The 72089-nt window shown below is 44.3% G+C and overlaps 4 long non-coding RNA genes across 5 annotated transcripts in view; 2 read left to right on the forward strand and 2 right to left on the reverse strand.

Annotated features, from left to right (window-relative positions):
* Window positions 1–1348: 1348 nt before the first annotated feature.
* Window positions 1349–7310, reverse strand: LOC311517532. The gene is made up of 5 exons (XR_014710730.1): window positions 7162–7310; window positions 4986–5073; window positions 3617–3740; window positions 1884–1932; window positions 1349–1563 (listed from the first exon to the last, which is right to left on the reverse strand). It is a non-coding gene; the product is annotated as an uncharacterized lncRNA (long non-coding RNA).
* An 8630-nt stretch (window positions 7311–15940) lies between these two features.
* On the reverse strand, window positions 15941–21650 carry LOC311518759. Its single transcript, XR_014711106.1, has 4 exons — window positions 21540–21650; window positions 18625–18712; window positions 17143–17266; window positions 15941–16163 (listed from the first exon to the last, which is right to left on the reverse strand). It is a non-coding gene; the product is annotated as an uncharacterized lncRNA (long non-coding RNA).
* A 31279-nt stretch (window positions 21651–52929) lies between these two features.
* On the forward strand, window positions 52930–57525 carry LOC311517362. The gene is made up of 4 exons (XR_014710677.1): window positions 52930–53037; window positions 54795–54882; window positions 56216–56339; window positions 57304–57525. It is a non-coding gene; the product is annotated as an uncharacterized lncRNA (long non-coding RNA).
* Window positions 57526–65318: 7793 nt separating this feature from the next.
* The window catches only part of LOC311518965, a 7131-nt gene continuing 360 nt past the window's right edge, over window positions 65319–72089 (forward strand). The window contains exons 1-3 of one of the 2 annotated variants that reach the window (XR_014711160.1): window positions 65319–65407; window positions 67764–67901; window positions 69292–69418. This is a non-coding gene — a long non-coding RNA (uncharacterized lncRNA). The remainder of the gene's footprint in view (window positions 65408–67763; window positions 67902–69291; window positions 69419–72089) is intronic. The other variant, XR_014711161.1, reaches the window with a different exon arrangement.

Here is a 72089-nt window from a genome sequence, read left to right on the forward strand (position 1 = left end):
GGCTAGATTTGTAAAGGGCCAAAGGAGAATCTGGGCCCTTTGTGTCTCTGGGCTGCAGCTCTTCCAGTGTCAAATAGGCTTAATAATACTTTATCTATCTCGTCTATTTTGCTTGTAAGCCGTTGGGAGCAGAGACTATCTTTTCCTAGGTACAAGTACAGTGCCCAGCACAATGGGGCTCTGATCCAGGTTGAGGCCTCTAAGCACGAGGACACCAATAATAGTTGAAAATAAAGTGTGAGCAAAAAGTAATCAGTGCTGCATAACAATCAGTCATTGACCGCATCCACCTGCATCATGGCAAACCCTTAGGACAGGCCCACAGAACAAGGTCACACAAGAAAACTCATCAGATAATGTACCCACTGCGTTTGGCACAGGATCGAATTCATGGATGTTGCTTCAAAGCCCTCAAGCCAGCATGAGACACCCAACATGTAACCTACTCAATTCCATCAGTTCCACTTGACATGCCCACAGCCTCAAAGCCCCCTCCAGAGTCTTCCCTGCATGGACAAACCCTCACCCCCACCTCCCCAGCTACCAACTTCTGCCTGCACCCTAAGAACAGCCTCAACCACCCCCAGGTGCCCAAACCATTTTAACCCCACCCCCACTCCTCCTAATGCCAAGTGTCCCTAAAGCTACGTCTACACTGGAGGTAAAGCTGTAATTTCAGCTAGCCGCTAGAAGGAGGCATAGAGGGTTTCAGACAAGATCATAAGTGGGCTGCTAGCCTGTTCCGTCACTTGCACTGCCATGGCTACACTTCTATTTTTGGTGCCCGAGCTCCCTCACAGCTTGTGCAGGTATGTCTCCCTGAGCTGGAAATGCCCCCTCCACCTACAGTGTAGACACACCCTTTGAGGATGTGAAAGCTGATAAACTCTGTACAGCTGGGAAAGGGAGAGGTCATGGACTCATAATCCATCATCTATCTACACTTCTAAAGCTTGGCCTGATTTCCTCTGTTCTCCTGCTTGTGGACAATGAGGTTTCAGAGCAAAGGGAAGGTCTTGGTACAATGGAGCACCAGGCGTGGGTTACCCACACATCGTACAGTCAAGATGGGACTGAACTCAGTTCCTGTGATACCAGAAACAGATAGTACTTGCAGCAACCTCAAGAAATAAAAATCTACCCATAAGAGCACATTGAAATCTACCGAGATATGTGAATCCTGGTTTATAAATACCCTTGAGTGCTATTAACATACGATTGGGGATTTTTAGGATATTTTATTTTATGTTTAATTTTAGAAAGATAAATAAGATTGCTTTCTAAAGGACAAGAATGATAGAAACAGCCCCCTTGCCTCCCACCAACACACACACGCACTTCAACATGATGCTTTCACATCAGCTTGCTTTTATTAAAAGGGGAGTAACAAATCTTATATGGGTGCTAAAAGAGCTCCCTTCTAAATTCCTCCAGCTCACAAGGTTCTTTAAAGCCCAAATGAACAGCAGCACTTCAGGATTGCAGTAGGATCTGATTATTTTAGAAGCAAGCGGCTGTCTCCCAGATCCCTGAGATTCTGCTTACACAATTTCAGAAAATCTCCTGTACAAAGAAAAGAGAATCAGATTTTTTGATGTTTTCCTACAGAACAAGGACAATATGATGTTTCATTTTGAATCAAATGGCATGGGAGTAATTACCCTTTCACTGAATGGTGAATGAAGAGGTTCTGGGTTAACCCAAGCACAGGGAATCCATTGTCCCGACTGCAACACTCTGTTACAGCAGTGGTTCTCAATCAGGGGGTCAGGGCCCCCTAGGGGGCCACAAGCAGGTCTCAGGGGGGTCCACCAAAATAAACAGGGCTTCAGCCCCAAGTGGCAGACCCGGGGAAGGAATGTCACCTCCACTCCCTGACTCACCTTAGAGGGCCATCAAGCCTGTGGGTTATCACCAGCAAGAAATTTCCCACTGCGTCAGTAAAACAAAAAAAAAATCAGTTTTTCATTTTTGTACCTATATTATCCTTTTATTTTTTATATTTATATTATATACTGTATGTGTGTGTGTTTAACTGTATAACGATCAGTTTAAGGCAGCTTTTAATCTACTAAAGATGCAGAAAAACAGTTGTGGCACAGGTGGGTGGTGGAGATTTTATAGCCTGTTAAGGGGTTGGGAGGGGGAGCATCACAAAAATCCGTGAAAACCCTGTGTTACAGAGTTTCTAAGTGGATAGTATCCAATATGTATCCAAATGGGAGAACTAGCTGCCTATACAGAGCACACTATGGAAAAGCACAATTAACACCCTTGTAAACAGCTGTTCTGTCAAACACACCTTGTCTACAGCTGAAGCTAAAATGAGACATACTTACACAGGTGATAGAAAATGAACTGAAAAAAATGCAGAAAATTCCAATTCCACCTGAAGTCTGACTCTGTTCTGGTGGCAGCTTGATGCTAGCAGCTGTGCCGGGTGAGATCATGGATCTCTGGGACTGCTCAGTGAATTGGCCAAGAAATCAGCACTGCAGTTGGTAGCATGGCCACTCCAGCCTAGTCCCTGGCTCCCACTCTGCAGGCCCAAGGAGCTGCCAGCATCACATCTCTTGCCCTCTGTAGCGGGGTGGTTACCCGCTCCTGCCCTGTTGGGCTTAAAAGCCAGCCCTGGGAGAGACCCAGGGCTGAGGGCAAGAAAAGCTAGGTGGATTGGGGAAATGGCCGCAGCTGGGCCTATAAAGGGGTTGCTAGGCTGAAGCTTAGCCAGAGTCTCTCTCTGCATTCAGAGAGGGAAGGGCCTGGCTGTAGGGACCTGAGGGAGTACCGAGAGTGGAGCAGGGCTGAGGGGGAAAGGCCAGGGGAGCTCTGGCCTGGAAACCCCCAGGCTGCGAAGCCTAGATTAAGGCCTGTTAGGTACTGGAGTTTCAAGGGGGCAGCCCACAGGTAGACAGAGGCAGCAGGTCCAAACCCCCTCGCCTGTGATGAGTGGCTGATACACTGCAGTCTGCCCCGGGGAGCGGGGCTAAGCAATGACTGGCAACAGCCAAGACTGAGGTGAGGGGGGGTAGTGGGTGGGGGTTCCCTGGGGAGGGGAGACCCTCAGGAATTGGTGGGGTTTACTGCCCGGGGGCAGCACCCCAGAGGGAGGAGCCACCGGGTCCTGGGAGGGACTGGGGCTAGCGGTAAGGCAGATCACCAGACAGCAGAGGGTGCTCCAGAGGCTGATGAGCTAATTCCCAAGGACAACCAGCAGGAGGCGCCGCCAGGTGAGTACGGCTCTATTACACCCTCAATCTCGTATTTTAGTAGGCTGGAAAGACTCTCACTCTCCCAGTTGTTTCTCTATGACCTGTTCCTGCTGCAGCATACAGTCAGCAACAAACAGAACAGGTATAGGATGGGCCGCAGATCTGCAAGGTGGCTGAATTAACTTTACGGAAGAACCTTCATGCTTAAAACATTCACATTCATTTGGAACAATGTTAACATTCTTGTCACCAAGATTTTTATAATTACCTCCCCTGGTTTGCAAAAGGGGGAAAATAAAGGGCTAAAAGCTGAGCTGCTTTAAGGACAGGAGGATTCATCAGCTCCTAAATGAAAAGAGAGTACTGAACACTGCAGGGTCTCCCTTATGGAACACGGAGCTTACCTTCGACAGCAATGGCCAAAAACGCATTTGCCAAGGTATCTAGTATAGTACGGACATTTCCAAAAGTGACATTGACCCCCACGGTTTCTACATGCATGGTGGGTCAGCAGACCATGGGAGAAACCTGACAAAGAAAAAGCCTTAATCATCATTCTGTAATGCAGGGTAAATTACAGTTATGATTCCAAGATGACAGGCATTTCTCATTCACTGAGACCTGACCAAGTCTGCCCAATTATCTTCCCGTTCAAAAGTTTATCATGGCTTCAGTACAATTTCAGTGGTTGTACTTCTACTCCTGTTCAATGGCAGCATCTAAGAAAAGAATGGGGTGATTTAATTAAACATTGGCATTGACTTTCCAGCTGCAGATTTTAGAACCACAGCTCTCAGCATGGACATCCTTCATTGCCCAATGCCCTTAAGGGATGAAAAGCAAGGGGCTGCCTGCATTGCTTACTTCCCTTTGAGGCTGATGTATGGTTTTGATTCCGTCAGGCTCTGACAATGATGTGCCAGGCAGTATCATCAATGCAGTTTGGCTAAGTAGGGTTGAACTGTCTCAGTGCTGGGTTGGATGACTACAAAGATTTGAAAGAGATTGACCTGAGAGAGTCCCTTCCAGGTTTGAATGCTTGCCTGTCTCTGAGATTCTGCTCAGAATTTCTTCACAAGGCACACTCAGGAATTGTTCTTTCATGACCGATCGCCAGTGTTCGGTTATACCTGATTGACGTGCTATTTTGAGAAGGCAGCCCAAATGTGCACAGCCAAATCTTTTAGAATATTTAGTTTAGAACATTTGTTGTGTTTTCACAAAACTATCTACAGCCAACGGATAGAAACTGAACTCCTACATGATGCATTGTCATGTCTGCAAACACTGTCCCATCCACTGAGATGAACAGCTGCCATTTTGGAGATCTGGGTTCTGTGTCCAGCAGCATAACCTCTGAGTAGGACATGAGACCTGATTTCATAAGAAGTCAGGGGGTGAAAAGCATAGAATTATTAAGTCAGCAGCAGAAGTTATATCTCCTGGTTCCTAGCTCTGTGCATCTTCTCCCAAACCCAAAGAGATATTGAAAGGAGTTGTCCAGACTTCATTCATCAGTATCCCATCCAGATTCTGTGATTGCCCATTGTAAGAAGAGTACATGCTGTGCAGATAGAATGGGGGTCTCAGGCAGCAAGCCTCAGCAAAATCTGAGGAAAACACTGAGGGGACATGGATTTTTTTTTCTAACTGGTCATAATTCAGTCAGATCTGAATTGTTTTTCTTGCTGGCAGGTGCAAGTGCACCTAAGAAAAGGTAAGAAATTATTTTCTACTCAAAAGTATAATTGCTTGTTTTCTTTCACATCTTACCTGGGGCATCCATGAGCACCAAGAAGACAATAGCAGAGAGCAGGTAAAGGAACTTCATGGCTGAAGGTCGGCTGGGAACTGAGCGTCACTGGAGAGGAGAGACACCAAGATAGAGAGAAGACACTGGGGAATGTGACCTGCTGAGCTGTACAAATATTACTTTAATCAAAATAATATTTTAATGTGTGTTCTGATCATCCACACAGTACCACAGATGTCCTAGGAGGATTTCAGATAAATACAATTCTATGAAGCAAGATATATTTTAAAAATAGAAGTTCTGTAAATAATTTTAATTCAACAATTACTTACATTGCATTTCTCATTGAAATCGCTTTTTCCTTAGCCAAAGTACAGAGTGCAGAATTATTGCACATTTAAGTGCTTTATTGCCCAAAATAGAATTGAAAACAATTAAGAAATTACAGAGAGCAAAATAAAGGTGGTTGGATGCTCATGTTTATGAAATTTCTAAAAATTATTTCATCATGTGATGTTACAATTAACCAAAAAAAAAATCACATCAGTTCATTTCAGGTGTTATCTCAATCTTATTACTGAGGAAAACCTTATCCTAGTTCTTTACTACACTGGGGAGGTGACTTTGCTACCAACATTGAAGTAGGAATGTTTAAATGCAGATTCTTATTCATTTTAGATCAGTCTGTTCAACAATGGAATCATGGGAGTACCTGTGCCATTGCAACCAGAGAACTCCAAGGTTAGAATGAGAAAATCAGACAGATTATTTAAGCACTAAGACTGACAATTCAAGTAGGTCTCACACATTAAGCCCTAGGCATATAATGCACATAATGGTTTAAATCAGCTACCTTCAACTTGACTCAAAGTTGGTCCAGATGCTCCTCCTTCATGATGGGGAAAGGCAGGCGGGCAAATTTCAGTGGGTGGCATTGTGACACTGTATAATTACTGAATTCCTAGAAGGCTCAACACTATACCCTGGAAAGCGTGACATGCCCCTCCCCCAGTCGGAGACCCTCTCATTTTGCAACGATTCCAATTTCTCTGGAATTTTACCAGTAACCTTCGGTCTTAGGCCACTTTTACCAAACATTCAAAGCTGACTAAATATTCAAATAGTGGAAACAAGGTTTCCCTTACCAGCCAATTCAAAGCTTCTTCCTCTTTCTTTCAAAGTGCAGAGTGGAGAATTATTGCACATTTACATACTTTATATGCTTTAACACAGCACTTAAAAGCAATAAGAAATTATAGAAAGAAGAAGAAAGGTGGTTAGATGATCATCTTTATGCTATTTTCCAGTCCTCACAGAGATGGTGGAGGGAACCGGCCCCACCCCTCACGATCTGTAACTGCGCTTACAGAGCCCAGGGCTGACAGTGCTTGGAAGCACTGAAGCAGCACAAAAGAGATTTCTGTCTCATGTGGATACAGCCCCTCTTCCTGCATCTCTCCTTCTTTCCTTCCCCTTTTCAGTCCTCCACCCTCCTGTCAGCCTCCCTTCATTCCCTGCCCTCCTGCCCTGCTCTCTTTTGCTGAACTCCTCTTCTATCTCCACTGTTCTTTCTCTCCCTCAGCCCTTCTCCTTTCAGTCTTCACCTTAACCTTCTTATCTGTTTGTTTCTTGCTTGTTATCTCTCTCTCTCCCTCCCCCCACCTTTTCTCTTCTCCGCTACCTTCTCCATCATCCCCCTCCACTCCCTTGCTCTTTGTCCTTGTCCTTAACTCCAGAAATATTCCCAAATTGTAGATCCCAGAGGCTTAAGGTTAGTTCATCAATGGGTGATTAACTAACACAGGGCTAACACAGGGCTGCAGGGAGGACACGCTCTGAATTTGGATAACTAGTATTTCCCAATAAAAGGAACTTGGATAACTGGAATTATTCTGGAGATGGTTTTAACTCAGGTAGCTTTTAAATAACCAACTTTTCATTCTGAGTAAACATAACGTGTAGCTTTTTACTTCTCCATTCAAAGTGGTATGAAGGCATGTTCTCAAGCTCAGCCTCTCAGGACACTAAGTGGTTTCTCGAAATACCTAAAAAGTTCTCTTAGGTAGTTCACTTACTCAAGGGGTTATGACAAATGTGTTCGTCTTCTCTCTCTGGATCTCACAGCCATCTTCTTAGCCAGGACTTTAAAGGAAGAATTAAAAGGATGATTATGAGAGAAGTTACTATAATACTTACCAGACAGGGAGTGCTCTCAGTGGCCAGGTGATGACTGTCCTGCTCGCTGTCTCTCTCGTCCAGATATTTCAGCTTCAGGGAGTGACACTTTGACCAAACCAGCCGGTTTTATACAGTAACTGAAGGCTTGTTTTCTTCTTGGCAAAGCTGCTGTCAGCCAATCAGAAAATGACCCCTGCTTCTGCGGAGGATTTGAACTGTCCAGCCACAATTTGGACGTTGGAATTCTTGCAACTCTGTGGAAAATTCCATGGTCTTTGTGCAAAACATCTTGTGCCATCCCGGATTGTGTAAGATACGTTCGGCCACTGTGGTTAGTGCAAAATGTCTTGGGACATATAACGAACTCCTGCTGGTTTAGCTCTGATCAGCAACTTACTTCTGCAGGCCACTTCCCAGGGGCCTGCCTGCAGTGTGGTGCTTGGCCAACTTGACATGATTTCATGTCAAACCCTCAGTCTCAACAATAATAGTCAAAATGGTAAAAAGTACAGACACAAATTGTGCCTACTGGTGCTAAGCACCTCGCAGGGTTGGTCTCATTCACATGAATCAGGTAGGGGAGAAGAAGACGTGATTGGGCTTCACGCTCTGCCTTGGAAAATGTAAGAAAAATTGAAAAGCTTCTTTGACTGATATCAAAAGTACAGGGCTGCTTGCACCTCTGTGCTCTCACTGGTCTCTGAATGTCCCCCTTAGGCATGAGGCACTGGGCACTGTCCTGTCCTAGAATGGAATTACACAAGTCTCCCACTCTCAGCATATGTCTACCCTGCAATCGGATGTCTGATTCCAGCACACGTACACACACCTGAAATAGCTTTGGTCTAGCTACCTGAGGTACCAATAGCAGCGATGCCACAGAAGCTGAAGCTCGCAACTCAAATATGTATCCAGGGCCCTGGATAGACTTCTGCAGCCCATGCTGCTGTCCAAGCTGCCATGGCTTCACTGCTATTGTTATAGTTTATCCAGCTAGCTAGATAAAGCTAGCTTGGGTACATCTAAATGGGCTGCAGTCACACCTCGGACTGTCGTGCAGACCTACCCTGTGACCAGGGTTTACATACAACACCCCGTCTACACCAACCACTTATTACCATACAGGTCTGGCTCACTAGTGCCACTTGCCTTTGGGAGCTTGTGACAAAAGCTATATACTGGCAAACAAACTTCTGAGGACAAGTGGATTTATTTAACAAGTGTAAGAAAGAATTAATGTAATGTTAGATCGGCTTCTCTCCTGAGTGCCTTGTTCAGGTTTGTAATATGTCTTTGGAAGGGGTTTGGAGCAGGGGTGACCTGTCCATCTAATTCCTCAGTCATTACACCCTACTGCAGTTGTCTAGTCGGTGGAGGGAGGCAGCAGTTACCTCTTTCTCCACAGAGACAGAATGGAGACACTGGATGCTTCCATGCCAAGTGGGGAAACAAGAAAGAGGCACATCAGCCTGACTGGCCAGCTCAGTCCTCTTCTTTCCACACAGGTGCTGGTTTCCCTCCAGCTGCTGACTGGAACTCAAGCATCTGCCTTTAATTGCAACCTGGCTGTAGCACTGATGAACACACCTGGGCTTGGGAGGAGCTGGAAACTGTGGGTGTAGCAATTTGGGATAGACAAACAGCTCCAGATAAATAACAATCAACCTCTGCACAAACAATAAGAAACACCTCCTCTTCACCTTTCTCTGCCAACAAACCTCATCTTGGCCTCCTTTGAGAACCGACTGGATGGTGGAGTGAACCTTTACTGAAGTTTGAGGAAGATTCACCTGCCCTTGTAATGCTCTCATCCCTTGTTGATATTTAATCCAGGTTACTGCCAGTTAATTGGAAAGGAGAAAATTACATTGAGCCTGTGCCCCATTTTGCCACTTTATAAGGCATCCGTGAACCTGAAGGACTTTCTTTTTGAAAGTGTTTTTTTTTTCTCCTTATGATCTAACTTAGACATATCAGGAAAGTCAAGTCTGGTCTTCACTCTTTTGCTGGAGGTCTCTTTGGGGAGCACAGAGAAATGTCTGTCAGGTCCCTCTGCCCCGCAATGAAAGGGTCAATTTGTGGCATCTTCAACCACAATTTTCTCCTAACTACTTAAAAACCATTAGAAGGAAATAGTTGTTAACAACAACAACAATACACACACAGTTTTAATCCCTTCCTTGGTACTTGTGCTGTCCTAACCTTACCAGTTTTCTTCTTTGTGCATGAGTCTATCTATCTGGTCCCACAGCATACACCTGGCCATTTACCTAAAGATATCAGAGAGGCTAGATGCCCAGTAGAGCATATCACAACAGAAAGTATTTGGAAGAAAGTGAAGCCATTGATTGGAATGAGCTCTCTCCTATCCTGTATAGATGAACTGTAGGAACAGACCTCCTGAGCAGACCTTCTTTGCATGGACGCACCTGATTTGCCGCAGTGATACATTTTGGCTGGTTTTGATTAAAATTCACTTACACTTAGATGCAGGGGTCATGAAATCACAGTGGTCTCTTCTGCCCTGAGAATCTATCAATCTGTGAAATGTTGTTCTTTTTATTGTTACTGAAGGGCAGGAGAATTGGATTCAATATGCCCTAATGGAGGGGTCACCAAAAGTGTGAACTCACTCCCTGTGTGGGGCAGTGAGCCAACTCCAACTGAAGAATAAAATTAGGGGGAGAAATGTTTATGTTTGGTGAGGAGTCTGTCTAAGGGTTTTAGAGGCTATTTGACCTTTCTCTTCCAGTGTTTAAAGAAGGAGCCAACTACACTCAATTACAAGCCTTTGTCACTTATTACTAACCAGGAGCAGTGAAAATGTTGATAAAGGCATCTAGGGTCTTTTGCTATTGTACAGTATTAGGCTGTCTCCTGAATTCTATTGAATATGGAAGATGCTTTCTAGCAGATGTTGGCTGTTCTAGGTAAGCTCAGCGTTCCACAAGGGAGACGCAGCCACATGAAGAGAAATATTTGCTCCTCTCCTTCTTACATCTTAGTCTGTTGTTTAATGCTCTTGGGGGCTCAGCACACATGCCCCAGCCCAGGAACAGGCAGGAAAAGAAGCTTTTAGCTATTTCTGTGTATCTCAGATCTTGGGGTCCCTGGGGGCTGCAGTAGCCCCAGCATGTATGAGAACCTCCCAAGTGGCTGCTCTTCCTTAACAGCAGCTTTGCCGTTGCTGTCTGTGGTAGGCCTGGGCCAGCTGACTCAAGCTTAGGTTGAGGGACTGTTTAATTGCAGTGTAGATGTTCAGGGTTTTCTGGAGCCCAGGCTCTAGGTCCCTTCAAGGTGGGAAGGTCCTACAGCTCCGGCTGCAGCTCAACCCCGGAAGTCTACACCACAATTAAACAGCACCTTACCCTGACCACCAGGAGCCCAAGTCTGTTGACCACAGGCCAACAACTGGTGTCTAATTGCAGTGTAGACATACCTTAGATGTAACAGCCCACAGTGACACCGTTTACCTCAAAGTAGCACCCTGGAGCCCCCATATTCATCACTGTCTTATAATTATGATATTTATTGTGCAAACTGTACCTCGTGAGGTATCACTTTAAAAGCCTTGATCTGCTGAATGCTAATATCCTTTTGGATTGTATGTATTATCATTGTTTGTGAATTTATGAAGTATTGTTATATGTGTCACTGAAATACATTAAGAGGTTGGGAATGCCCACAACCAACCTTTCAATTACAACAAAAGTAGCCATCATCAGTCAGATGAGCATTAATGGCTCATCAACACCCAATCCACTATCCCAGAGTCTTCTTGGGGAAGGCATGTACGCCATGGGGGTGGACTAACCCTGTCACTGGGAGGATCTTTCTAGCCTCTGGAAGAAAGTAAAAAAGAGGGAAAGTGACATCATCACTTGGGTTCTCTCCCCCCACCCCCATCTTAACACCTGGCAGAACATCTGAAAGACAAAGACTTTGAACTGGGGAAGTTGGTCCCAGGCTGGAAGTTGGTCCAGCCTGTGTATTGAGGACCTGTGCTTGCTTGTATCTTTTGTTAGGGTGAAACACTGCTTGGTTCAAATCCAGCTTAGTCTGTTTAAGTTAGGGTTTAGACTGGAAATTTATTTTTGTTCTTAGGTAACCAGCTTTGATCTCTGTGCCTGTTACTTATAATCACTTTACAATCTATCTTTTGTAGTTAGTAAATCTGTGTTATATTTCACTTAAAACAGTGTGTTTTGGTTGAAGTGCTTGGGAAATCTCAGCTCAGATTACAAAGGTTGGTATGTGTCTTCTCCACTGAGGGAGTGACAAACTATTTCATTAATTTGCACTGCCCAGGGCTGGATCTGGGTGGAACCGGCTAGAGCCTCTCTATTGGTAGTTCATGAGTAGCTGGGAGACCATTTATGTAACTCATTTGGGTGTCTCCCTGCCTGTGGATGGCTAAGAACATAACATAAGAACATAAGAACGGCCATACTGGGTCAGACCAAAGGTCCATCCAGCCTAGTATCCTGTCTTCTGACAGTGGCTAATGCCAGGTGCCCCAGAGGGAATGAACAGAACAGGTAATCATCAAGTGATCCATCCCCTGTCACTCATTCCCAGCTTCTGGCAAACAGAGGTTATGGACACCATTCCTGCCCATCCTGGCTAATAGCCATTGATGGATCTAGCCTCCATGAATTTATCTAGTTCTTTTTGGACTGTTTTGGTTTTGGCTTTCACAACATCCTCTGGCAAGGAGTTCCACAGGTTGAGTGTGCGTCGTGTGAAGAAATACTTCCTTTTAGTTTTTTTAAACCTGCTGCCTATTCATTTCATTTGGTGACCCCCTAATTCTTGTGTTATAAGAAGTAGTAAACAACACTTCCTTATCTCCTTTCTCTATACCAGTCATGATTTTATGGCTGTGGATGTGCAGTGCCTGTCATAGGCTTGGAGCTTGATATCAGCATTCTAGTGTGACAGCCAGCCCAGAGGGTGCATTTGGAAGACTCAGTGGTCCCACAGCCCAGGTTGCACCCCAGAGACCCCATCACAGTGGGTACATCTACCTGAGCTGGAAATGACACTTCAACCTCCCATGTAGACACACGCTTAGAAGATGGGACAGCTGAAAAGCTCTGTGCAGCTGATGAAGGGAGAGGACTCATAATCCATGATCTATCTACATTTCTAAAGTCTATAACTGGCACACCTGGCTCTCATCTACTAGATGACACAGACAACAGAAAGATGCTCCTACTAATTGAGCATCACCCTTAAAGTAGGAACCACATCCCAGTTTAGGGTTTTCACCATTTGAACTTGTATATGGCCGTGAGGTTAAGGGGCCATTACAGCTGGTGAAGCAGCAATGGGAGGGATTTACACCTTCTCCAGGAACTAACATTCTGGACTTTGTAACCAACCTACAAAACACCCTCCAAACCTCTTTAGCCCTTGCTAAAGAAAACTTACAGGATGCTCAAAAATAGCAAAAAGCCTGGTATGATAAACATGCCAGAGAGCATTCCTTCAAAGTAGGGGACCAGGTCATGGTCTTAAAGGCGCTCCAGGCCCATAAAATGGAAGCATCTTGGGAAGGGCCATTCACGGTCCAAAAGCGCCTGGGAGCTGTTAATTATCTCATAGCATTCCCCACCTCCAACTGAAAGCCTACCATATTAATTCTCTAAAGCCCTTTTATTCCAGAGAATTAAAGGTTTGTCAGTTTACAGCCCAGGGAGGAGACGACGCTGAGTGACCTGAAGGTGTTTACTACGAAGGGAAATGTGCTGGTGGTGTGGAAGAGGTGAACCTCTCCATGACCCTTGAGCATATGCAGCGATAGCAGATCAAGGAGCTGTGCACTAGCTATGCGCCGACGTTCTCAGCCACCCCAGGACTGACTGAACGGGCATACCACTCCATTGACACAGGTAATGCTCGCCCAATTAAAGTCCAACCTTACCGGGTGTCTCCTCAAGCTAAAACTGCTATAGAACGGGAGATCCAGGATATGTTACAGATGGGTGTAATCTGCCCCTCTGGAAATGCATGGGCATCTCCAGTGGTTCTAGTTCCCAAACCAGATGGGGAGATACGTTTTTGCGTGGACTACCGTAAGCTAAATGCTGTAACTCGCCCAGACAACTATCCAATGCCACGCACAGATGAACTATTAGAGAAACTGGGATGGGCTCAGTTCATCTCTACCTTGGACTTAACCAAGGGGTACTGGCAGGTACCGCTAGATGAATCCGCCAAGGAAAGGTCAGCCTTCACCACACGTCGGGCTATATGAATTGAATGTACCCCCTTTCAGGCTGCGAAATGCACCCGCCATCTTCCAAAGACGTGTAGTTGGTCTCCTAGTGGGATTAGGAGAATATGCAGTCACCTACCTTGACGATATGGCCATATTTTTGGATTCCTGGGCAGAGCACCTGGATCATCTACAAAAAGTCTTTGAGCGCATAAGGGAGGCAGGACTAACTGTTAAGGCTAAGAAGTGTCAAATAGGCCTAAACAGAGTGACTTACCTTGGACACCAGGTGGGTCAAGGAACTATCAACCCCCTACAGGCCAAAGTGGATGCTATCCAAAAGTGGCCTGTCCCAAAGTCAAAGAAACAGGTTCAATCCTTCTTAGGCTTGGCCGGTTATTACAGACGATTTGTACCGCAATACAGCCAAATCGCCGCCTCACTGACAGACCTAACCAAAAAGAAACAGCCAAATGCCGTTCAGTGGACCGAAGAGTGTCAGAAGGCCTTTAACCAGCTTAAAGTGACACTCATGTCTGACCCTGTACTAAGGGCCCCAGACTTTGACAAACCGTTCCTAGTAACCACAGATGCATCCGAGCGTAGTGTGGGAGCAGTTTTAATGCAGAAAGGACCAGATCAAGAATTCCCAGCAAAAAACTGTCTGAGAGGGAAAGCAATTGGTCAGTCAGTGAAAAAGAATGTTACACCATTGTCTACGCTCTGGAAAAGCTACGCCCATATGTTTGGGGACGGCGTTTCAACCTGCAAACCGACCATGCTGCACTACAGTGGCTTCACACTATCAAAGAAAATAACAAAAAACTTCTTCGGTGGAGTTTAGCTCTCCAAGATTTTGATTTCGACATCCAACACATCTCAGGAGCTACTAACAAAGTGGCTGATGCACTTTCCCATGAAAGTTTCCCAGAATCAACTGGTTAAAATCGTCCTTGAGATGTGGAAAATATTGTTAGTCTTTATGTACTTGGTAGTATATTTAGAGGTGCATGTGTCTTATTAACTCTGTTTTTTTTTTTAAGCTCCAGGAACAAATCCCAGCCAGCGTTTCACCCTAGCTGAGATTTGGGGGGCGTGTCATAAATATAAAGAGAAGGGTAACCCCCTTTAAAATCCCTCCTGGCCAAAGGAAAAATTGTCTCACCTGTAAAGGGTTAAGAAGCTAAAGGTAACCTCGCTGGCACCTGACCAAAATGACCAATGAGGAGACAAGATACTTTCAAAAGCTGGGAGGAGGGAGAAAAACAAAGGGTCTGTGTCTGTCTGGGTGATGCTTTTGCCAGGGACAGAACAGGAATGGAGTCTTAGAACTTAGTAACTAATCTAGCTAGAGATGCGTTAGATTATGATTTCTTTAAATGGCTGAGAAAATAGCTGTGCTGAATAGAATGAATATTCCTGTCTGTGTGTCTTTTTTGTAACTTAAGGTTTTGCCTAGAGGGATTCTCTATGTTTTGAATCTAATTACCCTGTAAGGTATTTACCATCCTAATTTTACAGAGCTGATTCTTTTTTACTTCTATTAAGTCTTCTTGTAAGGAAACTGAATGCTTTTTCATTGTTCTAAGATCCAAGGGTTTGGGTCTGTGGTCACCTATGCAAATTGGTGAGGATTTTTACCAAACCTTCCCCAGGAAGTGGGGTGCAAGTGTTGGGAGGATTTTGGGGGGAAAGACGTTTCCAAACTATGTTTTCTCAGGAACCCAGATAAAGTTTGGTGGTGGCAGTGGAAGTCCAGGGGCAAAGGGTAAAATAGTTTGTACCTTGGGGAAGTTTTAACCTAAGCTGGTAAAAGTAAGCTTAGGAGGTTTTCATGCAGGTCCCCATATCTGTACCCTAGAGTTCAGAGTGGGGAAGGAACCTTGACAAAAGGATTAAAAATAACCGGCCTGAAATGTTGGATGCATGGTCCAATGGATGAGGTTAATTTCAGGGAACCTTTGGGATGGGATCAGTTATGGCTGTTGGGAGATCATGTGACTAAAGGAAATGGCAGAAAACTTTTCCTTTTGTAAAATTGTTCTTGTCTTTTATGAACAATCAGAAGCTTGATTCTCATCTCACTTACTCCAGTTTACACCAGTATAACTCCGATGACTTCAGTAGAGTTACTCCTGGTTTACAGAAGTCAGTGTAACACAGCCAGGGCTTAGACGCGGCTTGGCCTGATTTTTTCTTTTTCTCACTGAAGTTTCAGAGCAGAGGGAAGGTCGAGGTGAATGGAGCACCGTGGTGAGGGTTGTACACCGTACAATCAACCTGTGACTGAACCCAGCTACTCTGACTCCACCAACTGGTAGGTTACATAATAAGTGTATGAAATAAAGATCTATCCACTCAAAAGAGCTAACTGAAAAACATGCAGAGGATGTGTGGACCATGGTATGTCAATAACCTTGTGTGGTATTAACATGTGAAAGGGACTTTTAATTTAATTTATTTCAATTTCATTTTAATTTTAATTTTTAAAAAATGAATGAGATGGATTTCTAAAGGAGAAGAATGCTAGAAACAGCCCCTTGCCTCCTACCAACACAAACACACACTTCAACATGATGATCTCACACCAGCTTGCTTTTATTAAAGGGAGAGTTACAAATCTTATATGGGGGATACAAGGCCCTCTTCTGGAATTTCTCCAGCTCACAGGGTTCATTACAGCCCAAATGATCAGCATTTCAGGGTTCCATTGAAGCAGGATCCAATGATTTTTGAAGCGGGTGGCTGTCTCCCAGAATCCCAGAGATCCTGCCTAGACAATTAGTCACTCCATATACGCCTGCATGAAGAATGGAGACTCAGATTTTTTAATGTTCCCCATAGAACAAGAATAATATGAGGCTGGATTTCAAATCAAATGTCACGGGACAAATTGCCCAGTCACTGAACGGTGCGTGAAGTGGTTTTGGGTTAACTCCAGCACAGGGAATCCATCACCCCTACTGCAACATTCTCTTATAGTGTTTTAACAGACATAGTATCTAAACTGCTGAACTGGCTGCCTACAAAAAAGCGATAGTTTAGAAAAGCACAACTCACACCCTTGTACAGTTGTTCTATCAAACACACCTTGTCTACAGCTGAAACTAAAATGACAGATAGATGTTTAGATGATAGATCACTAACTCTGAAGGAATGCAGGGAAATTCTAATTCTACTTAAAACCTGACTCTGTTCTGGTGTAAGTTCCATGCTAGCAGCCCTGCCTGGTGATAGCACAGATCTCTGGGCATGCTCAGTGAATTGGCCAAGAGAGCAGGGCACTCTAGCCTAGGTCTCTGGCTCCCACTGTGTAGGCCCAAGGAGCTCCCAGCTTCACATCTCTTGCCCCCAATCTGGCTCTCTGGTGTTTTAGTGGCTGGGAAAGTCTCTCCCCCTCCCATCTCTTTCTCTAGGACCTGTTCCTGCTTAAGTTCTATTAATGTGACCAACTGAGCAGCCTGTATAATTTATGGCACCTACAGTCAGAAAGAATCAGATCAGGAATAGGATGGGCTGCAGATTTGCAATGTGGCCGAGTTAACTTTAGAGAGGGACCTTCATGCTTAAACCAGTTCAAATTCATTCAGAACAACGTCATCATTGATGTCACCCAGATTTTTAAAATGATCTGCCCTGGTTTGCAAAAGGGGGAAAATAGAGCGCTAAGAGCTGAGCTACTTTAAGGACAGAAGGATTCATCAGCTCCTAAATGAGAAGAGAGTACTCAACAGTTCTGCTCACACTGCAGGGTCTCCCTTATGGAACACGGAGCTTACCTTTGACAGCAATGGCCAATAATGCATTTTTCAAGGTATAAAGCATTGGTGGGACATTTCCAAAAGTGACAGTCACCCCCACGGAGTCTACACGCTCTGTGGGTCAGCAGAGCATGGGAGAAACCTGACAAAGAAAAAGCCTTAATCATCATTCTGTAATGCAGGGTAAATTACAGTTATGATTCCAAGATGACAGGCATTTCTCATTCACTGAGACCTGACCAAGTCTGCCCAATTACCTTCCCGTTCAAAAGTTTATCATGGCTTCAGTACAATTTCAGTGGTTGTACTTCTACTCATGTTCAATGGCAGCATCTAAGAAGAGAATGGGGTGATTTAATTAAACATTGGCATTGACTTTCCAGCTGCAGATTTTAGAACCACAGCTCTCAGCATGGACATCCTTCATTGCCCAATGCCCTTAAGGGATGGAAAGCAAGGGGCTGCCTGCATTGCTTACTTCCCTTTGAGGCTGATGTATGGTTTTGATTCCGTCAGGCTCTGACAATGATGTGCCAGGCAGAATCATCAATGCAGTTTGGCTAAGTAGGGTTGAACTGTCTCAGTGCTGGGTTGGATGACTACAAAGATTTGAAAGAGATTGACCTGAGAGAGTCCCTTCCAGGTTTGAAAGCTTGCCCGTCTCTGAGATTCTTCTCAGAATTTCTTCGCAAGACACACTCAGGAATTGTTCCTTCATGACCAGTCACCAGTGTTTGGTTATACCCGATTGACGTGCTATTTTGAGAAGGCAGCCCAAATGTGCACAGCCAAATCTTTTAGAATATTTAGTTTAGAACATTTGTTGTGTTTTCACAAAACTATCTACAGCCAATGGATAGAAACTGAACCCCTACATGATGCATTGTCATGGCTGCAAAGACTGTCCCAAGCCCAGATGATATTATTTCTCAAAACAAAGTCAAGCATGTTGTTGTGGAAGGTTTTGAGACCCAGTGGGGCTAAGACACTGAGATGAACAGCTGCCATTTAGGAGATGTGGGTTCTGTGCCCAGCAGCATAACCTCTGAGTAGGACATGAGACCTGATTCATAAGAAGTCAGGTGGTAAAAATCACAGAATTATTAACACAAGTCAGCAGCAGAAGTTATATTTCAATTCATGGTCTCCTAGTTCCCTGTGCATCTTCTCCCAAACCCAAGGGGATATTGAAAGGACTTGGACAGGCTTCATTTGTCAGTATCACATCCAGATTCTGTGATTGCCCGTTATGGTGTGAAGATAGAATGTGGGTGGCTCAAGCAGGAAGCCTCAACAAGATCTGAGGAAAATACTGATGGGATGTGGATTTTTTTTTCTGACTGGTCATAATTCAGTCAAATCTGAATGTTTTTCTTGGTGGCAGGCTCCCCCTCCAAAGAAAAGGTAAGAACTTTTTTTCTACTTGAAAGTGTTAGACAACGTTACTACAGGCTCCCCAATACCCCTTTTTATTATTGCTTGTTTTCATTTACATCTTACCTGGGACATCCATGAGCATCAAGAAGACAATAGCAGAGAGCAGGTAAAGGAACTTCATGGCTGAAGGTCGGCTGGGAACTGAGCGTCACTGGAGAGGAGAGACACCAAGATAGAGAGAAGACACTGGGGAATGTGACCTGCTGAGCTGTACAAATATTGCTTTAATCAAAATAATATTTTAATGTGTGTTCTGATCATCCACACAGCACCATAGATGTCCTAGGAGGATTTCAGAGAAATACAATTCTATGAAACAAGATATCTTTTAAAAACAGATGTTCTGTAAATAATTTTAATTCAACAATTACTTGCATTGCATTTCTCATTGAAATCGCTTTTTCCTTAGCCAAAGTACAGAGTGCAGAATTATTGCACATTTAAATGCTTTATTGCCCAAAATAGAATTGAAAACAATTAAGAAATTACAGAGAGCAAAATAAAGGTGGTTGGATGCTCATGTTTATGAAATTTCTAAGAATTAATTCACCATGTGGTGTTACAACTAACCAAAAAAATAATAAATCACATCAATTCATTTCAAGTGTTATCTCAATCTTATTACCGAGGAAAACCTTATTCTAGTTCTTTACTACACAGGGGAGGTGACTTTGCTACCAACATTGAAGTAGGAATGTTTAAATGCAGATTCTTATTCATTTTGGATCAGTCTGTATGACGACAGAGGAATTATGGGAGTACCTGTGCCATTGCAACCAGAGAACTCCAAGGTTAGAATTGAGAAAATCAGACAGATTATTTAAGCACTAAGACTGACAATTCAAGTAGGTCTCACACATTAAGCCCTAGGCATATAATGCACATAATGGTTTAAATCAGCTACCTTCAACTTGACTCAAAGTTGGTCCAGATGCTCCTCCTTCATGATGGGGAAAGGCAGGCGGGCAAATTTCAGTGGGTGGCATTGTGACACTGTATAATTACTGAATTCCTAGAAGGCTCAACACTATACCCTGGAAAGCGTGACATGCCCCTCCCCCAGTCGGAGACCCTCTCATTTTGCAACGATTCCAATTTCTCTGGAATTTTACCAGTAACCTTCGGTCTTAGGCCACTTTTACCAAACATTCAAAGCTGACTAAATATTCAAATAGTGGAAACAAGGTTTCCCTTACCAGCCAATTCAAAGCTTCTTCCTCTTTCTTTCAAAGTGCAGAGTGGAGAATTATTGCACATTTACATACTTTATATGCTTTAACACAGCACTTAAAAGCAATAAGAAATTATAGAAAGAAGAAGAAAGGTGGTTAGATGATCATCTTTATGCTATTTTCCAGTCCTCACAGAGATGGTGGAGGGAACCGGCCCCACCCCTCACGATCTGTAACTGCGCTTACAGAGCCCAGGGCTGACAGTGCTTGGAAGCACTGAAGCAGCACAAAAGAGATTTCTGTCTCATGTGGATACAGCCCCTCTTCCTGCATCTCTCCTTCTTTCCTTCCCCTTTTCAGTCCTCCACCCTCCTGTCAGCCTCCCTTCATTCCCTGCCCTCCTGCCCTGCTCTCTTTTGCTGAACTCCTCTTCTATCTCCACTGTTCTTTCTCTCCCGCAGCCCTTCTCCTTTCAGTCTTCACCTTAACCTTCTTATCTGTTTCTTTCTTGCCAGTTATCTCTCTCTCTCTCTCTCTCTCCCTCCCCCTCCACCTTTTCTCTTCTCCGCTACCTTCTCCATCATCCCCCTCTGTTCCCTTGCTCTTTGTCCTTATCCTTAACTCCAGAAATATTCCCAAATTGTAGGTCCCAGAGGCTTAAGGTTAGTTCATCAATGGGTGATTAACTAACACAGGGCTGCAGGAGGGACACACTGTGAATTTGGATAACTAGGATTTCCTGATAAAAGGAACTTGGATAATTGGAATTATTCTGTAGATGGTTTTAACTCAGGTAGCTTTTAAATAGAATCATAGAATCCTAGAATATCAGGGTTGGAAGAGAAATTAGGAGGTCATCTAGTCCAACCCGCTGCTCAGAGCAGGACCAACACCAACTAAATCATTCCACCCAGGGCTGTCAAGCCAGGCCTTAAAAACCTCTAACGATGGAGATTCCACCACCTCCCTAGGTAACCCATTCCAGCGCTTCACCACCCTCCTAGTAAAATAGTTTTTCCTAATATCCAACCTAGACCTCCCCCACTGCAACTTGAGACCATTGCTTATTATTCTGTCATCTGCCACCACTGAGAACAGCGGAGCTCCAGCCTCTTTGGAACCCCCCTTCAGGTAGTTGAAGGCTGCTATCAAATGCCCCCTCACTCTTCTCTTCTGCAGTCTAAACAAGCCCTGTTCCCTCAGCCTCTCCTCATAAGTCATGTGCCCCAGCTTCCTAATCATTTTTCTTGTCCTCCACTGGACTCTCTCCAATTTCTCCACATCCTTCTTGTAGTGGGGGGCCCAAAACTGGATGCAATACCCTAGGGGTGGCCTCACCAGTGCAGAATAGAGGGAAATAATCACTTCCCTCGATCTGCTGGCAATGCTCCTACGAACACAGCCCAATATGCTATTGGCCTTCTTGGCAAAAAGGGCACACAGCTGACTCATATCCAGCTTCTCCTTCACTGTAATCCCCAGGTCCTTTTCTGCAGAACTGCTGTTTAGCCAGTTGGTCCCCAGTCAGTAGCGTTGAAACTTTTCCATTGTGAGTAAACATAACAAGTGTAGCTTTTTACTTCTCCATTCCAAGTGGCATGAAAGCGTGTTCTCCAGTTCAGCCTCTCAGAACACTATGTGGTTTCTCAAAATACCTAAAAAGTTCACTCAGGTAGTTCATTCACCCAAGGGGTTATGACAACTATATTCATCTTCTCTTTCTGGATCTCACAGCCATTTTCCTAGCCAGGACTTTAAAGGAGGAATTAAAAGAATGATTATGAGAGAAGTTGCTATAATACTTACCAGATAGGGGGTGCTCTCGGTTGCCAGGTGATGACAGTCCTGCTCACTGTCTCTCTCATCCAGATATTTCAGCTTCCGGGAGTGACATGTTGATCAAACCAGCTTGTTTTATACAGTTACTGAAGGCTTGTTTTCTTCTTGGCAAAGCTGCTGTCAGCCAATCAGAAAGTGACCCCTGCTTCTGGGGAGGATTTGAACTGTCCAGCCACAGTTTGGACGTTGGGATTCTTGCAGCTCTGTCTGTGGAAAATTCCATGGTCTTTGTGCAAAACATCTTGTGCCATCCTGGATTGTGTAAGATACGTTTGGCCGCTGTGGTTAGTGCAAAATGTCTTGGGCCGTATAACAAACTCCTGCTGGTTCAGCTCTGATCAACAACTTACTTCTGCAGGCCACTTCCCAGGGGCCTGCCTGCAGTGTGGTGCTTGGCCAACTTGACACGATTTCATGTCAAACCCTCAGTCTCAACAATAATAGTAAAAAGTACAGACACAAATTGTGCCTACTGGTGCTAAGCAGCTCGCAGGGTTGGTCTCATTCACATGAATCAGGTAGGGGAGCAGAAGACGTGATTGGGCTTCACGCTCTGCCTTGGAAAATGTAAGAAAAATTGAAAAGCTTCTTTGACTGATATCAAAAGTACAGGGCTGCTTGCACCTCTGTGCTCTCACTGGTCTCTGAATGTCCCCCTTAGGCATGAGGCACTGGGCACTGTCCTGTCCTAGAATGGAATTACACAAGTCTCCCACTCGCAGCATGTGTCTACCCTGCAATCGGAGGTCTGATTCCAGCACACGTACACACACCTGAAATAGCTTTGGTCTAGCTACCTGAGGTACCAATAGCAGCGATGCCACAGAAGCTGAAGCTCGCAACTCAAATATGTATCCAGGGCCTTGGATAGACTTCTGCAGCCCATGCTGCTGTCCAAGCTGCCATGGCTTCACTGCTATTGCTATAGTTTATCCAGCTAGCTAGATAAAGCTAGCTTGGGTACATCTAAATGGGCTGCAGTCACACCTTGGACTGTCGTGCAGACCTACCCTGTGACCAGGGTTTACGTACAACACCCCGTCTACACCAACCACTTATTACCATACAGGTCTGGCTCACTAGTGCCACTTGCCTTTGGGAGCTTGTGACAAGAGCTATATACTGGCAAACAAACTTCTGAGGACAAGTGGATTTATTTAACAAGTGTAAGAAAGAATTAATGTAATGTTAGATCAGCTTCTCTCCTGAGTGCCTTGTTCAGGATTGTAATATGTCTTTGGAAGGGGTTTGGAGCAGGGGTGATCTGTCCATCTAATTCCTCAGTCATTACACCCTACTGCAGTTGTCTAGTCGGTGGAGGGAGGCAGCAGTTACCTCTTTCTCCACAGAGACAGAATGGAGACACTGGATGCTTCCATGCCAAGTGGGGAAACAAGAAAGAGGCACACCAGCCTGACTGGCCAGCTCAGTCCTCTTCTTTCCACACAGGTGCTGGTTTCCCTCCAGCTGCTGACTTGAACTCAAGCATCTGCCTTTAATTGCAACCTGGCTGTAGCACTGATGAACACACCTGGGCTTGGGAGGAGCTGGAAACTGTGGGTGTAGCAATTTGGGATGGACAAACAGCTCCAAATAAATAACAATCAACTTCTGCACAAACAATAAGAAACACCTCCTCTTCACCTTTCTCTGCCAACAAACCTCATCTTGGCCTCCTTTGAGAACCGACTGGATGGTGGAGTGAACCTTTACTGAAGTTTGAGGAAGATTCACCTGCCCTTGTAATGCTCTCATCCCTTGTTGATATTTAATCCAGGTAACTGCCAGTTAATTGGAAAGGAGAAAATTACATTGAGCCTGTGCCCCATTTTGCCACTTTATAAGGCATCCGTGAACGTGAAGGACTTTCTTTTTGAGAGGTTTTTTTTTCTCCTTGTCAAGGTTCCTCCCCCACTCTGAACGCTAGGGTACAGATGTGGGGACCTGCATGAAAAACCTCCTAAGCTTCTCTTTACCAGCTTAGGTCAAAACTTCCCCAAGGTACAAAATATTCCACCCTTTGTCCTTGGATTGGCCGCTACCACCACCAAACAAATACTGGTTACTGGGGAAGAGCTGTTTGGACACGTCTTTCCCCCCAAAATACTTCCCAAAACCTTGCACCCCACTTTCTGGACAAGGTTTGGTAAAAAGCCTCCCCAATTTGCCTAGGTGACTACAGACCCAGACCCTTGGATCTTAAGAACAATGAACAATCCTCCCAACACTTGCACCCCCCCCTTTTCCTGGGAAATGTTGGATAAAAAGCCTCACCAATTTGCATAGGTGACCACAGACCCAAACCCTTGGATCTGAGAACAACGAAAAAGCATTCAGTTTTCTTACAAGAAGACTTTTAATAGAAATATAAGTAAATAGAAATAAAGAAATTCCCCCTGTAAAATCAGGATGGTAGATACCTTACAGGGTAATTAGATTCAAAACATAGAGAACCCCTCTAGGCAAAACCTTAAGTTACAAAAAAGACACACAGGAATATTCATTCTATTCAGCACAGCTATTTTCTCAGCCATTTAAAGAAATCATAATCTAACACATACCTAGCTAGATTAGTTACTAAGTTCTAAGACTCCATTCCTGTTCTGTCCCCGGCCAAAGCATCATAAAGACAGACACAGACCCTTTGTTTTTCTCCCTCCTCCCAGCTTTTGAAAGTATCTTGTCTCCTCATTGGTCATTTTGGTCAGGTGCCAGTGAGGTTACCTTTAGCTTCTTAACCCTTAACAGGTGAGAGGATTTTTTTCTCTGGCCAGGATGGATTTTAAAGGGGTTTACCCTTGACACTCCTTATGATTTAACTTAGACATATCAGGAAAGTCAAGTCTGGTCTTCACTCTTTTGCTGGAGGTCTCTTTGGAGAGCACAGAGAAATGTCTGTCAGGTCCCTCTGCCCTGGAATGAAAGGGTCAATCTGTGGCATCTTCCACCACAATTTTCTCCTAACTACTTAAAAACCATTAGAAGGAAATAGTTGTCAACAACAACAACAATACACACACAGTTTTAATCATTTCCTTGGCACCTGTGCTGTCCTAACCTTACCAGTTTTCTTCTTTGTGCATGAGTCTGTCTGTCTGGTCCCACAGCATAGACCTGGCCATTTACCTAAAGATATCAGAGAGGCTAGATGCCCAGTAGAGCATATCACAACAGAAAGTATTTGGAAGAAAGTGAAGCCATTGATTGGAATGAGCTCTCTCCTATCCTGTATAGATGAACTGTAGGAACAGACCTCCTGAACAGACCTTCTTTCCATGGACGCACCTGATTTGCCGCAGTGATACATTTTGGCTGGTTTTGATTAAAATTCACTTACACTTAGATGCAGGGGTCATGAAATCACAATGGTCCCTTCTGCCCTGGGAATCTATCAATCTGTGAAATGTTGTTCTTTTTATTGTTACTGAAGGGCAGGAGAATTGGATTCAATATGCCCTAATGGAGGGGTCACCAAAAGTGTGAACTCACTCCCTGTGTGGGGTAATGAGCCAACACCAACTGAAGAATAAAATTAGGGGGAGAAATGTTTATGTTTGGTGAGGAGTCTGTCTAAGGGTTTTAGAGGCTATTTGACCTTTCTCTTCCAGTGTTTAAAGAAGGAGCCAACTACACTCAGTTACAAGCCTTTGTCACTTCTTACTAATCAGCAGCAGTGAAAATGTTGATAAAGGCATCTAGGGTCTTTTGCTATTGTACAGTATTAGGCTGTCTCCTGAATTCTGTTGAATATGGAAGATGCTTTCTAGCAGATGTTGGCTGTTCTAGGTAAGCTCAGCATTCCACAAGGGAGACACAGCCACATGAAGAGAAATATTTGCTCCTCTCCTTCTTACATCCAATCTGTTGTTTAATGCTCTTGGGGGCTCAGCACACATGCCCCAGCCCAGGAACAGGCAGGAAAAGAGGCTTTTAGCTACTTCAGTGCATCTCAAATCCTGAGACAGCTGGCAGCTGCAATAGCCCCAGCATATATCAGAACCACCCGAGTGGCTGCTCTTCCTTAACAGCAGGTTTACCATTGCTGCCTGCAGTAGGCCTGTGCTAGCTGGCTCAGGCTGAGGGACTGTTTAATTGCAGTGTAGATGTTCAGGGTTTTCTGGAGCCCAGGCTCTAGGTCCCTTCAAGGTGGGAGGGTCCCACAGTTCTGGCTGCAGCCCAAGCCTGGAAATCTACACCACAATTAAACAGCTCCTTAGCCTGACCCCCGGGAGCCCGAGTCTGTTGACACAGGCCAGCAACTGGTGTCTAATTGCAGTGTAGACATACCTTAGACATAACAGCGCACAGCAATGTCTCAAGTACCATCCCAAACCAGTGCCTGGCACAGAGACAATAGAGACCAGTTATGACAGCTGTATCCCCTTCATGCTTTGGGAAACTTCTTCCCGAGCCCCTTGTGGTGTGGTATCTCCCATAGGATAATCCACCAGGGAAAACAAAAGTAAAAGCTCTCGGGTAGACTGTAAGATCTTTGTCTCCCCTATAGCTGTGTGTATGAGATATCAAAACAACAATTAGAAATTTTAAAATAATGTAGAAAGCAAATGGAAATGGGGAAGTAGATAGTAATCAATATCAATTAGAAATACTGAAGAGCATTAATATGGTCAAGGAAGCTAAGGCCAAGGATGACAATGACAAGGAATTTGTTTTAGTGTTTCAGCAACAAAAGAGATTCTAACAATACTACAGGTCCATTTCTCCCTGGAGATGGAAAAATAATTTAGAATGATGCAGAAAAAGGCAGAAGTGTTCAACAAATATTTCTTTTCTAGAAAGAAGAGGGATGGTGCCTGCATATCACATGAGGATGAGGTATAGAGTCATAGAATCATAGAATATCAGGGTTGGAAGGGACCTCAGGAGGTCATCTAGTCCAACCCCCTGCTCAAAGCAGGACCAATCCCCAACTAAATCATCCCAGCCAGGGATTTCTCAACCCTGATCTTAAAAACTTCAAAGGAAGGAGATTCCACCACCTCCCTAGGTAACGCATTCCAGTGCTTCACCACCCTCCTAATGAAAAAGTTTTTCCTAATATCCAACCTAAACCTCCCCCACTGCAACTTGAGACCATTACTCCTTGTTCTGTCATCTGCTACCACTGAGAACAGTCTAGATCCATCCTCTATGGAACCCTCTTTCAAGTAGTTGAAAGCAGCTATGAAATCCCCCCTCATTCTTCTTTTCCACAGACTAAACAATCCCAGTTCCCTCAGCCTCTCCCCATAAGTCACATGACTTATGTTCCAGTCCCCTAATCATTTTTGTTGCCCTCCGCTGGATGCTTTCCAATTTTTTCACACCCTTCTTGTAGTGTGGGCCCCAAAACTGGACACAGTACTCCAGATGAGGCCTCCCCAATGTCAAATAGAGGGGAATGATCACGTCCCTCACTCTGCTGGCAATGCCCCTACTTATACAGTCCAAAATGCCATTGGCCTTCTTGGCAACAAGGGCACACTGTTGACTCATATCCAGCTTCTCGTCCACTGTAACCCCTAGGTCCTTTTCTGCAGAACTGCTGCCTAGCCATTCGGTCCCTAGTCTGTAGCAGTGCATGGGATTCTTCCATCCTAAGTGCAGGACTCTGCGCTTGTCCTTGTTGAACCTCATCAGATTTCTTTTGGCCCAATCCTCTAATTTGTCTAGGGCCCTCTGTATCCTATCCCTACCCTCCAGCGTATCTACCTCTCCTCCCAGTTTAGTGTCATCTGAAAACTTGCTGAGGGTGCAGTCCAAGCCATCCTCCAGATCATTAATGAAGGTATTGAACAAAACCAGCCCCAGGACCAACCCTTGGGGCACTCCACTTGATTCCGGCTGCCAACTAGACATGGAGCCATTGATCACTACCCGTTGAGCCCGACAATCCAGCCAGCTTTCTATCCACCTTATAGTCCATTCATCCAGCCCATACTTCTTTAACTTGCTGGCAAGAATACTGTGGGAGACCATGTCAAAAGCTTTGCTAAAGTCAAGGAATAACACATCCACTGCTTTCCCCTCATCTACAGAGCCAGTTCTCTTGTCATAGAAGGCAATTACATTAGTCAGGCATGACTTGGCCTTGGTGAATCCATGCTGACTGTTCCTGATCACTTTCCTCTCCTCTAAGTGCTTCAGAATTGATTCCTTGAGGACCTGCTCCATGATGAGGGAGTACATTATTAACTAAGGAAGATGTTAAAAATCATCTACTATGGATATATATTTAACTGGTGATAAAATTGGTGGATGAGACAAAGTTTGGTGTAGTGATAAAAAAGTTTGAGGACAGGGTAGTCACTCTGAGTGATTTGGTTTGCTTGGTCAGTTGAGCCCAATTTAAACAAATCCAATTTTATATAATCAAATGCCAGGTCATATGTCTAGCAAGAAGGAAAGCAATCCAGACCTATAGAATGGGGGACTGTATCTTGGAAAGCAGTGATTGGTGTTGGTCCTGCTTTGAGCAGGGGGTTCAACTAGATGACCTCCTGAGGTCTCTTCCAACTCTAACCTTCTATGATTCTAAAAAGGAATAAAGAAGCAACGTTACCTGAGCTCCCGGTGCGATGCTGTGGCAGAAAGGATTAATGTGATCCTTGGATGTCTAAACAGATGAGTAGGGACTTGGAGTAGGGAGGTGAAATTCTTGTGTATCGTGCACTGGTGAGACTGATACCAGAATACTGTGTCCAGTTCTGTTGTCCAGCAATCTAGAGAGGGAGCAGATAAGAGCCACAACAATGAGTAAAGAAATGGAAAACAGGAGCTCTATCTAGTTAGCTCAGACAGGAGAAGGTTAAGAGGTGATGTGATCACAGTTCTTAAGTACTGTGACAAAGTTCCTCCTCTATCTTGGTGGGTCTTGGGCTTATTGGTGGATTTGCTCACTTTGGATATTCACGGCAGCCCTCAGTTTGGCCATTTTCGTGAACCCAGAGTCCAGGTCAACTCCTCCTGTGTCTGACCAGGAGTTGTGAGGTTTGGGGGGAACCCGGGACCGCCCTCTACTCCAGGTTCCAGCCCAGGGTCCTGTGGAATGCAGCTGTCTAGAGTGCCTCCTGGAACAGCTGTGCGACAGCTACAACTCCCTGGGCTACTTCCCCCTGGCCTCCTCCCAACACCTTCTTTATCCTCACCATAGGAGCTTCCTCCTGGTGTCTGATAATGCTTGTACTCCTTAGTCCTCCAACAGTACGCGTTCTCACTCTCAGATCCAAGTGCCTCTTGCTCCCAGCTCCTCACACACACACTACAAACTGAAGTGAGGTCTTCTTTAAACTCGGGTGCCCTGGTTAGCCAGCCTTAATTGAGTCTAGCAGTTTCTTGATTGGCTGCAGGTGTTCTAATCAGCCTGTCTGTCTTAATTGTTTCCAGAAAGTTCCTGATTGTTCTGGAACCTTCCCTGTTGCCTTACCCAGGGAAAAGGGACCTATTCAACCTGGGGCTAATATATCTGCCTTCTATCACTCTCCTGTAGCCATCTGGCCTGACCCTGTCACAGTACCTACACTGGGGGGGGAGGGGAATGTCATAATGTGCTCTTCAGTCTATCAGACAAAGTTATGACAAGATCCAGTATCTTGAAATTGACGGTAGAGAAACTCAGACTGGAAACATGGTGCAAAGTTTTACCAGTCAGGGTAATTAACCATTGGAACAATGTACCAAATGCGGTGGTGGCCTCTTAATCACTGGGTCTGCTCTCTATTAAAGTGTATCCTGTAAATCAGAAGTGAATTCACTGAAGCCATCATACTTACACTGGGATTAAACTAGTGAATGATTTTCCCTAAAATACTAGAATAATTTTACATCATGGAAATATTTTGGCTATTTCGATCAGTCACCTGATCTCCCAAAAGCCTGTCCAATGTGGGCCTGTTCCAAGTGTCTTCTAGTGTGCCCATGGGATCACTGAGTGAGTTGAACAGGATTTGGCCCTTTTGAGGTAAGAGTTCACAAGATGCTGCAGAAAGAGCTTTGCTGAAATCCCAACATGTCACATTGGTGATGAGCCGCTCATTTTATTATTTCATCACACAAAGCCATCAGGCATCTGGCAAGGCTTGTTCTCTCCAAACCCTCATCCAGCTCCTGCCCAGAGTTCCATTATCCCCTCCACAGGGATTCTTGTCTTTTACACTATGATCTACCAGGGTAAAAGTGACTTCTGGGATAGTAATTCCCAGGATCTCTCTGCTTCCATTTGTTACAGTGTTAGCCAGGAAGGATGTTTTATGGTCAGTCACTAGAAGGGACTGAGAAAGCCTGGGCTTATTTCCTATCTGCCACAAATGCATTGTGTGACCTTGGGCAAGTCACTCTGAGCCAGGTTTGTAAAGGGCCAAAGGAGAAACCTTGGCTCTTTGTCACTCTGGGATGAAACTTCTCAGGTGTGAAATAGGGTTAATAATATTTCATCTGTCTTGTCTATTTTGATTGTAAGCCATTTGGACCAGACACCATTTTTTCTTAGGTACATGTACAGTGCCTAGCACAATGGGGCTCTGATCCAGATTGAGGCCTCTAATCATGGTGATACTACTAATAATTGAAAGTACGGTTTGAGCAAAAAGTACCCTGGTGCTGCATAATAACAATCAGTCATTCACCACAACAACCTGCATCATGGAACACCCTCGGGACAGGCCCACAGAACAAGCTCACACAAGAAAACTCATCAGATAATGTGTTTGGCACAGGGTGGAATTAGTAACTCTTGCTGCAAAGCCCTCGAACCAGCATGAGACCCCTAAGAGGTATGGTACAGAAGAAATCAATTCTGTAATTTCCACTTGACACACCCACAGCCTCAAAGCACCCTCCAGCGTCTTCACTGCACTTCACTGAGTCTTGCTCCTGCCTCCTCAGCTACCAGCCTCTGCCTGTACCCTAAGAACAGCCTCAACCACCCCCATCTTCCCAAACCATGTTAACCCCACCCTCAATTCCTCCTAATACCTAAGGCTATGTCTTCACAGAAGTTGGAGGTGTAATTTCAGCTAGTGAACCCAAGTACGAACGTAGGGTTTCAGACAGAATCATACTTGAGGCGAGGAGCCAGTTCTGCCATTTGCTCTGCCATGGCTCCACTTCTGTTTTTAGTGCACAAGATCAGTCAGAACTTGTGCGAGCTGTGACACCCTTTACCAGAAAGCAGCACCCTGGCACCCCATCTTCACCACTGTCATATAATTAGGGTATTTTTGGTACAAACTATACCTTGTGAGGTATCACTTTAAAAGCCTTGATCTGCTGAATGCTAATATCCTTTTGGATTGTATGTACTATCATTGTATGTGAAGTTATGAAGTATTGTTATATGTGTCACTGAAATACGTTGTGAGGTTGGGAATGCCCACAGCCAACCTTTCAATTACAACAAAAGAGTAGCCATCATCAGTCAGATGAGCATGAATGGATCATCAACACCCAATCCACTATTCCAGAGACCTCTTGGAGAAGGCACGTACGTCATGGGGGTAGACTAACTCTGTCACTAAGAGGATCTTTTTAGCCTCTGGAAGAAAGTAGAAAAGAGGGAAAGTGACATCATCACTTGGCCTCTCTCTCCTCCACCCTCATCTTAACACCTGGCAGAAAATCTGAAAGACAAAGATTTTGAACTGGGGAAGTTGGTCTCAGGCTGGAAGGTGGTCCAGCCTGTGTATTGAGGAACTGTAGCCTGCTTGTATCCTCTGTTAGGGTGAGACACTGCTTGATTCAAATCTAGCTTAGTCTGTTTAAGTTAGGATTTAGACTGGAAATTTATTTTTGTTCTTAGGTAACCAGCTTTGATTTTGATGTGTGCTACTTATAATCACTTTACAATCTATCTTTCTGTAGTTAATAAATCTGTGTTATATTTCACTTAAAACAGTGTGTTTTGGTTGAAGTGCTTGGGAAATCTCAGCTCAGATTACAAAGGTTGGTGTGTGTCTTCTCCACACTGAGGGAGTGGCAAACTATTTCATGAATTTGCACTGCCCAGGTAAGCCTACAATTCAGGGTGTAGGGCTGGATCTGGGTGGAACTGGCTAGAGCCTCTCTATTGGTCGTTCATGAGTAGCTGGGAGACCATTTGTCAGTTGGGTGTGTCCCTGCCTGTGGATGGCTGTTGATGTGCAGTGCCTGCCAGAGGCTTGGAGCTTGACATTAGCATTCTAGTGTGACAGCCAGGTCCAGTTGGTGCATTTGGAGGGGCTCAGCGATCCCACAGTTCAGGGTGCACCCCAGAGACCCTGTCACAGTGGGTACGTGTACCTGAGCTGGAATTGACACTTCAACCTCCAGTGTAGACACACCCTTGTAAGATGGGAGAGCTGATAAGCTCTGTGCAGCTGGTGAAGGGAGAGGGCTCATAATCCATGATCTATCTACATTTCTAAAGTCTATAACTGGCAAACCTGGCTCTCAGCCACTAGATGACAGAGACAATAGAAAGATGCTCCTGCTAATTGAGCATCACCCTTAAAGTAGGAACCTGCTGTCTCACAGTGCAGCCTGGTGGAGTTTTGTGACATATAAAGGAGATAATCATGGAGAGACAACAGCCTCTGAGTAAGGCTGTGATCGATTTTCAAATGTTGATCTTCCACATCGAAAGGTTTAAAAATAACCGGCCTTAAATTTTTGATGCATTGTCCAATGGCTGAGGTTAATTTCAGGGAAACTTTGGGATGGGATCAGTTATGGCTTTTGGGAGATCATGTGACTAAAGGAAATGTCAGAAAAGTTTTTCTTTTGTAAAATTGTTCTTGTCATTATGAACAATCACAAGCTTGATTCTCATCTCACTTACTCCAGTTTACACCAGTATACCTACGATGATTTCAGTACAGTTACTTCTGGTTTACAGAAATCAGTGTAAAATCGTAATTCTACCTGAAGCCTGACTCTGTTCTGGTGGCAGTTCCATGCTAGCAGCCCTGCCTGGTGATAGCACAGATCTCTGGGCATGCTCAGTGAATTGGCCAAGAAAGCAGGGGACTCTAGCCTAGGTCCCTGGCTCCTACTCTGCAGGCCCAAGGAGCTCCCAGCTTAACATCTCTTGCCCCCAATCTGGCTCTCTGGTGTTTCAATTGGTGGGAAAGTCTCTCCCCCTCCCATCTCTTTCTCTAGGACCTGTTCCTGCTGCAACATTAATGTGACCAGCTGAGCAGTCTGTGCAATTTATGGCACCTACAGTCAGAAAGAAGCAGATCAGGAATAGGATGGGCTGCAGATTTGCAATGTGGCCGAGTTAACTTTAGAGAGGGACCTTCATGCTTAAACCAATTCAAATGCATTCAGAACAACGTCATCGTTGATGTCACCCAGATTTTTAAAATGACCTGCCCTGGTTTGCAAACAGGGGAAAATAGAGCTCTAAGAGCTGAGCATCTATAAGGATTCATCCACTCTTAAATGGAAGGAACATAATAAATATTTCTGTTCATGCCGGAGTGTTGCCCTTTTGCAATGTTGAACTTACCTTCAACAGCAAATGCCACTTGGATAGTACCTGCCAAGGTATTTAGAATTGAAGGGACATTGCCTCCGCCTACAGTAATCCACAATGTGACATTTGCTCGTTTGGATAATCCAAGCCTGGGAGAATCCTGACAAGGCTGAAGGGTCTTAATCATCATTCTGAAGAACAAGGTAAATAAAGGCTGGATTCCAGGGTGCCAGGCATTTCCCATTCGCTGAGACCTGGCCAAATCAACCCAATTATCTTCCAGTGCAGAAGTTTATCACAGTGTTCGTGCTATTTCAATGGGTTTTGTTCAGTGCACATTCACTGGCAGCCTCTGAGAACACAATGGAGCGATTTAATTAAAAAGGGATGCTGACGCTTCAGCTGCAGGGTTTAGAACCATAGCTCTGAGTACAGGCTTCCTTCACTGCCAGAAGCCTTTAAGGGACAGAAAGCAAGTGGCTGCCTGCATTGCTAACTTCCCTTTCTCACTGAAGGGTGGTTTTAATTCCCTCTGGCTCAAGCAGTGATGTGCCAGGTAGCATCATCAATGCAATCTGACTGAGTACGGTGAACTGGTTCAGCACTGGGTTGGATGACAACAACTTTTTGAAAGAGAAGGGCTTGAAAAGGTCCCTACTGGTTTGAACACCTGCCTGTCTGTGAGACTCTCTTTAGGTTTTCTTCTGAAGATTAATTCAAGAAAAGTTTCCTCATGACCAACTGCCAGTTTTTGGTTATATTGGAGGGGCCTGGTATGTTGAAAATGCAGCTCAAATGTGCACAGCTAAATCTTTCAGAATATTTTATTTAGAACATTTGTTGTGTTTTCACAAAACTGTCTACAACCAACAGATAGAAACTGAAACCAACATGATTTATTGTCATGTCTGCCAACACTGTCCCACCCCCAGATGATATCATTTCTCGAAACAAAGCCAAGCACATTGTTGTGGCAGGTTTTGAGGCACAGTAAGACTCTGAGAGGAGGGGCTGTTCCCAGCTGTGTAACTTCTCAGTGGGACATGAGGCCTGAATTTATAATAAGTGAGTTTGTGAAAGGCACAACATTATTAACACTAGTCAGCAGCAGACACTACATTTTAAATCATGGTCTCCAGACCTGTGCACCTTCTGCCAAGCTCAAGGTATATTGAAAGGGATGGGTTGACTTCATTTGGTCAGCATCCCATCCAGAGGTTCAGTTCTGTAATTGTCCATTATAAGAAGAGTATGTGCCATGCAGATAGAATGTGGGGTGGTTTAAGCAGCAAGCCTCAGCAAGATCTGAGGAGAACACTGAGGGGACGTGGATTTTATTTTTCTGGCGTGGTAATAATGCAGTCAGAATTATTGGTTTTTCTTAGGGCCAGCCACTGGAACTCATATGAAGAAGTTAGAATAATTTTTCTAATGAAAAGCATTAGACAGCCTTAGTACAGACTCTCACAAATCACTCTGTATCATCCCTCATTTTCATTTACATCTTACCTGGGGCAGTCAGGAGCACTAAGAAGACAACAGCAAAGGGCAGGTAAAGGATCTTCATGGCTGAAGGTTGGCCGGGAACTCAGTGTCACTGGAGAGAAGAGACACCAAGACAGAGAGGAGACAGAGGACATTAAGACACTGGGGATTGTGAAATGCTGAGCTGTAGAAACATTGCCTTAATCCAAATGACATTTTTAAGATATGTCCTGCTATCTCTTGAGAATAATGATTATTATCCGCATAACACCAGAGCTCCCCAGGAGGATTTCAGAGAAATACAATTGTGTGAGGCAAGATATCTTTTAAAAACAGATGTTTTGTAAATAATTTTATTTAGCCAATTACTTACATTAGATTTCCCATGGAAATCACCTTTTCCTTAGCCAAAGTACAGACTCGAGAATTATTGCCCATGTATTTGTTTTATTAGCCAAAGTAGAATTAAAGTGATTAAGAAATTATAGAAAGCAAAAGAAAGGTGATTGGATGCTCATGTTTTTGAAATTTCTAAGAATTAAGTCATCATGAGATGTTACTATTTACCAAAAAAATAATAAATCAAATCAATTCATTTAAGGTCTGATTGTAGTCTTATTACGTAGGAAAACCTTATCCTGGTTCTTTACTATACTGGGGAGGTGACTTTGCTACCAACTTTGAAGTAGGAATCTTTAAATGCGGATTCTTGTTCATTTCTGATCAGTCTGTTCACCAATGGGATTATGGGATTGCCTGTGTCACTGCAACTAAGGAACTTTAATTTCAAAGTTAGAAAATCTGACAAGTTACATAAGTACTCAGACAGGCAATTCAATTAGTTCTCACACATTAAACCTCAGACATATAATACTTTTTTTACCTGCACTTGTTCTCTACCCTTTTATACTGTTAAGCACTGAAATAAATTGCCTAGGGAGGTTGTGGAATCTCCATCATTGGGGATTTTTAAGAGCAGGTTGGACAAACACCTGTCAGGGATGGTCTAGATCAGTGTTTCCCAAACCTGGGACGCCACTTGTCCAGGGAAAGCCCCTGGTGGGCCCAGCCGGTTTGTTTACCTGCCACGTCCGCAGGTTCGGCCGATCGTGGCTCCCACTAGCCGCGGTTCGCTGTGCCTGGCCAATGGGGGCTGTGGGAAGCGGCAGCCAGTACGCCCCCATTGACTTCTTAGATTCTGAACTCCCCCTTCCCTTGCTCTACTGAAGTTTTAAACAGGAGCTGCTTATTGCCACTTCTGCTTTGGAGTGTTTGCGCACGGCGTCACTCACGGTACCAGCTTGCCGGGGGGGGACAGAAACGAGGAGGGAATTGCTCAGTTGCATTCAACTACAAGTACTGCTTTTTTCACGGCCATATCACATTGGCGGCTCATAGTCATCCTGTGATCAACCAATACTCCAAGGTCCTTCTCCTCCTCCGTTACTTCTAATTGATGCGTCCCCAGCTTATAACTAAAATTCTTGTTATTAATCCCTAAATGCATGACCTTGCACTTCTCACTGTTAAATTTCATCCTATTCCTATTACTCCAGTTTACAAGGTCATCCAGATCTTCCTGTAGGATATCCCTGTTTTTTCTCTAAATTGGCAATACCTCCCAGCTTTGTATCATCCACAAACTTTAGCACACTCCCACTTTTTGTGCCAAGGTCAGTAATAAAAAGATTAAATAAGATTGGTCCCAAAACCGATCCTTGAGGAACTCCATCGGTAACCTCCCTCCAGCCTGACAGTTCACCTTTAAGTAGGACGCGTTGTAGTCTCCCCTTTAACCAATTCCTTATCCACCTTTCAATTTTTCTATTGATCCCCATCTTATCCAATTTAACTAATAATTCCCCATGTGGCACGGTATCAAATGCCTTACTGAAATCTAGGTAAATTAGATCCACTTTGTTTCCTTTGTCTAAAAAATCTGTTACTTTCTCAAAGAAGGAGATCAGGTTGGTTTGGCACGATCTACCTTTTGTAAAACCGTGTTGTATTTTGTCCCATTTACCATTGACTTCAATGTTCTTAACTACCTCAGAATTTTTTCCAAGACTTTGCATACTACAGATGTCAAACTAACAGGCCTATAATTACCCAGATCACTTTTTTTCCCTTTCTTAAAAATAGGAACTATGTTAGCAATTCTCCAATCATACGGTACAACCCCTGAGTTTACAGAGTCATTAAAAATTCTTGCTAATGGGCTTGCAATTTCATGTGCCAATTCCTTTAATATTCTTGGATGAAGATTATCTGGGCCCCCCGATTTAGTCCCATTAAGCTATTTGAGTTTCGCTTCTACCTCAAATATGGTAATGTCTACCTCCATATCCTCATTCCCATTTGTCATGCTACCATTATCCCTAAGATCCTCTTTAGTCTTATTAAAGACTGAGGCAAAGTATTTGTTTAGATATTGGGCCATGCCTAGATTATCCTTGACCTCCACTTATGCATCCACCCCCTTACAGAGAGGTTTTAAATCCTTGTAAAACTGCAAAATACCTTAATAACATTGAGGATCCAGTGAGCCTTCAATATATGTGGGGTGGAGGAGGAGCGTTATGTGGTGTATAGGAGTAGGGAGGTATCCCTTTATGCAGTTGGGAGCCCTTTAGTGGGCCTCCGTGTCTTCTGTTGCTGTAGCCACCAGAAGTCTGCTGGAGCAGATGTGTTCATGGGTAGCCAGGCCTAGCATTATTTTACACAGTAATGAACACTGATCTGTGGATTCCAGCAAAGTGTTTGTAGTTTTCCCATATTCTTAATGGGGTGTACAGAGCAAGGGCAGAACAGGTCCCTCTAAAATGATTTTGACAGTCTTTGTCATGACCAACCCCCAGCCTTAGCAAAGAGAGTAAAAGTGCACACAGAGAATGCTGCTGGATCAGACAGATGGGAGCCAACGGTGCCTGTAGGTGACAAGCAGCACTCGGGGTTAGTCTCATTCACACTGGTCAGATTTGCTTGTGACAGGAGGTTTCTCCATCACATGGGTCAGGTAGCCCTCATCCAAGTCAGTGGAGCTATCATGGGGAGCGGGGGTTCTGCCCTGGGAAGCCGTGACTCTGAAAAAGATTGGGAGGTAATGGGGGATCACCAACTGAACGTAAGCTTCCAGTGCCACCCTGTGGCCAAAAGGGCTATTACAATCCCTGGATGCACAACCAAGGGAATCCCAAAGATTATTTTCCCTCTGTTTCTGGCACTGGTGTGACGGCTGCAGGAAGACTGTGTTCAGCTCTGGTGCCCACAAGTCAAGAAGGATGTTGATAAATTGGAGGGGGTTGAGAGTTGAGCCACAAGAATGATTAAAGGGTGAGAAAACCTGTCCTCTAACGATAAATTCAAAGAGCTTATCTATTTTTGTGTGAGCTTGTTCTGTTGAGTCCAAAGGGTCTGTCATTGCGCAGGTTGGTGTGATCAATGGCTGGTTGTTGTTATGCATCACCATGGAGCATTTTGCTAAAAATGTATTTTCATCTACTAGTATTGCTGTGCTTAGAGGCCTCAATCTGCATCAGAACCCCATTGCTCAACACACTGTACGTGTGCCTAGAAAAACATGGTCTCTTTTCCAAATGGCTTAATCAGGCTGCTAAACAATAACAGAATGCCATTATTTAAATATTTTTGAATGTTTTCTATATTTTCAAATAGATTGATTTCAATTACAACACAGAATACAAAATGTGCAGTGCTCACTTTATCTTTATTTTTATTACAAATATTTGCACTGTAAAACACAAAAGAAATCATATTTTTCAAGTCACCTACTACAAGTACTGTAGTGCAATCCCTTTATCATGAATGTGCAACTTACAAACGTAGAATTTTATGTACAAAAAATAACTGCTTTCAACAATTTAACAATATAAAACTTTAGAGTCTACATGTCCATTCAGTCCTACTCATTGTTCAGCCAATTACTGAGACAAACAAGTCTGGTTACAATTTGCAGGAGATAATGCTGCCCGCTTCTTGTTTACAATATCACCTGAAAGTGAAAATAGGCATTCACATGGCACTGTTGTAGCTGGTGTCACAATATATTTACATGCCAGATGCGCTAAAGATTCATATATCCCTTCATGCTTCAACCATCATTCTAGAGGACATGCATCATGCTGATGGGTTCTGCTCGATAATGATCCAAAACAGTGAGGACTGATAAATGTTCATTATCATCTGAGTCAGATGCCACCAGCAGAAGGTTGATTTTCTTTTTTGGTGGTTTGGGTTCTGTGGTTTCTGCATTGGAGTGTTGCTCTTTTAAGACTTCTGAAAGCATGCTCCCCACCTCATAATAATTGGTTACAATAATCATGTTACAATATGTTAGGATTGGTTAGTTAAATTTCAGGAAAATGATTGGTTAAGATATAGCTAAGCAGAACTCAAGTTTTACTATATACTCTGAAGTCAATCAGGAAGTGAGGGGGTGGGTGTCTGGGTGGGGGAGATGGGAACAGGGAATGGGGTAAGGAAATTGGAATCATGTTTTGCTAAAGGGGAACAGGGAATGGGGGTAAGGAAATTGGAGTCTTGTTTTGCTAAAAGGGGAAATGGGAACAGGGAATGGGGGTAAGGAAATTGGAATCATGTTTGGCTAAAGGCAGGAATGGGAACAGGGACACAGGTGTAAGGCTCTGTGGTGTCAGAGCTGGGAAGAGGGACACTAAGGAAGGAAACTGGAATCATGCTTGCTGGAAGTTCACCCCAATAAACATTGAATTGTTTGCACCTTTGGACTTCGGGTATTGTTTCTCTCTGTTCATGCGAGAAGGACCCGGGAAGTAAGTGGGTGAAGGAATAAGCTCTCTAACAATCCCTTTCAGATTTTGGAAAGCATTTCACATTCTTAAACCTTGAGTTGAGTGCTGTAGTTATCTTTGGAAATCTCACATTGGTACCTTCTTTGTGTTTTGTCAAATGTGAAGTGAAAACATTCGTAAATCAAACAACATGTGCTGAGTCATCATCCCAGACTGCTATAACATGAAATATATGGCAGAATGCGGGTAAAACAGAGCAGGAGACATAGAATTCTCCCCCAAGGAGTTCAGTCACAACTTTAATTAACGCATTTTTTTTAACGAGTGTCATGAGCATGGAAGCATGTCCTCTGGAATGGTGGCTGAAGCATGAAGGGGCATACGAATGTTAAGCATATCTGGCATGTAAATACATTGCAACGCTGGCTACAGAAGTGCCTGTTCTTACTTTCAGGTGACGTAAATAAGAAGCGGGCATTATTATCTCCTGCAAATGTAAACAAACTTGTTTTGTCTTAGCGATTGGCTGACCAAGAAGTAGGACTGAGTGGACTTGTAGGCTCTAAAGGTTTACCTTGTTTATTTTTGAGTGCAGTTATGTAGCAAAAAAAATCTACATTTTTAAGTTGAACTTTCACGATAAAGAGATTGTGCTATACGGTACTTGTCTGAGGTGAATTGAAAAATACTATTTCTTTTGTTTATCATTTTTACAGTGCAAATATCTGTGATCAAAAATAATATAAAGTGAACAGTGTACACGTTGTATTCTGTGTTGTAATGGAAATCAATATATTTGAAAATGTAGAAAAACATCAAAAAATATTTAATTTCAATTGGTATTCTATTGTTTAACAGTGCAATTAAAACTGTGATTAATCATGATTGATTTTTTTGTTTATAGCCTGGGTTAACTGTGATTGATCGACACCCCTAATTATTAACCCTATTTGACAGTTGAGAAACTGCAGCCCAGAGACACAAAAGACCCAGATTTCTCCTTTGGCCTTTACAAATCTTGCACAGAGTGACTTGTCCAAGATTACACATGGTGTTTGTGGCAGAGCTAGGAACTGAGCCCAGATTTTCTCAGTCCCTTCTAGTGACTGATCCATAAAACATCCATCCTGGCTAACACTGCAACAAGGGGCAGCAGGGTGATTCTGGGAATTATTATCCCACAAGTCACTTTTACTCTGGTAAATCAAAGTATAAAAGAAAAGAGTCCCTAGGGAGGGGATAATGGAACCCTGGGCAGGAGCAGGACATGGGTTTGAAGAGGACAAGCCTTGCCAGACACACCTGACGGCTTTGTGTGGTGGAATTATAAAATGAGCAGCACATAATTGATGTAATGTGTTGGGATTTCAGCAAATCACTTACTACGCCATCTTGTGGACTCTTACCCTGAAAGGGCCAAATCCTGCTCAGCTCACTCAGGTGATCCCACTGGCACAGGCCCACATCGGACAGGCTTTTGGGAGATCAGATAGTTCCATTATGTAAACTTCTTCTAGTCTTCTATGGAAAATCATTTGCCAGTTTTACCCAAATAGAACTATGCTGGCTTCAGTGAAGTTACTCCTGAGTTACCGCAGTCACTGTAATAGAGAGCAGACTCAGAGATGAAGAATCCACCATTAGATTTGTTACATTGGTTAATTCCCTCATTGTTAAAAACTTCACCTTGTTTCCAGTCTGAATTTGTCTAGTGTCTACTTCAAGACATTGGATCTTGTCATACCTTTGCCTGTTAGCTTGAAGAGCCCTTTATGAAATTTTTCTTCCCCATGTCGGTACTTAAAAACTGTGATCAGCTCATCCCTTAACCTTCTCCTGGTTGAGCTAACTAGATAGAACTCCTACAGTCTATCGCTCTGAGGCATGGTTTCTGATTCTTTAATCATTCTCCTGGCTCTTCTGTACACCCTCTCTGGTTTATCAACATGCTTTCTGAATTGTGGACAACAGAAGTGGACAGAGTATTCCAGTATCAGTCTCACCAGGGCACTATACAGAAGAATTTCACCTCCCAGCTCCAACTCCCTATTCACCTGTTCATACATCAATGGTTCACATGAATCCTTCTGCCAAAAACTTGGACTGGGAGCTCATGTACCATTGTTTGTCTATTGTGACCCTTAGTCCTTTTTTAGAGTCACTGCTTTCCAGTTATACAGGTCCCCAGTCTGTAGGTCTGGACTGCAGTCCTTCTTGCTAGATGTATGACCTTGCATTTGACTGACTGTATTAAAATGCATTTTTTTATTGGGCTCAGCTTACCAAGCAAACCAGATCACTCAGGATGACAACCCTGTCCTCAACATTATTTATCAAGGCACCAAACTTTGTGTCATTCATCAATTTTTGTCAGCAGTTAAATGTATTTCTCTAGTCAATGACTTTAAACATCCTCATTAGTTACTTGTACACTGTCTCATCCTCATGTGATATGCCAACACCAAACTTCTTCTTTCCAGATGCAGAAAAATATTTATTGAACATTTCTGCCTGTTTCTGCATCAGTCTGAGTTATTTTTCTGTCTCCAAGGAGTAATGGGCCTGTACCATTGTTAGAATCTCTTTTGTTCATGAAATACTTTAAAGAGCTACTTGTCATCCTTGACCCTGCCAGTTATGGAGTTTTCCCCAGTGTCTTAGCTTCCATTTTCATATTTCTGCACTTTATTACTTCTAATTTCTATTGATTACTATCTACTCACCCCATTTGTTTTCCACTTGTTTCTTAATTTCTAACTACATGCAACTAGATACAAGGGAGACAAACACTATTGTAGAGATTTCACTTTTGTTCTCCTTGGTGGATTTTCCTATCCTAAAACGAAAACACAGTGTGGACAACAGATTGTTTCCAGTCCCAAACCCTGTCCCAGTGCGCTGCTCCAGCAGCGTATGGGAGATTCCACACAACAAGGGGTTAGGAAAGAATTCTCCCACATGAGAAGGATACAGCTACCCTAACTGGTCTCCATTTTCTCTGGGGCAGGCACTGGCTTGCGGTGGTACTAGAGAAATTGCTGTGGGCTGTTATGTCTAAAGGGTATGTCTATACTTCAATTAGACAACCATGGCTGGCCCACGTCATTGACTCGGGCTTCTAGGGCTCGGATTCAGGGCCTGTTTTAATTGTGGTGTAGACTTCTGGGCTCAGGCTGCAGACCGAACTCTGGGACCCTCCCACCTTGAAGGGTCCTAGAGCCCAGGCTCCAGCCCCTGCCTCAAGGTCTACACCACAATTAAACAGCCCCTCAGCCAAAGCCTGAGTCCACTGGCACGGGCCTGCCACAGGGTTTGACTGCAATACAGACACAACCTAAGAGGCAATCCCTGGAGGTCTGAGCACTGTTGAAGTTTTGCACTGCACCAGGCTGTGGATTTACCCACAGGCCCCTTGGGCAAAGCTGCTGTTAAGAAAGAGTAGCCACTTGGGTGGTTCTAATATATGCTGGGGCTACCCAGGATCTGAGACGCAAAGAAGTAGCTAAAAGCCTCTTTTCCTGTCTGTTCCTGGGCTGGGCCATGTGTGCTGAGCCCCCAAGAGCATTAAACAATGCTCCGGATGCAAGAAGAAGAGGAGGAAATATTTCTGTTCATGCTGCAATGTCTCCCTTGTGGAATGCTGAGCTTACTTGAAACAGCCAACAACATCCACTAGAAAGCATCTTCCAGATTGTATATTATTCAGGAGACAGCCTAGTATAGCAGGTACCCCCAAAGCATATACACTTCACTCTGTTATCATGAGCCCAGGAGAATCCTGCACAAAGAAAATCTAAATTATCATTCAGCTGGGCAGAGAAAATAGGAGCTGTGATCCCATCATGAAGGGCATTTCCCATGCACTGAATTGCCCATTCACCAAGACCCTGCCACATCGGCCCAATTACCTTGCAGGGCACAAAGTTATCACAACTGGAGAACTGTTTTACATGGCTGTAGTTCTCTACACATTCAATGGTTCCCTCTGAAAAGTAAACAGAGTTCTGACACATGGTTCTTTGTTTCTCTGTTCCTAAAGGACAGACTGAAGAATTATTGCACAATTATGACTTTTATTAGCCAAAATAGAATTGAAAGCAACTAAGAAATTACAGAAAGGAAAACAAAGGTGGTTCAATGCTCAAGTATATGAAATTTAGAACAACAAATTCATCAGGCGAAATAACAATTTCCTAATAAATCAAATCAATCCATTCAAAGTCTTATCACAGTCTTTTTATGTCAGCAATCTTAGTGATCAAATCATTATCATACATTAATTCCCAAACATAGTATACAAACAATGATTAAAATTATTCCAGCTTCTCTTTATTTTTCAACAGTACTGTCTGCTTTTAGGCAAATTTAACTGTATAATGAAATGGTGGTAAAGATCTTTAGCTTACAAGCCAATTAAGAGTTTCATCCCCTTCTTCTGCCAGAATCTCTCCATTTCTCTTGACCACAAAATCTATACGATTTCTGGGCTAAACTCTGAAACATACAGGTTTTTTCTCAGCTATCTTTTGTTGTAGGTAAGTGCAGTTTCCTGTTACAGATATTTCTAGACTTCAGTAATTTGAATTACTGAGTTACTGCAGTTTCTAATTCAATTTTTTAGTGAAATGCAAGTATGTATCACACATTTTAGTTATTTACATGGTTGTAATTTGGGTACATACTTTCAGAGAAGCTTTAAACTAACCAAGTTTTCATTTGGGAAACAAAATACATGTATTTTTGCCACTTATGCATTGAAAGTGGCATGAAAGCAAATTCTCCAGCTCAGCCTCACGGTAGCCCCGACTAGGGGGTTATGACATTTGTGTGCTTTTTCTGGATTTTGTACCTATGAGACTTGACCTGTTACTAAATGAGGGGTGCTCTCAGTGGCCAAGTGACAGCAGGTGCTCTCTGTCTCTTTCATGCAGATATTTTAGTTTTTAGAAGCAACATTTTCATCCAAACAGCCTATATATACAGTATCTGAGAGGTGGCATGGCTTGGCTTCTCTTTTGGTTAAAGTTGCTCTGGACCAACCAGAAAGTGACCTGTGCTCCTGGCAAAGATTGTAAATGTCCTGCCAGGACACAAGTTGTCCCTTCTCATTGTCCAATGAAAACATGAGACATCTCTTATGAGTTCTTCTAACTTTCTCTCTGCATAATTCCATGGTCTTCGTGCAAGACATCATGTGTTATCCCCATTTGTGTAAGACACATTAGGTCGCAGCGGTTTGTGCGAAACATATTGTGACACACACCGAACACCTACTGGTTTAGGTCTATTCAGCACTGTGCTTCTGCAGACCTTTTCCCACTGGAATCTTTCCCACAATTTCTATTTAAAACACACAGCATGGTCTAAAATGCTTCCAATATTCTTTTTAGTGAGATCACCTTGGCAATGAAACTTCCTCAGTCTCCAGGGCTCTGTCTCAGAAAGCTCAAGCTAGATTTTAATTTTCTATATAGTTTATAAAGTTATCCATTATACTGTCATATCAGGTAAGCGCTTGATCCACTATATGTCTATTATGAAATTCTAGGAATAAAGCTTACAATGTAAAAAAATTGATAAAAGAAGAAGTTACTTCACAATTTAGGATGACTTTATGGTTAGCTGAGGCAGCGACTGTTGCTTACACAATCCAAATCCTCTATGAACCACAGCTATCTTAGATGTATTAAGAAGTTAGGCATAAATTATGCCAAGGGTTCTGGCTTATGCCGGGATGTCTATGAAATAATTATTAATAAAAAATTCCATAATTTCTGTGTCATCATTACAGTTGATGAATCCTTGCTGGGTGGAAGTTACAATCTTGGGCAGTGGTTCCCAAACTTGTTCCACCGCTTGTGCAGGGAAAGCCCCTGCCGGGCCGGGCCGGTTTGTTTACCTGGCGCATCCGCAGGTTCAGCCGATCGCGGCTCCCAGTGGCCGTGGTTCACTGCTCCAGGCCAATGGGAGTTGTTGGAAGCGGCGGCCGGTACGTCCCCTCAGCCTGCACCGCTTCCAGCAACTCCCATTGGCCTGGAGCAGCGAACCGCGGCCACCGGGAGCCGCGATCGGCTGAACCTACAGACGTGGCAGGTAAACAAACAGGCCCGGCCCACCAGGGGCTTTCCCTGCACAAGCGGTGGAACAAGTTTGGGAACCACTGCTCTAGGGTGATATGCTGGCCCCATGGAAGTCAATGGGAGTTTTGACAATGACTTCCATGGAGCCAGAATTACAGCCTTAATATCTACACCCATTAAACATCATTAGCCTGCCACAAAACTGACTGAAGTGAAGGGAAAGAGTCCCATTGCCTTCAGTGAGCTTTGGATAAGGCCCGTGGTGCACAGAGGAATTCAGAAAACAGCTCCCCGGAGAAGTGGCTTCTCACTAGACTGTGTGTGTGCAGGTTGTGTATTTAGTTTATTTTCCGATTTTATGCACACACCCTATACAGAGAGGTTACAAATGGTGGTAAAATAGCAAAATAACCGTAATAACTGTTCATACGTTGCTGAAGGGCAGGGTGGATGGTGCCACTCTGCAGAGAATGACTCCCTCAGAGCTGTGCAGAGACCCGTGTGGGTAGGGCTGTGTGGTGGAGGTGCAGGCAGTGAAGCCACTGACCGCGTGGAGGGGGCAGTCTGGGCTGCACTGAGCAGGGGCTGGCATACAGCGCAGAGGGCCCAGCACAGATGCCCCCTGGTGTTTTCCTGTAGTTCTTCATCACAGTAATGAGACTGGAAATCTGGCTGTCCTGTGGGGTGTATTGAAAACTGGGTTAAAATTACAAGCTGTACTTTGAAGTTTGTCTGACATATCCTGATCCTGCTTTCTGGCTGGCAGGCTTGGAAGGAAGCGTGCAATCTGTGTCCTCATCCTTCAGTCTACAGAGAGCCAGCTCAGAGGAAGGTGGGATGAGGTGACCCCTCTGGTTTAGGGAACAGCCTGCTTTGCCTCTCTCAGTTTTGGGGTTCTTGTGTGTTATCATTCCGAATTCTAAGAAACGAAATAGGGTTATGTTGCCACCTTCCTGCAAGAAGAAAAGGAGGACTTGTGGCACCTTAGAGACTAACCAATTTATTAGAGCATAAGCTTTCGTGAGCTACAGCTCACTTCCTCAGATGCATATCGTGGAAACTGCAGCAGGCTTTATATATACACAGAGAATATGAAACAATACCTATTCCCACCCCACTGTCCTGCTGGTAATAGCTTATCTAAAGTGATTTCCAGCACAAATCCAGGTTTTCTCACCCTCCACCCCCCCACACAAATTCACTCTCCTGCTGGTGATAGCCCAGCTTGATTGTCATGCACATTGTGTAAAGAGTTGTCACTTTGGATGGGCTATCAAAAAACCCACCTTCCTGCAAGAGTATTTTATGTTTTTTTAATCTCACTTCTCCATTTGTGTGCCATGAACGTAATCCCACGGAGCAATGACATGGGAGGTCATAGACCGTACAGACAAGCTGTGCCAGAACCAACTCCTCTTGAAACCAAGAAATGAAGCAGATTTTTAGCATGTACAAGGAATAGATTCAGAACAACTGACATGAGTTCTTAGAAACACAAACAGCTTCATAGACCAGGGTGACATACCTTCCCATAGGGATTCAACGTTCCACAGGGATAAGTTTGTTTTCATTGGTTTGTATTGTTCTTTCTTTTAAAACAATGGATTTCTAAAGAGTAGGATGGACACAGCCCCTCCGCCCCCGCACGCACGCTCATACACAGACGTTCTATCATGACACACAGGCACTTGTCAGCATTGTGATTTCACAACAACTAGATTTTATTAAAAGGGGACAAGCCAATCTCTTTCTGGGTGATAAAAGGCTCCCATCTGGATTTCTCTAGATCACGAGGTTCTTTGCATCCCGAGGGATCAGTGTGCCTCACTCAGTTTTATCAGAAGATTTCTGACCCACTCTAATAAGCCCCTTTATCCCAAGAGAACAGTGTCCCCACTACCGGGGTGGTACTGGACCAGTAACCAGATGTTACTAGACAAACTCTGAGGAAATAAATCCCATGGGTCTTGTGATTTCTAAATGATCACTGGTGTCCTGTCTCAGGTGTGTAGTTTGATGTGTATCCAGACTGTGATTTCTTTGCTGGATTTATAGGCACTCATCTAAACACAAAAGTTGTACCACTCTAACTATACGGCTCCAGATATATGGGTACAACCCATCTCACAACATCCCTGTAGGTAAGGAAAGTGGCGGTCTAATTAAACCGAGTGCTGCAGCCCAGAATTCATTTTAACCCTTTCATTACCAAATTAAAGCGTTGCACAAAGCAGATAAATAACAGATCAGCAATCAATGCATGCTGCAGACCTTCTGAAACCTGCAGACCTGCATCCTGCCCTGTGACCATCCACAAAGAAAGCTGATGTCTTTGTGTAGCAAAAACATTTAATTGCCACAAAGCCATCCCACAGACCTGAGTTTGCAATGTGATATGGCAGCAAGAAGACCACTATAGTGTTTGGCCTCCCTACAGAGGGGCATAGTGTTCTGGACTGCGAGGTAATCATCCCTCTCCACACATCCCTGGTGTCCTTCCATAAGGAATAGCGTGTGCAGTTCTGGACTGTTCCTTCTCTGACCAATACTGGGAATCTGGTGAGAGGTGAGAGATGAATGAGCAATGAGCAGAGTGCAGGGAAGGGACTGAACTGGGTTTTAAATATGAGACTGTACATATATCCCTTGGCAAGTCAAAAACATGCTTCTCGCTACTTCTACTTTGGAGTGCTCGCACTCAGCCCCTCTCACAGCTCCAGCCAAGCTGAGTACAGGGTGCCAAGGTCAGTGACATGACTAGGGAACTGTTCGGTTCCATAAAACGATGCGTATAGGGCACTGGCACTGAACGTTTTCCACGGGGGGGGGGTGGTTTTTACTGATATCTCACTCCTGAGGTAACAAAGGCACTGAGACCACAGCTGCTGCTGGTGTCCCAAAGTCTCCTGGGCCCGTATGCCACTATCCTATTTACTGCAATGGTGCATGTCAAAGTTATTGCCAAGTGGTGGGGGAAAGTGTCCTGCCATGCAGGAAGAGATAAGGCTGTCATCCCTAGAAACCTTCAGGAGGGGATTGGAGAGGTTCTCCATGGATGTTTCATCAAGATCTCTCAGGAGGATTTAAGGGACATCTCTGTGTATGTAACCGTTCTGCCTGTCAGAATTGGCAGCAACAAGGGCCGGGTTCAGTATCTAAGGGATCCATTCTAATAACACAATGCACAGCCGGCTCAAGCCCCCGCCCAGTGACCTGGGACAAATATATACCACCCCCGCTGGGCGCCTCCAAGAGGCAATACTTACCCTCTCGCAAGCACATAGTCTGAGTGTAGCAAAAAGCCTTTTAATAACAGAGAGAAACAATGTGGCATTATGTTGGAGAAACACCACCAACAGGATTCCTAACACAACCCATGAGCAAAAAACCCACCCCAAGCAAATTGGGGCGTGTCCTTTCCCTTTGGTTCTTGAGTCCAGCAACCCAAAATCACCCAAAGTCCCAAAAGTCCAACGACCCAAAAGTCTCTGTCCCTGGTCAGGGCAGTCCCAGAGTTCAAAAGCTTATCTGCAGAGTTTTACCTCCCAACCTGGGTGGAGACTGCGGGGGGGGGGGGGTTAAGGGGCACCTTACGTGGTCCAAAGCTGATGGCCCCACCTCTCCATGGGGCTCCACTCTGCCAGCTGCCCTATGAGCTGCTCTAAGCATCCAACAAACTGCTCTGCTCACCATCCCACAAACTGCTCCACCATATATCTTCAGGCTCCTCCACTACTTAACACAACACTCAGTGATTTCAGCTCTTAGTAAGTTTAGCTCTTCTGTGATTTCAGTTTGTAGTAGGGGAGCCTCAGTGCTGGTGCACCATTAGCCCAAAGTGAATTAGCCCCAATAACAGAGACACTGGGGATCCCACAGCAGCCAAAGTGACCATTTGGGCAGCTATGGGCTCATTCTAGGCGGGGTGGGTGTGCCTATGCAAATGAGATCGGCCCCTGAAGTTCTTTTCCACAGCTTGCCACACCTCACCACCAGATGTCAGGGTGGAGCCCATCCTGACCCTGCTTACATGTACATAAACAAACTGCTCCACATACCCTCCCCTGCCTCACTCTACAGGGGAATGGAAACCACATAACAACTCTTCCTCTCTTTGTTGTACCACTACCTCTTCTAATATGAGTAAATGAATGAAAAGTCCATAGCTGGGTCCTGCTAGTTTTGGGCACCATCATTGTAATGGGAAATAAATGTACACACTTCCCCAAAGTTTGTTCTCCCTGCATTGGGCTGAACTGCGAGGACTGGTTAGACTGGTGGAGTCCCAAACATGTCTTGGGTCACACCATAGCTGGACTGCCCAGTCTTATGTCTGCATCCCCCTCCTTTTCCTCCTCCTCCTCCACCCCCTCCTCATCCTCACCCTCGCTGTTCACATCAGGAACCTGTGACTCAGGCTCCTCAGAGGTATCCCTGTGGTCAGTGGGGTGGTGATAGGTTATTCCCAAAGCATGGCATGCAGCTCTTTGTAAAGATGGCAGTTCTGCAACTCGGCAAGGGATCAATTCTGGGCCTCCCTGGCCTTCTGGTATGCCTGACGCAGTTCCTTCCCTGTGACGCGACACTGCTGCTGGTCCCTGGCGTAGCCCTTCTCCTGCATCCCCTGAGCAATCTGCTCATAGATGTTCATGTGATCACAACTGCCCCATGGCTGCGCTTTCACAGCCTCTTCTCCCCACAGGCCCAGCCGATCAAATATCTCCTGTCTGCTAGAGGCAAGAACATGTCTGGAGCATGTAGCTGGCATGGTCAGCTGGGCAGTTGGGCACAACAGCGGAGAGCAGATAGGGATGTTCTCACCAAGATGCACATCCAGAAAAAGGCATTTCAAAAATCCGTGCGGGTGCTCAGAGGGGAAGGGGCTTCCAGCCTCTGTGCCCCTAAGCAGTGGAGGTAACAGTTGTGACCAGCACAGTCAGTGTCAGGAATTGTGGGATGGCTGGAGGACTGTGAGGGTTAACCTAGGTAACGCAGCGTCTACACTTGTGCTGCGCCAACCTCTGTACATGGGCCGTGGCTCAGCACCACTCAGGGAGGTGGAGTTACTCTGTGGGTGTAACTGGACACCAGGCCTCACATTTCTGGTTGAGAGCCATGAAACAGGGTGAATAGGACAGTTGATTTCTGATCAAAAGGCACAGCAGGAATTGTCCAGTCACTGAACGGTGAGTCCAACATTCCCTGTTACCTACTGCACAGAGAATTCATTTCCCTGTTGCAACAGTCTGCTACAGAAATTTTGTCAGCAAACTGAAATAAAGTTAATACCAAAAACAATCACTGAGTGCCATGGATTGATGGGCATTATTGTAAATCTAATCTGGTAAATTTAACAGCTTTTACTGGAACTTTTCAATTATTTCTTGCCAGACAAATCCTCACCTTCACTATAACAAGCAAAAGTAAACACACGACCTGTTGATGTGTCAAGCCGGGCTGCTGCTGCAAATCACCTCTCAAAGTTCGCCTCATTCCCACAATTCAGGGAGGAGAGAACCAGAAGTGATGGGGCTCAGACTCTGGCTAGGAAAATGTAAGAAATATCGAAAAGGTTCGATGATGGATGTCACAGTTATGGAGCTGCTGGCATCTCTGTGACCCCTCACCTGGTCTTTAGTCTGCTCCCCACCCCACCCCAACTCATCTCAGGCATTAGGCCTCAGGCTCTGACCTGCCCAGGAGTGGAGTTACACAATTCTTTCACTCTTTCATCAGGATCTGGGTACAACACCTCATTCATGCCAATTCTTTATTGGTAGACAGCTCTGACTAGACACCTGCGCCTCTTCTCTTCGACAGCCTGAGACCAGAGCAGTACAGTGACAAACAGCCTTCTGAGAACAACTGGGTTTATTCTGCAAAGGGTAGAAAGCATTAGAGAACATAATTTTAAAACACCCAGCAGCCAACATACGTTTCGACTCTTCTAACGTTATGCTTCACTTCTAGTTAAGCTACATGGGATTCATTCCTAAGTTACAGCAGAAGAACAAACCCATGCCCGAGTGGGTCTCCGCCGAGCTGGGTGAGGGGTCAGGAGTCTGTCCCCCTTGGTGCCTCTGGCTCAGGAGTAGAAGCTGGCTGCTGCTGTACTGAACAAGTGTTCAGGCTCTTGAGTGCGGGGCTGAAAATAGGATGCAATGACGGTGGGATTAGATGGACACGTCACCCCTGCTGAAAAACCCATCCAAAGAGACATAAGATAAACCAGGAAAAGGCACTGCTTTAGGGGTAAGGGTGTCCAGATGGGGGGTTGCTCCAGTGTAACTACAGAGGTGTAATTGTACTAACATAGTTATGTCAGGAGATTTTCCCACATTAGCCACTAGCTAGCCCTGCTCTGCTCCTGTAACTCAGCAGAGAAGCCCTTCTATGTAACATGCAGTGAAGTGTAAGGTTAAATAAATCTGAACAGGTGTGTCGGCTCTTTGTTGTCTCAAAATCATTTTCTCTAATGCTTTCTTCCATTTGCTAGATCTACCCCCTTGTTCTCAGAAGGTTGTTTGTCACTAGCTCTTCTCACAAGCTCCCAAAGGCAAGAGGCGGAATCCAGACCGATCTGCACGGTAATAAGTGGTTGACATAGACGGGTTGCGGTACCCAAACCCTGGTCACAGGGTAGGTCAGCACTGCAGTCAAAGGTGTGTCTGCAGCCTGTTTAGAGGTACCCGAGCTAGCTGTATCTAGCTAGCTGGAATAACCATATCAGTGAAGTCCTGGCAGCTCAGGCAGCAGCAAATACTGTAAAAGTCCACACAGGACCCTGGATATGTACGCGAGTTGCTCACCTCTGCTTCTGTGGCATTGCTGCTATTGGTTCCTCAGCTAGCTAGATCAAAGCTAGTCTGGGTGTGGGTCCATGTGCTGCAGTCACACCTCCGATTCCAGGGTAGACATATCCTGAGAGTGGGAGACTTGTGAAATTCCACCCCGGGGCAGGTCAGTGCCCAAGACCTAATGCCTAAGAGGTACACCCAGAGACCAGCGAGGGGACAGAGGTGCAAGCAGCCCTGATCTTGACATCCAGCATGGAACCCTTTGAATTTTTCTGACAATTTCCTACTCAGAGTGTAAGCCTAATCATTTCTCTTTCTCTCCTACCTGAATCATGTGAATGAGACGAACCCTGAGAGGTGTTTAGCACCAGTAGGCACCATTGGCTTCACCAGGCTTGGCACATCAACAATTTGTCTCTGTACTTTTGACTAGTATTGTTTCACATGGAGTCATGTCAAGCTGGCCAAGCACCACCCTGCAGGGAGGCCCCTGGGAATTGGCCTGAAGAAGTAAGTTGCTGATCACAGCTAAACCAGTAGGTGTTTGTTATATGTCCCAAGACGTTTTGCACAAACCACGGTGGCCTAACGTGTTTTACACAGTCTGGGATGGCACAAGATGTTTTGCACAAAGAATTCCAACGTCCAAATTGTGGTTGGACATTTCAAATCTTCCCCAGAAGCAGGGGTCACCTTCTGATTGGCCCACAGCAGCTTTCCCAAGAAGAAACCAAGCCCTCGGAAACTGTATAAAAAAGGCAGTTTTAGTCAAAGCATCACTTCCTGAAGCTCAAATATCGGGACGAGAGAGACGGTGAATAGGACTGTCATCACCTGGCTACTGAGAGCACCCCTTTCCTGGTAACTACTATAGTCACTTCTCTGATAATCACCCCGTTAATTCTTCCTTTAAAGTCCTGTCTAGGGAGACGGCTGTGAGATCCAGAAAGGGAAGAAGAACACAGCTGTCATAACCCCTTGAGTGAGTGAACTACCTAAATGAAGTTTCTAGGTATCTCGAGAAACCACTTGGAGTTCTGTGAGGCTGAGCTGGAGAACATGCCTTCCTACCAGTTTGAATGGAGAAGTAGCAAAACTATACACATTATGTTTATTCCAATGATAAGTTGATTATTTTAAAGCTACCTGAGTTAAAACCATCTACAGGATAATTCCAGTTATCCAAATTCCCTTTATCCAGAAATCCTAGTTATCCAAATGCATAGTGTGTGTCCCCCTGCAACCCTGTGTTAGTTAATCCCCCACTGGTTACCTAAGAGTAAGACTGTGGGAACTTTGAATTGGGAGGATTTCTTGCTTTAGGGATGATGACTGCAAGAAAGGGAGTGGAGGGGAAGGATGGAGAAGGTAGGGCAGGAGAGAAAAGGTGCGGGGAGAGAGAGAACAGGCAAGAAAAAAAACAGATGAAGGGGTTAAGGTGAAGACTGAAAGGAGAAGTGTTCAGGGAGAGAAAGGACAGGGAGAGACAGAGAAAAAGCAGGGCAGGAGGAAGGGGAAGGAAAGGAGGCAGAGAAGAGGGAGGAGGAGAGAAAAGGGGAAGAAAAGGAGGAGAGATGCAGGAAGAGGAGGAGTAGCCAAATGGACTGGGGCTTCATGGTGCTGCTTGAGCACTTTCAAGCACTATTAGCCCTGGGTTCAGCAAGACCTGGTACAAATAGGGAGGGGTGGGTCCAGCCCCCTCCTCCAGTCCCGTCAGTGCTGGGAAATATCAGAAACATGATCATCTAACCACTGTTCTTCTTTCTGTGATTTCTGACTTCCTTTAAATGCTGCGTTAAAGCATATAAATTATGTAAATGTGTAATAAATCCCCATTCTGCACTTTGACAAAAAGAGGAAGAAGCTTTGAATTGTCTGGTAAGTGAAACATTGTTTCCACTATTTGAATATTTAGTAAAAGTGGCCTAAGACCAAAGGTTACTGGTAAAATTCCAGGGTAACTGGAATAGTTTCAATGAGAAGTTCTCAGCCTGGGGAAGGGGCATGGCACACTTTCTAAGGGGGGAGCGTTGAACCTTCTAGTAATTCAGTCATGATATAGTGTTGCAACACCACCCACTCAATTTGGCACTGCTGGCCTTCCCCATCACGACAGAGGGGCAACTGGGCCAAATTTGAGTGGCATTGTGGGTGGCTGGGTCAAACTTGAGTAAGTGCTGTGGAGCCCCTAGGTGCCTGGTAACAAGGCCACTCACTCAAATTTGGCCCTCCATAATGACTATATATTTGCAACCCCATGAGTGAGTGACTTTGCAACCTGGCTCACGGGGTCACAAAAAGCACTAGAGGTCTTCAATGCTGAAATTAAGAAATATGGTCCTGAAAACTTTGTGACTATTGATATATGTGCTTTGAAAAGGCCCCCGATACCACAAACTCATTACCACAGTTAGGTGGCAGTATCCTTCCTGTTATTGTAAAAGGGCAGGTGCAGGTAAAATAAATGCTAACGTTGGGCACGATTCAAAAAAGATTGCAGAACTCATATTAGAAATGTCCTTTGGATTAAAGGAATATTTCTACAGCTCAGCATGTCACAATCCCCAATGTCTTAATGTCCTCTGTCTCCTATCTATCTTGGTGTCTTTTCTCTCCAGTGACACTGAGTTCCCAGCCAACCTCCAGCAATGAAGATCCTTTACCTGCTCTCCGCTGTTGTCTTCTTGGTGCTCCTGACTGCCCCAGGTAAGGTGTCAATGAAAACAAGTGATGATATAAAGGGATATCTGGGAGCCATTACTCAGCTTGTCTAACACTTTCGACTAGAAAAATTATTCTGACTTTTTCTTATGATCTCTAGCGCCTGCCCCCAAGAAAAACCATTGAGATTTGACTGAATTATGACCAGTCAAAACAAAATCCATGTCCCCTCAGTGTTATTTCCGCAGAATTTACTGAGGCTTGCTGAGTAAGCCACCCCACATTCTATCTGCACAGCATGTACTATCCTTATAACAGGCAATCACAGAACTGAATGTCTGGAGGTGATACTGACAAATGAAGTCCAGCCATCCCCTTTCAATCTACCCTTGGGTTTGGGAGACGGTGCATAGGGCTAGGAGCCAGGAGACCATGACTTAAAGTGTAACTTCTGCTGCTTGTTAGTGTTAATAATTCTGTGCCCTTCACAACTTGACATTATAAAGTCAGGCCTCCTCCCACTGAGAGGTTACGCATCTAGGAACAGAACCCAGATCTCTAAAATGGCAGCCTCTCAGCTCTGTGTCTTAGCCCCACCATGTCTCAAAACCTTCCACAACAAGGGGCTTTGCTTTGTTTACAGAACTGATGTCCTCTGGGGGGGGCACAAAGTTTGCAGACATGACAATGAATCATTTAGGGGGTCAGTTTCTATCTGTTAGTTGAAGATAGTTTTGTGAAAGCACAACAAATGTTCTAAACTAATCAACAAGATTTGGCTGTGCACATTTGAGCTTCATTTTTAAAATAAGAGTCCCCTCAGGTATAATCAAAAACTGGCAATTGCTCATGAGGAAGCTATTCTTGAGTGAACCTTCCGAAGAAAATCTGAACAGTCTCTCTGAGATGGGCAGGATTTCAAACCAGAAGGGACTTTTTCAAGCCTTTCTTTTTTGATAAGTTGTAGTCATCCAACCCAGTCCTATGCCAGTTCACCCTGCTTAGCCAAATTGCATTGATCATACTGCCTGGCCCATCACTGTCAGAGCCAGAGAGAATCAAAACCACACCTCCACCACAAAACCACTTCCGTTGCTTAAAAGTGTGGAGCAGTAAAAGATGCCTGAGTTCAGAGCTATGGTTCTAAACTGCAGCTGGAGAGTCAGTGTCCCTGTTTAATTCTCTTCTTTCCGATTGCCATTGAACGTGGGTAGAACTGCAACCATGGAAATAGTACTAAAACTGTGATAAACTTTCATACTGGAAGATAGTCGGGCTGACTTGGCCAGATCTTAGTGAATGGGAAATGCTTGGCATCCTGGAATCACAACTGTAATTTCCCCTGCTCTGCAGATAATTAAGACTCTTTCTTTGTTAGGATTCTCCCAGGCTAGATTTAGTCCAAGCAAATGTAAACGCCGTGGCGGTTCCTGTTACTTTAGGGGATGTCCCTTTAATGCTATATACCTTGGAAAATGCTGGATTGGTTCTTGCTGTCGAAGGTAAGAGACCCTGCAGTGTGAGCAGGAATTTTCATTACTCTCTTTCCATTTAACATCTGGTGAATCCTTCCGTCTTTAAAGTAGCTCAGCTCTTAGCCCTTTATTTTCCCACTTTTGAAAACCAAGGAAGGACATTATAAAAATCTTGGTGATGTCAGTGTGAACATTGTTCTGAATGAATGCGAATGGTTTAAGCACGAAGGTCCCTCTGTGAAGTTAACTCGGCCACATTGCAAATCTGCAGCCTGTCCTATTCCTGTTCTTTGTGACTGGAGGTGCCATAAATTATACAGGCCACTCAGGTGGTCACATTAATGTTGCAGCAGGAACAGGTCCTAGAGAAACAGTTAGGAGGGTGAGACACTTTCCCACCCACTAAAATACCAGAGAGGCCACTTGGGGAAGGAGATGTGATGCTGGGAGCTCCTTGGGCCTTCAGAGCGGGAGCCAGGGATCTCCGCTGGAGTGGCCATGCTCCCAACTGCAGGGCTACTCTCAGGGCCAATTCACTGAGCATGCCCAGAGATCTGTGCTCTCCCCAGGCAGGGCTGCTAGCATGGAATTGCCACCAGATCAGAGTCAGGCTTCAGGCAGAATTAGAGTTCCCCTGCATTCCTTCAGAGTTAGCGATCTGTCACCTAAGTAAGTCGCATTTTACCTTCAGTTGCACACGAGGTGTGTTTGATAGAACAAGCATACATGGATGTGTCATGCTTTTATGATGTATACTTGTTATAGACAGTGATTTCACCCATTTAGACACTTATAGCTATCCCCATTAAAACTCTCTAACTGAATATCACAGTAGCTACAATGGATTCCCTGTGCTGAGGTTAACCAGGGATCTCTTCACTCACCATTCAGTGACTGGGCAATTCCTCCTGTGCCTTTGATCTGAAATCAAACACCATATTAGCCCGGTTCTATCAACATCAAAAAATCTGATTTTCTTTCCTTTGTATAGGCTATTTACTGACTGATTGTCCAGGCAGGATCTCTGGGAATCTGGCAGACAGCCACTTGCTTCTAAAATCATCAGATCCTGCTTCAATGGAACCCTGAAGTGCTACTTATTTGGGCTGTAAAGAACCTTGCGAGCTGGAGAAATTCCAGAAAGGAGCTCTTGTATCACCATATAATATTTGTTACTCTTCTATTAATAAAAGCAAGCTGGTTTAAGATCCTATTACCGAAGTGTGTATGTGTTGCAGGGAGGCAAGGGGGTTGTTTCTATTATTCTTCTCTTTATGAAATCCAGTTTGTTTATCCTTTTAAAATTGAATGTAAAATGAAATACCCTAACAAAGCCCCTATCACACAAGGGTATTTATAGACTATGGTCCACACATCTCTGTAGGTATCAATGAGCTCCTGTGGGTAGATATTTATTTCGTATAGTAATTGCAAATCCTATCAGTTTGTGGTGTCACAGGAGCTGGGTACAGTCCCAGTTTGACTGTACGGTGTGTAACCCTCACCACAGTGTTCCATTGCACCTAGACCTTCCCTCTACTTTGAAACCTCATTGTCCACAATGAGGAGAACAGAGGAAATCAGACCAAGCTGTTTTAAGCTCCAAGCCCTGATTCTGCTCCCTGTTACACTGAGTGCTGTAAATAAGGAGTAACTCTACTGAAGTCATTGAAGCTATGCTGGTATAAACTGGTATAAGTGAGATCAGAATCAAGCACATGATTGTTCAGAAAAAGATGAGAAGAACTTTATAAAAGAAAAAAGAAAAGGAGAACTTGTGGCACCTTAGAGACTAACCAATTTATTTGAGCATGAGCTTTCGTGAGCTACAGCTCACTTCATCGGATGCATACCGTGGAAACTGCAGTAGACATTATATACACACAGAGACCATGAAACAATACCCCCTCCCACCCCACTGTCCTGCTGGTAATAGCTTATCTAAAGTGATCATCAAGTTGGGCCATTTCCAACACAAATCCAGGTTTTCTCACCCTCCGCCCCCCCCCCCCCACACACACACAAACTCACTCTCCTGCTGGTAATAGCCCATCCAAAGTGACCACTCTTCACAATGTGTATGATAATCAAGGTGGGTCATTTCCAGCACAGAGTGAGTTTGTGTGTGTGGTTTTTGGAGGGGGGTGAGGGAGTGAGAGAACCTGGATTTGTGCTGGAAATGACCCACCTTGATTATCATACACATTGTGAAGAGTGGTCACTTTGGATGGGCTATTACCAGCAGGAGAGTGAGTTTGTGGGGGGGGGGGGGGGCGGAGGGTGAGAAAACCTGGATTTGTGCTGGAAATGGCCCAACTTGATGATCACTTTAGATAAGCTATTACCAGCAGGACAGTGGGGTGGGAGGAGGTATTGTTTCATGGTCTCTGTGTGTATATAATGTCTACTGCAGTTTCCACAGTATGCATCCGATGAAGTGAGCTGTAGCTCACGAAAGCTCATGCTCAAATAAATTGGTTAGTCTCTAAGGTGCCACAAGTACTCCTTTTCTTTTTGCAAAGACAGACTAACACGGCTGTTACTCTGAAACTTTTACAAAAGAAAAAGTTTTCAGTTATTTCAGATGGTCCCAAGATACCAAAATGGCTATATCTGATCCTACTCTAAAGGTTCCCTGAAACTGACCTCAGCCATGGGAACATGCATCAAAAATTTCAGTCAAATCTTTTTTTAACCCCTTCAGTGTGGGGAATCTACAGTGGAAAATTGATCACAGCCTTAGGCAGAGGCTGTCTTTTCTTGATTGTCTCCATTATATGTAGGGTCACCAGACAGCAAGTGTGAAAAATCAGCACACTTTTTTGGAGGGTGGGGGAAAGGAGGTTGTTGGGCATATAAGACAAAGCTCTTAATATCGGGTTGGTCCCGATAATATCGGGATGTGTGGTCACCCTAGTTATACGTCACAAAAGTCCAACAGGCTCAACTGAGAGTCAGAAGGTTCCTATTTCAAGGCTGATGCTCAATTAGAAGGACACAAACATCTTTCTGCTGTGGCTGTCATCTAGTGGTTGAGAGCCAGGAGTGCCAGTGAAAGGCACTTTAGAAGTGTAATTAGATCATGGATTATGAGCCCTCGACCTCTCCCGTTTCCAGCTGTCCAGAGCTTATCAGCTCTCACATCTTCTAAGGGCATGTCTACACAGAGGTGGAGGGGTCATTTCCAGCCCGTGTACACACACCTGTACAAGCGTCGAGTGAGCGGGTGCAAGAAAAACAGACGTGTAGCCATTGCAGAGCAAGTGGTGGAACTCGCTAACCACTCCCAGTACGATCCCATCTGAAATGTGGACGCATTCTCAGGGTGGCTAGCCAAAATTACACTCTCCTTCCAGTGTAGACATAGCCTTAGGGACACTTGGCATTAGGAGGAGGTAGGGGTGGGGTTAAGATGCTTTGGGCAGCTTCAGGGGGGGAGGGGTTGAGGCTGTTCTTAGGTGGCAGGCAGAAGTTGGTAGCTGGGGAGGTGGGGGCAGGGTTTGCCCATGCAGTGAAGAGCTTGGAGGGTGCTTTGAGGCTGGGGGCGTGCCAAGTGGAAATTACAGAATCAACTTCTTCTGTAGGTTACATGTCAGGTGTCTCATGCTGGCTTGAGGGCTTTGCAGCAACAGCCATGAATTCCACCCTGTCCCAAACACACTGGGTACATTATCTGATGAGTTTTCTTGTGTGAGCTTGTTCTGTGGGCCTGTCCCAAGGGTCTGCCATGATGCAGGTGGATGTGGTCAATGATTGATTGTTATTATGCAGCCCAGGGTATTTATTGCTCAAACCATACTTTCAACTATTATTAGTATCACCGTGATTAGAGGCCTCAATCTGGATCAGAGCCCCATTGCTCTAGGCACTGTATACGTACCTAGGAAAAGATGGTCTCTTCTCCAAATGCCTTGCAATCAAAATAGATGAGATAGATGAAGTATTATTAACCCTATTTGTCCCTGAAAAACTGAGTCCCAGAGAGACAAAGAGCCCAGATTTCTCCTTTGACCCTTTACAAATCTGGCCCAGAGTGACTTGCCCAAAGTCACACATGGAGTTTGTGGCAGAGCTAAGAACTAAGCCCTGACTTTCTCATTCTCCTCTAGTGACTGAGCTATAAACCATCCTTCCCAGCTAACACTGCAACAAAGGGAAGTAGAGTGATCCTAGGAATTACTATTTGAGCAGTGAATCATATCCTAATAGAGCAAAAGGTGGAAGAAAAGAATCCCTGTGGAAAGGATAATAGAACCATGGGCAGGAGCAGGATGTGTGTTTGGAGAGAACAAGCCTTGCCAAACACACCTGAATGCTTCCTTAATGATTCTGTTCTGGTTTCATAGCTCATCATGCTGCAACATAAAGGCATCTGACTCGGTTTCTTGGTTCACCACCAATAATACTGATAACAGTTAATGGGGTAATAAGATAAACAGCTGTATCCTCACCTGATGGTTCTTTACATTTCATTTGATAGTTAGAAGGTTGGATACATATGTTATGAGATCTCTTTGGAACCTACAGTCAGATAGATGATCAGGCAAAGTGTCATACAGGCCTTGTAATAATTTTTCAGAGGGAGTCACTTTGCAGATTTTCATTCTTCATTGGTTTCACAACATATCAGCTGAGGGTATCACCTCCTTTATTCTAAAATAATGCTTTGTTATAACTTTGCTAAAGATTAATTATATCTATAGTCTGAAGTACTTGCAATATTCTTTTTAATGAGATCACTTTGGCAATGAAACTTCCTCAAGCTGATGGCTCTGTTGCAGAATGCTCAAGATAGATTTTAATTTTCAGTACAGTTTCTAAAATTATACATTATACTGCCATATCAATTCACAGCTGGATCTACTGTATCCCTTTTTGGAATGTCTAGGCACACAGCGTATCATATAGAACGAACTGTTATAAGATGAAGTTACTTCATAGCTTAGTAAGAGTTTGTGGTTAGCTTAGCTAGTGCCTGTCGCCGTCGCTCAGTGTAACTCCTCTATGAACCACGGGCACTGCATCTGCCATTGGACATGTTTTAAGAATTTAGAACTATGTTATGCCAAGGATTCTGGCCTGTGCCTTTCGTAGTAATACAGTCCATGTTTTCTGTGTCGTCATTGCAGTTGACAAGCCCTTGTCTTGAAGAAATTACAATCTTGGTTGACATACTGGCCCCAGGGAAGCCAATGGGAGTTCTGTCATTGACTTCCATTGGGTCAGGACAAGTTCCTGAACATCTACACCAATTAAACATCATTGGCCTGATACAAAACTGATTTAAGTGAATGGAAAGAGTTCCTTTGATGTCAGTGGTCTGTGGATGAAGACCTTTGGTTCAGAGATGAATTCAGGAATCAGCTCCCCTGAGAAGTGCCTTGACACCAGACTGTGTGTGTGTGTCAGGTGTGTATCTCTTTTATACACTGCTCATCAATATTCTATGTGTTTTTAGTTTATTTTCCTATTTTTAAGCCTCCATCCCCTTACAGAGAGGGCTCAAATCCTGGTAAAATCACAAAATAACAGTAATACCACTGCGGATACTGTGAGCCATGAATCATGAGTCTGGTGGGTGAGGATATTATGTGGTGTACAGGAATTGGGTGAAATCCTTTTAAATAGCTGGAAGCCCTCTCGTGCGCTTCCCTGTCTCCTGTTACTGTAGCCACCAGAACTCTGCTGGAGCAGAAGTGTTTGTGGGTAGCCAGGCCTAGCATTTTTGTACCTAGTAATACACACATGAGAGAACAGGGTCCCAGAGCCTAGGCTCCAGCCTAAGCAGAAACGTCTACACTGCAATTTTAAACCCCACAGCCCAAGCCCCGTGAGCCCTAGCCAGGTGACCCAAGCCAGCCAAGGGTGTTTAATTGCTGTGTAGACATATCCTTTGAGTTTGTCACTATAAGGCGTGCTTTCTAATCCTTTAATCAGTCTTGTGGCTCTTCTCTGAAACCTCTTCAATGTAATCAACATCCTCTTGGAACTATGAACTCCAGCACTAGACACAGTATTCCACCAGTGCAAAATACAGAGGTCAAATAATCTCTCCACTTCCTCTCGAGATGCCCCTGATTATGCATCCAGGATTGCATCAGCTCTTTTGGCCACAGCTTCACACTGGAAGTTTATGTTCAGCTGATTATTGACCACCACCCCCAAGTCTTTTTCAGAATCACTCCTTCCCAGGATAGAGTCCCCCATCCTGTTTCTTTGTTCCTAAGAGTTTAAAGGGTTCTAGGAGCCATTTGACCCTCCCCATCCAATTTTTAAAGACAGACGTGACTAGACTCAATTGAGAGACCTGGTTCTTTCTCAGTGATCACTAGAGCTGATATCAATGATAAGCTGATCTAAGGGGGCAGTGTCATGTTGTGGAGACAGTGCTGCAGTGAAATGACAACACAGAAGAGGCAGCAACAGAGAGATTTCCACTACCCAGTGAAGTCACGAAGAACTGGGCTCGGTGATGGAACCTCAAAACACGGCAAGCAGCTGGGGGCATCAGTGACAGTGGCAGCAATGAGCCGTGGCAGAGAGGCCGACAGAGACAGCGACCGCAGCCAGCCGCGGCAGTGACAATGGCCAAGAGAGCGGCAGAGACATTGACAAGAAGTGGCACAGACCGCAGAAACAGTGGTGACCAGAGATGGAGGCATCACTCAAACCCCCCTTGCCCCAGAGGTGGGAGGTCCCCTGGACTCTGGGATGGCACTGATCTCAGATAGCAAACCATGAGTGGGAGGCACAGGGGGGAAATGGGGAGCAGCGTATTAAAGGACTTTCACACTGTACTGTGGGAAACTGAGGCAAAGGACTATTGCCCAAGATACTGCAGAGTGGGTGTTTTACTTATTGTTTGCTTTCTTTCAAGTCATTGTTGCAGCATTTTCCCAGATTTGTGCTGTATTTTCTTCTCTTAATAAACATTTAATTCTCTTATACCCACTCTCAGTACCTGCAATTGTGGAACTATTCCCTCTAAAAGGGGCCCCGAGGTGGTGGTTTTTCCCCCCAGATTTCTGGGTGGGGGCTCGAGCTGGTTCTGCTTCACAATGATAAGAAGTACCCCTGTTACTGCTGACACCACCTGGCAGAAGGGTTACAGGAGGAATAAAGATTTGCACACATGAGATCATTGAAACATACAGAGATGTGTGGACCATGGTCTATAACCACCCATGTGTGGCACTAACCCAGAAGAGGGACTTTTTAGGGTATGTTATTTTATTTCTTATTTTGAAAAAGGTAAAAGAAATGAATTTCTAAGGAACAGAACAAGAGAAACAATCTGCACTAGGGCACTCTCCAAAGCCTGCTGATGCCAATGAAGGGTCTTTCCATTGACCTCATGGGGCTTTGGACCAGGCTGTAGATATTCGCCAGGTCTAAATATACATAATGTAAGTTCTTCAAGGCAGCAGGGACTTGCCAATTACATTTCTGTAACCTACTCTGGTGCGGTGTGGATAACAGTCATTATTATTAACTGCAGCACGTGTGTTTTAAATACCACTTGGAGCAAAACAAGATTTCTACAACTCAGTACCTCACAATTCTCAGTGCTCTAAATACAGGGATGCTCTGTCTCCTCTCTGTCATGATGTCTCTTCCCTCTAGGGACCTGAGATCCTCAATGACCCTCTGCCATGAAGATCCTTTGCCTTCTCTTTGTTGTTCTTGGTGCTCCAGATTGCTTCAGGTAAGATGTAAATAAAATCTAGGGATAATATAGAGGCACATTTCTGAGCTTCGAGTTCAGTTGCCTAATTCTTTCTATTAAACTTCTTCCAGTTCCTTTTCTGAAGACTTCTAAAGCCTCAATGGGTTGCAGCCAGAAATGTGAAATTTGATAGGTGAACAGCCCTGATGCCAGGAAGGTTCCTTTGCTGCATCCATGGAAATCCATTCAGATTTGGTTAAATTCTGAACTAACAAAAATAACATTCCCAGCTGTGTTTTCCTCAGCAGAGCTTAGATGCCTGTTGCTAAAGAAAAAACCAAACTCAGCAGTCGATCTGCACCTCATGGCACCAAGAACTGTAAATACTTTCAGTTTGGAAAAGTTATAAATAATTGAAAACAGTGTCAAATGAAAGAAAGTGTCTAGTAACCTCAATTTTAGGTGTTGCTACCTGTGCCACCTATAATGTCTAACTAATTATAACACAGGGAACAAAACATTTGATTTATATTGAAGAAGGTGATAAATTTGAAGCCAATATGAAGTGAAAATTTGTAAGGTGAACTCAACTAAAATGTAATAAAGCCTAGATGGCAACAAAGCCCAATCAGCATTTTGACTGGTGCAAAAACAGATTATATTGTTATTCTTAATTGTTAGTATTTTTAAACTTATGATGCAATCCTACTAATTTACAAATGAAATGTAGAAATTACCCAGCTGCTGGTACAGTGCCATGTAGAGCAATTTGTCTAACTATTGATTTAATTGTAATAAACATTGTAAGTAATGAATGAATCAAATGACTTTATGCTGCAGCATGATGAGCTATGAAACACATACAGAATCATAAAGGAATGTGAAAGGACTTTACATGAAGAATTTCTCCTGCCTTCAAAATGGACATTTCTGCTGGCAGCTCAAACTGCTGATGGAGAAATTGTTTCTTGGGGAAGGACACAGAGTCGTGTCAAGTTGGCCAAGGACCACACCACAGGGAGGCCAACGGAAAGGGGCCTGAAGAAGTAAATTGTCGACCAGAGCTAAACCAGCAAGTGTTCGTTATATGTCCCAAGACATTTTACACAAACCTCTGTGGCCTAACGTGTCTTGCACAATCCGGGAGGGCACAAGATGTTTTGCACAAAGACCATGAAATTTTCCACAGATAAAGTTGCAAGAATTCCAATATCCTAATTATGGTTGGACATTTCAAATCTTCTCCAGAAGCAGAGGTCACTTTCTGATTGGCCCACAGCAGCTTTGCCAAGAAGAAAACAAGCCCTCGGAAACTGTATAAAACAGGCTGTTCTGTTCAAAGCCTCACTCCCTGAAGCTCATAAATCTGGATCAGAGAGACGGTGAGCAGGACTGCCATCACCTGGCTACTGAGAGCACCCTCTGTCTGGTAACTTCTAAAGTCGCTTCCCTGAAAATCACCCCATTAACTCTTCCTTTAAAGTCCTGTCTAGGGAGATGGCTGTGAAATCCAGAAAGAGAACAAGAACACAGATGTTGTAATCTCAAGAAACTACCCAGGGCTACTGTGAGGCTGAACCAGAGAACACACCTTCCTGCCAGTTTTGAGGGATAAGTAGCAGTAATACATGTGTTTTATTTGCCCAGATGAAAAGATGGTAATTTTAAAACTACCTGAGTTAAAACCATCTACAGGATAATGCCAGTTATTTGAATTCCCTTTATCTGAAAATCCTGGATATCTGAATGCCCAGTGTGCTCCCCTTGTAGTGCTGTCTTAGTTAATCAGCCACTGATTAACATTCACACTGTGGGAATGGCAATTTAAGAGATTTCTGGAGTTAGGGATGAGAAAAGGGGAGAAAGAATGAGAGGCAAGGTAGGAGAGGAGAGAAAAGATAGGGAAGAGAGAGAAAAAGAGCAAACAGACAAGAAAAAAACAGATGAAGGGGTTAAGGTGAAGAGTGAAAAGAGAAGGGTTCAAGGAGAGAAAGGACAAAGGGAGACAGGACAGGAGTTAAGGGAAAGAGAATGGGTTAAGAAGAAGAGAAACAAAGGTGGGTAGAGAGGAGGGTGTAGGAGAGAAAAGGGGGACGAAAGAAGAAGAAGAAAGGGAGCGAGGGAGTCGGGAGTAGCTACAGGAAACAGGACCCTCCTTGATACGGTTTGAGCACTTCCTGGCCTGACAGCCCCGGGCTCTTTATGCACGAGTGCAAATAGTGAGGGGCAGGGCCAGCTTCCTGCCTGGGGCTGTCAGTGCTGGGAAATTTCATAAACATGATCATCTAACCATCTTTATTCTTCTTTCTGTAACTTCTTAACTGCTTTAAATTCTGACTTGGCTAATAAAATATGTCAATGTGCAATAATTCTCCACTCCACACTTTGACAAAAAGGGGAAGAAGCTTTGAATTGGCTGGGGAAAGAAAACCATGTTGACTACATATTCAGATTGTGGTAACTTTGACTATTTAGTCACAGTGGCCATAGATACTAGTAAAATTCCAGAGAAATAGGAATCATTTAAATCAGAGGTTCTCAACTAAGGGGATGTGTCAAACTTCCTAGGGGGTAGAGGCAAGCCTTCTAATAATTATGCAGGGTCACCATGCCATTCACTCCAACCTAGCCTAGCTTGTCCCCTCCCCTGTTCATGATGGAGGCATGCCTGTGTCGAATTTGAGAGGTATTGGGGTGGCTGGTTTGAGAGTTTGAGTGAGTGACGTTGCAATCTGGCCCACAGGGTCATACCTGAGGGGCAGCCAGGCCAGATTGGAGTGAGTGGCGTTGCAACCCCACGTGCCAGGATATAAAGCCACTCTCTGAAAATTGGCCCTACTTCATGCCTATACATTTGCAATCCTACAAGTGAGCGACTTTCTCGTCTGGCGCATTGGATCACAAGACCCTCTGCGCTCTTTGAGGCTTTAACTGAGTTTTGAAAACTGGGCAGATGTTAATGTAGGCTCTTTTAAAAAGGTTACTAGGTACAACAAATGCATTAGCAATACTCGGTGCCAATTATTGTAAGTGGGGGGCGCTGGGAGGGGGATGCTAAGGTGGGGCGTGATTCTAAAAAGGGTGACAACCTCTAGTTTAAATCATTCTCTGTTTGGAATTCAGTGCTTGATAACTAATTGAATTGGCATTCTTAATACTTAAGTAACTGCTTGGGTGAGCTGCCGCAGGTATTCCCATAATTCCACTGGCAAACAACATGAATAGAAATGGATAAGAATCTGCTTTAAAGAAGTCATAGTTCAGTGTTGGTGCCAAAGTCACCTGCCCAGTGCAATACAGAGCTAAGGTAAAGTTTGCCAATGTAACAAGACTGTGATAAGACCTAGAATTAATTGATGTGATTGATTAATTCTTGGATAATGGTAACATCACATGATGATAAATTCCATAAACATGAGCATCCAACCATCTTTGTTTCGCTTTCTGAAATTTCTTAATTCTTTTCCGTTCTCTTTTTGCAAATAAAATACATAAATGTGCAACAATTCTCCAATCTGTATTTTGGCTCAGGGAAACAAGATTTCCATAATAACCCAAAATTAAGTAACTGCTTAATTACAATTATTTACGAAACATCTGTTTTTAAATTTATCTTGCATCACACAATTGTATATCTCTGAAGTCCTCCTAGGAGATAGATCTAGGATGCTGTCTAGAATATGATCATTATTATTGCTAGCAGATTGCAGAACATATACTATAATTGTCATTTAAATTAAAACAAAATCTCTAGAACTCAGTATATCATAATCCCCACTCTCCAGCAAATACAGGGGCTCTGTCTCCTTACTGTCTTGGGATCTCTTCTCTTTAGTGACGCTGAGTTCCCAGCCAACCTTCAGCAATGAAGATCCTTTACCTGCTCTTTACTGTTGTCTTCTTGGTGCTCCAGGGTGTCTCAGGTAAGATGTAAATGAAAATGAGGAATGATATAGAGGGTCATCTGTGAGCCCATACTAAAGTTGCCTAACACTTTCAGTTAGAAACACTTTTCTGACTTTTTTCTTATGAGCTTTAGTGCCCTGCCCCCAAGAAAAAGCACTGAGATTTGACTAAATTATGACCGGTAAAAAAAAAATCTAAATTTCCCTTAGTATTTTCCTCAGCTCTTGCTGCTTTAACCACCCCACCTTCTATCCATACTGCACATACTCTTCCTATAATGAGGCAATCACAGAACTGACCATCCAGATGGGACACAGACCAGATAAAGTCTGGCCAACCCCTTTCTATATTCCCTTTGGTCTAGGAGAAGGTACGTAGGGCTGGAGGCCAGGAGACAATAACTTAAAATATAACTTCTGCTGCTGACAACTATTAGTAATTCTGTGCCTTTCACAGCCTGTATCATAAAGTCAGGCCTCATGTTCCCCTGAGATGTTACACAGCTGGGAACAGAACCCAGATCTCTAAAATGGCAGCCCCTCATCCCAGTGTTGTAGCCCCATTATCTCTCAGAACCTACCACAGCTATGTGCTTAGCTTTATTTCTAAAATTTTATTATCAGGGAGTGGGCCAGTGTTTGTAACCATGACAGTGCATCATTTTAGGGTTCAGGTTTCGATCTGTTGGTTGTAGATAGTTTGGTGAAAACAAAACAACCTCAGTTAAAAATGTTCTAACCTAAATATTCCAAAAGATTCGGCTGTGCATATTGGGGCTGCCTTTTCAAAATGGCAGGCTCTTCACGTATAACCTAAAACTGGCAATTGGTTGTGAAGAAAGTATTCATGAATGAGTTTACAGAAAGAAATCTGTGCAGAGTCTCACAGACAGTCAGACTTTCAAACCAGAAGGGACTTTTTCAAGCCCTTCTGTTTCAAAAAGTTGTCATCATCCAACCCAGTGCTGAGCCAATTCAACCCTACTTAGGCAAATTGACTTTATCATACTGCCTGGCATATCACAATTAGAGCCAGGGGGGATCCAAAACACAGCAGCAGCCACTAAAGAAAGTGGGTGATGTAGGCAGATTTTTGTTTTCTGTCCTTAAAGGCATGGGGCAGTGAAGGACGCAAGTGCTCAGAGCTACAGTTCTCGACGCAGCAGTCAGAGAGCCAGTGCCCCATTTCAATAACTTTCTCCATTCTCTTCTTAGGGGCTACAACTGAATGTCCACAGAACTACAGCCATTTAAATAGTACTAAAGTCGTCATAAACTTTTGCACTGGAAGATATTGGGGCTGAAGTGGTCAGGTCTCAGTGAATGAGAAATGCCTGTCATCCTGGACTCCAGCCCTTATTTACCCTACTCTGCAGAATGATGATTAAGACTCTTTTTCTTTGTGCAGAATTCTCCCAGGCTGAGAGGAGCACCTTGGCGTGTGGAGAGCTTGGAGGTGCCTGCTTCCCTCTAAGATGTCCGTCCAATTCTGTGCACGTTAGAAGTTGCTATCCACAGGGCGTTTGCTGTCGAAGGTAAGTTCAGCATTCCACAAGGCAGACACTGCAGTGTGAACAGAAATACCTGTTCCTCTCCTTCTTACATCCAAGCTGTTGTTTAATGCTTTTGGAGGTTCAATGCTTATGGCACAGCCCACGTTCTAGGCCACGTGGGGGTGGAAGTGGTCCCAGAATATATTAGAATCACCCCCGTGGCTGTTCTTCCTTATATCGGCCTTACTCAGGATGCCTGTGGGCAACTCTGCAGCCTGGAGCTGCCCCACTTCTCTGCAGCGCTCAGTGTTACAGGGATTGCCACCTTAGACCCTCCAGCAACGTCTCCAGCACCACCCCAACTCCAGTGCTTGCAACAGGGACAGCAGAGCCCTCTTATGGCAGTCGTGTGCTGCTCACGCTTTGAGCGAATTCTTTGCCAGCCCCTTGTCGTTCTTTTACAGGCTCCTTCTGCTGCTGAAGCATCATATATGGGCAGGGGTTGGAGCCAAGACACCCTGTTGTCAAACATTGCTTTTATATTTTAGAGGAGTGAAATCAAGCAGAAGCAACAAAAGTCTCCACAAGAGAGTGTGGGGGCTGCATCTCCTCTGTATCAGTCTGCTGGGGAAGTGAAGGCAACAATTAGAAATGAAACAATATCTGTAACAAATGGGAAACAGGGGAAGTAGATAGTAATCAATATAAATTAGAAGTCATGAAGTGCAGAAATATGATAAAGGAAGCTAAGGACATCAGGGAGGAATCTATGGCTGGCAGGGCTAAGGACAAGAAATCATTTTTTAAAATATCAGGAATAATAGAAACCCTAACAATGGTATAGGTCCATTCCCTGGAGGTGGTAAAATCGTTAATAATGATGCAGAGCAGGCTGAAGTGTTCAATAAATATTTCTGCTCGGTATTTGGAAAAAAGCTGGATGATGTACTGATGTTACATAAGGATGGTGAACTACTGTCTAGTCCAGTGGTTCCCAAACTTGTTCCACCGCTTGTGCAGGGAAAGCCCCTGGCGGGCCGGGCCAGTTTGTTTACCTGCCGCATCCGCAGGTTCGGCCGATCGTGGCTGCCAGTGGCCGTGGTTCGCTGCTCCAGGCCCATGGGAGCTGCTGGAAGCAGTGCGGGCTGAGGGACATACTGGCCACCACTTCCAGCAGCTCCCATTGGCCTGGAGCAGCGAACCGCGACCACTGAGAGCCGTGATCGGCCGAACCTGTGGATGCGGCAGGTAAACAAACCGGCCCGGCCGCCAGGGGCTTTCCCTGCACAAGCGGCGGAACAAGTTTGGGAACCACTGGTCTAGTCCATTAGTAACTATGGTGGATGTTAAACAGCATCTACTAGGGATAACCTTTTTTAAATCAACAAACCTGGATATTGCACCACAGAGTCCAAAATTGCACCACAGAGTCCAAAAAGCGTTCACTGAGGAGATCTCTGTTCCACTGATTATTGTTAATACAGTAGGAAAATACCAGAAGACTGGAAAAGTGTTAATGTTATGCCAATATTCAAAAATGGCAGGCAAGATGATCCAGGTAACTATAAGCCAATTAGATTGACAACAATCTCTGGCAAAATAATGGAAAAGCTGATTCAATCAATCAATAATTAAATATTAGGAATATAATTAATGACTGTCAAAATGCACACAAGATCTTCGTAAATAGACCTAATTAAATTTTTGATGACATGACAAGTTTGGTTGATCAAAGTAAGTTTGTAACTGTAACATGCTTATACATTTGTAAAGAGTTTGTATTTAGTACTGCACAAGATTCTGATAAAAAGACCTAGCATCATACAATTTCAGCAAAGCTCACACTAATATAATATAACAACCTCAAAATAGCTGCCATTGGGAATCATCATTGGATATGGGTGTCTCCCAGGGGTTCTGAAAGGATAGGTTCTAGACCAGGGATCAGCAATCTTTGGCATGCAGCCTGTCAGGGAAAGCTGCTGGTTGGCTGGGACCGTTTGTTTACCTGCAGCTTCCGCAGGTTCGGCCGATCGCAGCTCCCACTGGCCACAGTTCGCCGTTCCCAGCCAATGGGGGCTGCGGGAAGTGGTGCGGGCCGAAGGATGTGCTGGTGGCCGCTTCCCACAGCCCCCATTGGCCGGGGAAGGCAAACCGCGGCCCATGGGAGCTGCGATCGGCCGAACCTGCGGACGCTGCAGGTAAACAAACCATCCCAGCCCATCAGCGGCTTTCCCTGATGGACCGCGTGCCAAACCTTGCCAAACCCTGCTACACAGGATACTCACCATGGGAAAATTAATGTTATAGCTGGGACAGATTTCAGAGGAGCAATTGGGAGGGTGAGAGATTTTCCCACCTACTAAAACACCAAATATGCAGGAGATGTGAAGCTGGTAGCCCTTTGTGGTTGCAGAGGGAGAGCCAGGGAACTAGGCTAGAGTGTCCATGCTAGCAGCTGCTCATATGCAACTATCACCTGAACAGAGCTGGCCTTCAGACAGAACTGGAATTTCCCTTCATTCTTTAAGAGTAAGTTCTTTATCATCAAAGTAATTATCTGTCATTTTAGCTTCATCTGTGCACAAGGTGTGTGTGATAGAACAACTGTACCTGGATGTGAGTCGTGCTTTTCTGCAGTATAGATTTTATAGGCAGCCAGTTCACCTGATTAGACACACCTGACTATCTCCATTAATACTCAGTAACACAA

The sequence above is a fragment of the Lepidochelys olivacea genome, assembly GCF_965140295.1.
Source record: "Lepidochelys olivacea isolate rLepOli2 genome assembly, chromosome: 3".
NCBI lineage: Eukaryota > Metazoa > Chordata > Testudines > Cheloniidae > Lepidochelys > Lepidochelys olivacea.